Below are 72089 nucleotides of genomic sequence, written 5' to 3'. Positions count from 1 at the left end.
ATCTTCTGTAATTGCTAGTCTTTCATTTTAGTCATTCTTGAGTTTTTTTTTTAAGTGTTATCTCAGTACAAGTATAATTTTCATTTTCATATTACTAGTGACATTGAGCATTTTTTGTGCATGTGCTTGTTAACCATTTGTATAATTTCATTTGTGAAATGTCTGCTTAAATCATTTGCTTTCTTTATATTGGATTGTTTGTCTTCTGACTTATGAGAACTCTATATTCTAGGTAAATCTTCTATGTAAGATATATGGGTTTCTATGATTTTCTCCTAGTCTGTGGCTTAAGTTTTCATTTTCTTGGTAGTATCCTACAAAGAGTATATAGTTTTAATTTGATGATATCCAGTTTATCAATTTTATCTTTTATGTTTTATGCTTTTTAGGTTCTAAGAAATCTTTGCCTATCCCAGGCTACCGAATTTCTTCTCTTTTTTATTCTAGAACGTTTATGTTTAGGTCAATAATCCATTTAAAATTAATTTTGCTTATATTGTGAAGTAGAGGTTAAGATTAATTGTTTACAGTATGGATATCCAATTTCTCCAACTCCACTTAAAACAAACTCTCCTTTATGCATTGAATTACATTGGCTGCTATGTTAGAAATTAATTGACCATATGTACATGGATTCTGTTCTTTTTTTAAAAATTTCATTGTTATTATTATTCCAATATCTGTATTGATAACTATGGCTTCTAAATATGTCTTGAAAAAAGTTAGTGTAAGTCATCTAACATTATCATTTTTGTTGAAAATGGTTTCAATCTTTTAGGTCCTTTTAAAAATATAAATCTTAGAATCAGTATGCAAAGTTTTATAAAAATATTGCTAAGATACTTGATTTCAATAGCATTTTATTTATTGTTCAATTTGAGGAGAATGAACACCTTAACAATAATGGGCATTCAGAGTCATGAACATATTATGTGTCTCCATTTGTTTAAGTTTTCTTTAATTTCTTTCAGCAGCGTTTTGTACTTTTTAGTCTTCCACATGGTTTGTCAGATTTATCTCTAATTATTTCATGTTCTGCGTAAATATAATTTTTATTTTAATTTCTGGTTGTCCACTGCAACTACATAGAAATGTAATTGATTTTTGTATATTGATCTTAGCATACAGATTTGCTAACCTCACTTAGTTTTGGTAACCTTTTGTCAATCCATTGAATTTTCCACATAGATAGTCATGTCACCTACAAATGAACAGTTTCATTCTTCCTTTCCAATCTGGATGCAGTAAAAAAATTTTTTTTTGCCTTATTCACTGGCTAGGACTTGCCAGTTCAATGTTATAATGGTGAAGGCTGACATCCTTCTATCATTCTTAATCTCAGGAGGGAAGCATTCAGGATTTCAAGTTAAACATAATGCTAGCTGGAGATTTTTCATAAATGTCTTTTATCTGTTTTAGGAAATTTTCTTCTATTCCAAATTTGCTTAGTTTTTTCATTGTTTTTTGGAGTTTTTGTTTGTTTTCAAGAGAGGACTTATGTTTTGTTAAATACATTGTGGTTTCTATGTTGGGTTATCACAGTCCTGTTCATGAGGAATATTGGTTTGTAGTTTTTTGCTCTTGCAATGTCTTTGGTCAGGTTTTGGGATCAGTGTAATGCTGGCTTCCTCAATTTTCTGGGAAAGTTTGTTTTTAATTAGTATTATTTATTTCTTAAATATCTGCTAGAATTGACCAGGGAAGTAATCTCAGTGTGAAGTTTTCTCTGTGGGAAGGGTTTTAACTCCATACTCAATTCCTTTAATGGATACAGAACTATTCAGGTTATTCATTTACTCTTGAAGGAGCTCTGGTAGCTTGTCTGTAGTAGAAATTCATCCATTTCCCCTAAAGTTGTCGAAATTATTGACATAAAATTATTCATAATATTTCTTTATATCCTTTTAACATTTGTAATAATGTCACTTTCTCTTCCTGATATTGGTAACATAGCTCCCCTCCCCCATCTGTATAGCTTGAGTTTATCAATTTTATTAATCTTCTCAAAGAAAGTTTTTGTTTTCCTTGATTTTCTCTTTGTTTGTTTCATTGATTTCTACTCTGATCTTTGTTATACTCTTTCTTCTACTCAATTTGAGAGCTTCATTTGATCTTTCTTTCCTGCTTTCTTAAGGAGGAAATGGAAGTCATTCACTTAAACTTTTCTTCTTTCCCAACATAGGTACTTAGTACTCTAAATTTCCTACCAGTGTCATTTTCATTCAGTTATAACCACTTATTAATTTGTTGCCCTGTGAAGTTTTTTGCTTGTTTGTTGGTTTATCTTTTTTCCTCTTGTGTGTGTGTGTGTGGGGGGGCTATTATTTAGTTCTTAATTATCTTGAGATTTTCCTAGGCATTTTTCATCTTCCTGTTACAGATTTCTAATTTAATTCCATTGTAGTTAGAGAATGTACTTTGACTCGAATCTTTTTAAATCTAGAATATGGTTTATCTTGGTACATGTTCTGAGTTGGTTGGATGAAATGTCCTATAAAAGTCATTTAGGTCAATGTGGTTGGCTGTGTTTTTTGAGTCCTCTGCATGCTTATGATTTTCTTGCTATGTTTTTTTGTCAATTTTTGAAAGAGGGATATTAAAATCTCTGATTCTTATTGTGGCTTTACCTATTTTTCCTCAGTTCTATCAGTTTTGTTTTATGTCTTTTGGAGTTGTGTTATTAGGTGCATAAATGTGTAGGACTGTTGTGTCCTCCTGGTGAATTGACCCCTTTATTTTTAGGAAATAGATTTTATCTCTGCTCGTATTCTTTGCTCTGAAATCCACTTCGTCTTATAATATATAGCCACACCAACTATGTCTTGATTTGACTAATGTGGTATTTTAGTTTCCTAGGAATTCTATGACAAATTAGTAAAAATTGGATGGCCTAAACTAAAAGAAATTTACTCTGTAACAGTTCTAGAAATCAGAAGTCCAAAATCAAGGTGTCAACAGGACTGGTTCTTTCTATAGGCTTTGAGGGAGCATCTGTTCCGTGTCTCTTTCATAGCTTTCAGTGGCTGCTGACAGTTTTTAGCCTTCTTTGGCTTATGAGTACATCACTCTGATCTTTAACTCCATAGTCAAATGACATTCCCTTCTGCGTGTCTCTTTTTCCTCTTCTCGTTTCTTATAAGGACTTACATTGGATTTAGGACTCACTCTAATCCAGGAAGATTTCATCTCAATATGTTTAATTACATCTGCAAAGACCCTTATTCTAAATAAGATAACATTCTGAAGTATCAGATGGACATATACTTTGGATGCCACAATTCAACCCTATTACATTCAATATAGCTTTTGCCTTCCTTTTACTTGTAACCTATTTGTGTCTTTATATTTAAAATGAGTCTCTTGTAAGCATGATATAATTGAGCCTTTAAAAAAACTGATTCGACAATATCTATCTTTTATTTGAGATTTTAGATCGTTTATATTTTATGTGATTATTGATATTGTTAGGTTTATATCTGTCTTTTTTCTATCCGTTTTCTATTTTGCCATCTGTTCTTTCTTCTTTTTTTTCTCTCATTTTTTTCCTTATTTTAGATTAATTATAGTAATTATCATGTTATTTTCTGATTTTGGTTTACAATTTTATTCTTGCTTTTTTCTTTGAGGATTCTAAATTGATTAATTTATGTTTCTGATTGTTATATAAATAAAAACACTAAGTTATACACTATAGTGGATTTCCTCAAAGTCAAATAATAGCAATACACTAACTTTTATATAGCATCTACTATAAGCAAGGCACTATTTTAGGTATTTTGCTTGTATCAATTCATTTAATACAATAACTCTGTCAAGTAGATGCTCTTTTATTTATGTTTTATAGATGAGGAAACTTAGGTACAAGGAGGTTAACTAATTTTCTTAAGGTCACAAGTAAATACATGTCTTGGATACAAAATTAAACAGTCTGTACCCAAAGATTGTGTTCTTAATGAGAACTCTGGTAAAACTTTCTAACTGACCTTGTTGACTGTTCTTGTTGTCCCTTGAGTGAAATTTTTTTTATCTTTTCTTTTCTTTACCTTTCCTTTCCTTTTTTCCTTCTTTTTTCTAATTTCCTTTTATACCTGTTGATTTGTTGGTTACTTTCACCTAGACACTGTCCCTAGTTCCAAATCCAAGTATTTACATTGGTGTTTGGGGCTTCTTCTTCTTCTTTTTTTTTCAGAGTGCCACAAATCTAAGTTCTCATTCAGATGCAAGTAAGTCATGGCTGAACAGCTCTCTCTTCTCCCTTCTCATAACCTAGACAGAGCTTGATAGAGGTCACATCTCCAGAAAAAATTTTTAGTCCCCAAACTTTGGGTGGAAATTATGACTCTCTGAACCTGGCTGTGTTTGTGTGTTAGCTGTGGGTCTCTTTATATCTTGGTTCCTTGTATCCCTGCAGGATTTGAACTCTTGGCAACTTCTGCTGAATTCAAGTTCAGAAGTCATGCATGTGTTCTATTTCAGCACCTTTTAATTGTTCCCATTCTCCTTCTAAGTCAGTTATTATAATATCTATTTTGCCAAATCCAGACAGTGGTCTTAAAATAGCTAAGCAATTTTCCCAAAGTCACCTAGTTACTAATAGTCAGAGTAGAACAGTTCAGCAGTCTATATTATTCCAGTCTATTATGCATCTTTCAAAAACATGGATATTAAGTGTTTACCCCAGGCCAGGCCTTTGGAATGCCACAAATTTATCCAGTTCTTCAGATTCTCATATACTCTGGTGGAAAGATTCCTCCCCTCATTGCTTTTCTCTGCTTCATTGCCCACAAGGAGGGCAGTGGCATTTTTTTAAATGAGAAAGATGGTAACATGACGAGATTAAAATTAGGGTCAAAAACTGAGCAGGGTCACATGCACATGCATTAATGAAGGCCATGTGAATTTATTAAGTACCTGCCTCTAGAATAGGTTAGAAAGACTCATTATATTGGTGGAATAATCTTAGCAATGGTACATAAAAATACTACCCAGCACAGTTAGTCTACACATCAGCCCAGAAGGGACAGGTCAGAAAAAGCAAGGAGCATTATGGAACATCTATATGGTCATGCTTCTTTCAAGGAATTTTACATCTATTAATTTGCTTAATTCTCTATAAAAAACATTAGGAGTTGAATATTAGTGCATAATTGTTATCACTGAGAAAACTGAGGCTCACAGAGACTAAATAATTTGCTCATGATCATGCAGTAAATAAGTAGATAGCAGTCAGGTTTCTCTGATTCCATCTCGAAAACTCTCTTTTTTTTTTTTCTTAGCTAGGTTGCCTTTTTCTATTTTCTTACCAGGCATTTGATGAAAGACACCTACTTTTTGAGAAATTATTTTTAGCCTTATAAATTGCTTCCTTTAACTTAAAAGGGTTATATTTTCTGTTAATATTGGTACATGTATTGGTCTTAGCTCCTGGACTAGACACAAATAGGAACTGCTCTGTAACTGATGAAGCCCCTTTCAGTGACCTTTCCCGAGTTAATTTCTGTGGCATCAGACCCTGAAATTACCACCAAAGTGGAATATGACCTAGGCTAAGCCAATTACAGGGCTCATCCACCCAGACACAGTGATTGGTTCAAGGGGTAGGTGTATACATGACCCTCAGCAGGAAAATTTGAGCTCCTCCTTCGATATGATATGGTAGAGAGAAGACCCATAACTCCTGGCATCAGAGCAACTTAAGGTCATTTTATCAAGGGATGGAGAAAGTACATGTAGAATAAAGACAACAAAGCCAGCAAGCTGAGAGAAGCATAAGTGTATGATGTACAATTTCCCAGTCTCTGGATACAGACATCTCTAAGAATAAACCTCCTCTTGCCTCTCCATGTTTGGGTTACATAAGACAATAAAGTTTGCTAAAGCTATTTTTGGCTGAATTTGTGTTCTTTGCAACCCAAAACACCCTGCCTGATACAACTTATTTCTGAAGAAAATAATTAATTTCAAATGAGACATCGTGCATGGATCTTTTGCCGATGGAATATTTTTGTTTTGTCGCTATCCCTAACCTCACAAAAAATAGCAGTGATAGAAGATGTTTAACATGGAGTACTTACTGTTACTTTTATGAATGTCATAACTTTTACAGATTATACCAGAAAATGAAAACTCCACACTTCCAACTTAACCCTTCTTCTCAAATAATAACAAAGAAAGAAATGTTTCGGAGTATGTGGGCATTTTCTGTGTGCCCTTGCCACGGACTAGGCAAAAATGAGAAGGGAGAATGGGTTTTCTCAGAATAAGCCACAATGTTCGTGCCCATGTTCTGGCTCAGGGAGTTGCCCTGGTGGGCAGGAGAGCCTTCAGCTGACTGTTAAGCAATTACAACCAAACAATTACCAGAGCCTGCTGATCTTTTTCTTTTCTTTTTTTTTTTTTTTTAAAGAAAAATGTCTTTGATTTTCCCTGTCAGAAACAATGAGGGACAGTCTTGAGGGTGGGACAATTCTGTCCTAGGCCGCTTCAGGAGACATGAAGTATCTCTGTGAGGAAGATGTCACTGGTGAATCTGTGGATTGGACAGTAATTCAAAGGTCACCCAAGAGCCACATTAAAGTGAGTAGAGGTGAAAATTTAGAAAATAAAAGCCCAGAAGTGTCCTCTAAATTTGTTAAGTTGCCTCTTCTCTTAAAGAGATGTGGCCACTTCTTCATGGCACCTTTTTCTCCCCTGGAATACACTTGCTTCCCCTGTCATTTATTTTAAATTCTTCTCTGAAATAAAAAGGTGGGGTTTTTTTTTTTCATCCCTTGTCCTGTCCTGAAATAATTTATACAGTTAGTCTCAACTTTCTCTCTGCTGTACACCAACTGTATTGGTGAGTCGCCCACTCTTCCCTGGATTGGCTCTCAGGGAAGCTCATTCTTCAGCTTACTCAGTTCTCTGGGCTCTCCCTCATAGTACTATTATAATCAGTTAATTGTCAAATAAAATGGACACTGCTTGTCATATTTTACCTGTCGTCTGAGAGATTATTTCCTCCTTGGAACTCTTTCCTTGGCATTTGCGATTCTTCCTTGGTATTTTATTTCTGTAGTTATTCCTCAAATTCATTTCCTACGCTCTTTATTCTCTTCTATACATTAGTATTTTCCTAAACCTATTTTAGGTCTTTTCACATTACTCTCTTCCTGAGCTGTCCTATGTAGCTTAGCTATATGCTAATGACTCCAAACCCCTCATTTGAATGTCAGGTCCATGTATCCAACTGCCTTTTGGATGTTCCTAATTTAGGTTTTCCAACAGAACATCAAGCTCAACTTCTTCAAATCCAATCTCATCATTTCTTGCATCACTTTAAAGTTCTTCCTTGTCCTATATTTCCTATTTAAATGAATTATAGTATGCAGTAGTCTAAGATTTTTCATTCACTAACCTTTCCAACCTGTTAAGGCTTTTCGGGTTACTTTCTAAATAATCCTTAAATTGGTTTCCTTCTTTAAACTTCCTCTGCTTCTCTCTTAGAACACATCCTCATCATTTCTTAATTATTGCCATTACTTAGTTACCATCATGGCTTAACTGTTTTCTTGCCTCAGCTTTGTTTTCTATCATACTGTCAAGGTGAACTTTCAAAAATGGAAATATGATCAGATTCCAATCCTTCTAAGAAGCCTTCAATGTTTTTTTTGTTGTTCTTTTATTTTATTTTATTTTATTTTATTTTATTTTATTTTATTTTATTTTATTTTATTTATTTTATTTTATTTTATTTATTTTTTTGTATAAAGTCTAAAACCTGTAATGTAGTGGCCAGGGCACTTCTTTGGTTGGTCCCTGCTAAACTCTCCAATGTCATCTCCTGCCTCTGTCACTACACTTTATACTTTGACAGTTGAAGTTCTTAGATTTTTTCATATCTGTGGAGAAGGGACAGAGCGCAGTTTCTGCTTCTTTATAATATACAATTTTATTTTAACATGAAGAGCCTGTTTTATTTGTTTGTTTGTTTTTCTCTAATTCGAAATATCTTCTAAAATGTATATCGATTCTCAGAAATTCTCTATATCTAAATAGTTCTGGAAAGATAATATCATAAACCCATAGTACATTATTCTAATTATGTTAGAGTATGTCAACAAACAGTTTAATATATATAACAGTAAAAAATTTTTTCAGACTTCAATTGTATAAATTTACAAAATGCATTCTTCATCATTAGCAGCATCATCCACTTAAAAAAAAGACACAAAATTAGATAATTGGAGTAATAGGTTATGCCTATAGGCAAGACTTGGTTAAATGTGTTTTGGGGTCATGGAGGAACTTCCTGAACTGGAGAAAGGAACTATCTGAAAATGAGATAGAAGTACACATTTTATTTTTAACTTTGTAATTTTGAGCTTAATAATATAATGTTTATATTTGTAGGTATACTAAATTGGCTATTAGCAGCCAAAAATAAAGACAAAGTATATTCATTATGTCAAAAAAGTGAGTAGTCCATAAAGATTAAAATATTTTAAAAACTGATTTCTTGAACTTTAGATAAATGAGAATAATAGAATAAACAATTAATAATAATAACGGAAATTATGGAGCATTCATATCCTAAATATTTACATCCATTTAAATCTCCAAACTTTCATAAATTAGGAAACTGACCTTCATAGGAGTAAAATTATATCCCAAAGATCTATATACAATTAAAAGTGGCAAATCTTGGATTTCCCTGACTTCCCAAAGCACTAATTATAAAATAATTGAATTATTATTCATAATTGATGAATATTGAAATACCTCTGTGAAAGAGAACAGATCATATAAAAATGAGAATCAGAAGCCAAGAAAAAGTGGCCAGTAATGAGTGTTGAATTGTATATGCTGAATCAGTACATGACCATTTCTGATAGAAGCTTATTGAGACAGACAAGGACTATGTCATTCATAGGTTGAACCTTATGTCCATTTGCTATATTTTTGCCCCTATAGTTTCAAAGAAGTTTTAACTGTGATGAAAATTGTGTATTAGAAAAGTAGAACACCCCATTACAAAAACAAAACCGTTTCTTCATAGCACAAATAGTTTTAGAAAAGCAGAATATCAGATGATAAATGGTTCCCTGCTTTCTATGTCTTTAGGAAGAGAAAATTGTTTTCAACTTCACAGCAGTAGATTCAATACTTCCTTTCAGATCTTTTCTATAGAAGTTCTGAGTTCACCTGAATGAAATTCAATTTTTTTTTTTAGATCATAGACATTATTTTTTGTATGTGGCTTTAAACAACAAATTCTGTAATATAAGTGAAATGGAACAATTATCTTTAATTTCCTAGTCTGAATTGAGGACAAAGAATTATTCTTGGAAATGCCAACATAGATTTAAATTCATTGTATTACACGAACTGTACTTTTTAAGCTTTTAAATGATGTGACATTTTTATTTAGCGCCAATCCAGAAGTAACTACAAAATAAATGAGCTTTCTGATTTTGCAGCATTTTATCATTCCAATATAAAAGTTTTCAGAATTATTGCTAACTGATGAATATGAAGGTAAGTTCATAGAATTCATCTTTGGGTTTTCAAGTCTTTTTATCCCTGTAGCTCTTCAAATGCTTTCTTCAATTCATGAAAAATTCAACATATAAAGCAGTTAAAAGTTGTGCTTCCCTGAATGAAGGGGAACTTGGAGATGAAAATAGAAGAATCTCCTTTACAGTCTTCTAGCCCGTGAAGTGATCTCTGAAAGAACTCAGCATAGCTCCTACATGTCAAGGAGCACAAATAACAAAACACTCTACCTCAGGAACTAAGATAGAAGGGAATCTATAGGGAATTCAAGCTAGCATCTTCACAGATTTACGATACTCTCTGTAGCTTCCTTGATGTGTTTTGAACTCTGTATCTGGTAGGTTGCTTGTCTCCATTTTGTTCAGTTCTTTTTTCTGATGCTTTGTTCTGTTCTTTCATTTGAGACATGTTTCTTTGTCTCCCATTTTGGCTGACCCCGTGTTTGTTTCTATGTATTAGGTAAGGCTGCTATGTCTCCTGATCTTAGTAGAGTAGCCTTATATTGTAAGTGTCTTGTGGGATCAAGTGGCACAGTCTACTTGTCCACCTGAGCTGGGTGCTACAGGAGTGTCCTATCTCTCAGTTGCATGTGCCCTCCTGTTGTAGTTGAGCCTTGGTTGCTGTTTGTATGTCAATGGAAAGGACTGACCCTCAGAGTGATTGATTGTGAGGACTTGCCATGACTACAGTGAAGGAGTTGTTGTTCAGGAGCTGACCATATGAAGCAGGATTTGCTTTAGCAAGGCTGTGGTACCTCCCCAGTCTGTCCGTTGGATGTGTCATCTGTGGAGGTGGCTGGGTGGTGCTCTGGCTCTGTTGGAAGCTGGCCACTGAGAATGCCCCTTCAGCACCTCCTGCTATGTATGAGCCACAAAGTGATCTGCAGATGTCTATCCATGCGAGGCTTAGAGATGCTGGCAAGAGACTAAGCCAGCTACTGCTAGTCCTGGGCTTGGGGCCACTTAGCAAGAAATGGGGGGAACACTGAGCCAAGATACTGCTTGTTTGAGGTCTGTGACCTTTTGAGAGATTTTAGGAAAGTCTGCAGCATGAGCCAAAACAGACCATTTGTATGAAGAAACTACAGGAAGTGGTTTGGGTGGGCCCACAAGTTAGGTGGGGTAGCATCTCAGAGAATGACCAGGATAAGGCAAATGGTGTTAGCCAGGTTGATGGAGACTTAGATATGGTGCCTGCCAGTGTCTGCATATTGGGATGGGGGAGAGCTCAACAAAGAATCAATGGCTTCCACCAGCACTTCTGTCTAGGAAAAAGTGGCCCCTACACCCCTTTCCTTGAAGACAAATAATTCAGTTCCTTCCCTATGTCCCTGGTGCCATTTGAACTGCTGCCCCAGCACTGGAGTACAGAGTGAGTCTGTCAGTAAGTTTGTAGTGGTCCTTTAGGAGAAATATCTGAGACTCTAGTTGCCCTCCATCTTACTCAGCTTCAATGTCCGATAGTATTCACAGTCAGAAGTTGTGGGGGCTTTTTTCCCCCAGCACTGGAACCCTGTGAAGCTCTGTTTGGGGCTGGGACTACTCTTCAGAGAACAACTCTGCAGCCAAAATATTTCTCCAGATTCTTGTTTGGGTGTGGGACCAGCTACTTTTGCATCTCTGCCCGTCCTACCAGTCTTAATGTGGCTTCTTCTGTGTATCCTTAGTTGTAATACTTCTGTTCAGCTAGACATCAGTCAGTTCTCAGTGACAGTTGTTCTGTAGTTTAGTTATAAATTTGAGGTTATCATAGGAGGAAATGAGCACAGTGTTTACCTACTTCTCCATCTTGACTGAAAACTGAGTATTAAAAGTTTTTGGGGCTATATACAATATGTTCAAGAAGCTGGAGGAATGATTTAACATGATAATATTGGCATGGAAGATGTAAACAGCTCAACTATTTAGAAAGGAAAGTAAAATTAGATGAAAAATACATTGGATAATATTAACATCAGATTAGACATTGACAAAGAATTATGTAGCAATAGAAATTATTGAAATGGAAACACAGAGAGTTAAAATATTTAATGATGGAGTGTCAGAAACATAATTTGAAGAAATAATGTCTGAAAATATTCTAAATGTGTTTAAAACAATAAACTGACAGATCTAAGAAACTCAACAAAACCCGAGGACAAGAAACATGAAGAAAAATATACCAATACAATCAAAACTAGTGAAATTCAGTAATAAAGAAATAATCTTCAAAGCAGTCAGAGTAAAAAGAATATATTATATACAGAAGAATCAAGATAGGAATAACAGACATTTTCTTGTGAGAAATAATGCACACTGAAAGAGAGTGGGACAATATCATTAAAGTACAACTATCAACCTAGAATTATTTAATACAAAAATAAAAGCCTCTTAATAATGAAGGGTGAAATAAGGACTTCTTTAGACATCCAATAGTTAAAAGAATTTATTACCAGCAGATCAGAATTTCAGGGAGTGTTAAAGGAAGCTCTTTAAGCAAGAAATGATACTAAGAAGACATTAGTTTTATACAAAGAAGCATAGACTACCAGGAATGATAATTACTTGGGTAAACACATAGACTATTTTTAATTATTCAATTTTTTAAAGAAAATCAACTCTTTAAAATAAAATAATAGTAATAACATATTTGCAAGATTATAATTACATAGAAATATAATTATGAAGATGTATGACTGCACTATAAAAGCTAGAAGGGAAGATTGAAAAACCGCTGGCTTAAGGATCTTAAACTATATGTGACATATAGTATATGATCATTTTAGCTAAACTAGAGACATATACTTTAAACTTAGAACAACCACAAACCTAACACAATAAATAGTGATAAGAAATACACCAACAAAAGACATAAAATGAATTATAATAGTCAATCAAAAAGAATACAGGGAAAAAAAATGAAGAAATAACAAATAGAAAACATACAGCAGTATATTAGTCAGGGCATGGTGTGTGTGTGTGTGTGTGTGTGTGTGTGTGTGTGTGTGTGTGTGTGTAATTGGCTCATGAAATTATGGAAGCTGGAAAATCTAGATCCAGGAAACCATATAGTTTAGTTCCAGTATGAGCCCAGAGATCTGAGAAGCAGGAAAGTTGATGGTTTAAGTTCTAGTCTGAGTCTGAAGATCAGAAAAGCTAATAGTAAAGCCCCAGTCCAAGTTATATCCTCAAATTCAAGATTGATTTAACATTTGAAAATCAATTTAATTCATTACAATAACAGTTAAAAAAGAAAAATCTCTGTTTATCTCATTAGATTCAGAGAAAGTATTGGACAACATTCGATATTTATTATCTATTTATGAAGACAAAATATTTATGATAAAATATTTGAGTACATAAAGAATAGAATAGAATCTTTATAACAAACCAAAACTAGCATCATGTTTAATAGTGTAGAACTAACTGCTTTCTTCCTATCCAAAATCAGGAATGAAAACCCATTCTCATAAATGCTTTTCAACATTGTACTGGAAGCTTTAACATATACTTTAAACTTAGAACAATCCTCCTTAGAAATTAAAGAGGATTAAATTACACACACACACACATGCGCGCGCACAGGCACTGAGTTCATGGACTGAAAAACTCAATATTGTTAAAATTTCAATTCTATCTAATTTATTTATAGATTCAATGCAACTCTACTAAAAATTCCAGCAGAAAATTGTAGAAATTCAAAAGTTAATTCAAAAGAAAATGCAAAACAATTTGGAAAAAGATCAGAGTTGGAGGATTTACACTATCCTGGTTCGAAACTTAGTATAAAGGTACTATATATAATCAAGACAATTGGTGTTGACATCAAGGTAGGCAATAGATCAATTAAATAGACTAGATAGGCCAGAAATAGATTAACACTTATGTTACGGATTTCTTGTGCCTCTCCAAAATTTATATATTGAAGCCTTAACCTCCAATGTGATTGTATTTCGAGATAGGGCCTATGTAGAGAGAATTAAGGTTAAATGAGGTCATGAGAATGAGACCATAATTCAGTAAGATTAGTGTCCTCATAAGAAGAGACATCAAAGAGCTCAAAGGCAGCTATTTGCAAGCCAGGAGGAAAGCTTTCATCAGAAATCAAATCAACTGGAATCTTGATTTTGGACTTCTAATCTTTAGAACTGTGAGAAAATAAATTTCTATTGTTTCAGCCACCCAGTCTAAGGTATTTTGTGTGGCAGCCTGAAAAGACTAATATAACAAATATAGTCGACTAATTTTTGATCAAGATGCAAAGGCAATTTTGTGAAGAAAAAATAGTTTTTTCAACAAATGGTGTAGAAGCAATTGCATATTTATATACAAAACAAAACAAAAAAATCTCAGTCAATCATATACCCAAAAGTTAACTCATAGTGGAGTATAGACTAAAACTAAAAAACATCTGGAACTAAACATGAGAGAAAATATTTGTAACCCTAGGTTAAGGAGAAATTTTTTAGATATAACACAAAAAGACAATCCATGAAAAAAAAAATTGATGAATTGAACTTTATCAAGATAAAGAACTCCTGCTTTTCCAAAAGACATACAAGAGAATGAAATATAAGCCACAGATGGAGAGAAAATGCTTGCAAATTATGTATCTGATAAAGTACTGTATTCTGTTTTTTAATAATATTTTTTTATTTTTAAATTATAGTTGTCATACCATGTTATATTAGTTTCAAGTGTACAACACAGTGATTAGACATCTATGTATTTCATGAAGCAATCACTCAATAAATATAGTACCCCTCTGATACTATATAGTTTTTACAATATTATTGACTTATTCCTTATGCTATACTTTATATCTCCTTGACTATTTTGTAACTACTAATTTGTACTTCTTAATCTCTTTCCCCTTTTTCACTGACCCCCCAACACTGCTGCCTTCTGGTAACCCTCAAAATGTTCTCTGTATCTATGGTATTCTGTGTTTTGATAGACTTTTTGTTACCATAATAAAAGTTAGGGACAAAAAGTTAGTTTGAATAAATTACATTTAGTGAATTCATCTTTGATCCTATTATCTTGGGTCATTACTTCAGAACTGATCAAATTCACTGGTGAAACACAACCTATCTCCTGTTTCTGACACCTATGTCATTTTTGGTGATATCTCAAAGATTACTAAAATGGTTCTGCCATCACAGTTGCAAAAGTTTTCAGTGCCCTGATGAAAAATGATATGAAGAAATGAAGAGAACCTAGGGGCAGGTTGAGCAAGTTTCTTCATCATCCACAGCATTGGTTTTCTATTTTGTAGGATTTGAGAACAGATAATCTCTAGATTCCTTTCTAATTTCAGATACTGTATTTTTGATTATAAGAAAGAGTGCTCATCTATTTTTGGTAGTTACATTTACTCATCTTTGCTCCTAGATATCATTAAGTGTGTGTTTAAAGCCCCTGAAGGCAAGAAGTCATAGTGGGCATAATGGGTGAAATCAGTTATAGGGATTTATTTCTTATAACTAAACATTTTTGCTTTAAAGATCTTAAACTAGATGTGAAGTAGTACACTGTCACTTAAGTTACACTCTCTTCATTGACCCAATGATCGCACTATAGCAACTGTTGGCTGGTTCCAATTTTCAATTGATTTTCTATCTCCTCATGCTTATTCTTTAAATCTTCTATGTCTGATCTTTGGTTTGAAAGGGAACATCTCTCTCAATTTATATTTCTAATACCAAAGTAATTCTTTGGTACATCCTTATGCATGTACATTAAACCTGATAATATTTATTTGCATACAGAATACATGTCCAAATGTGTATGTATAAGCATATCTGTTATACCTTTCCCATTCTGATTGCCCTGTGTATAAGACTGAGCCTCTTCTTTCCTTTATCATAAGTCCCTTATGGACTGAGCAAGCTGGAAATTCAGTTTTATTTTAGACCAGCTTGAACACAATGTTCACTCGAAGAGCATTTGCTGCTACTTAGTTGATATGAAAACATGAAAATAGAAGCTAGGCTCAACCCACACCTTAGCCATTGCTTTTAATTTGCCAACACATGCAGCCTCTGCAAGAGCAGTTAACAAATGATGGGACTAAATTAGGTGTCCTCTCCTTGATGGAAATTTTAATGAAGTGGGTAATGAACCAAAGGTAGAGAGAATCAGGCAGAAAGAGAAACTAGATGCATGAATAGTTTGGAAAACATATAACCCATCAGAATGCCCGAACTAAATTAATGAGTCCTTGATATATTTCTGAGCAATGAGTATTTTTTCATGGAGTAATTACTGCTCTCTTAAAAAGAACAAAACCAGAGAAATAGACCCTCACAGTTTTAGAAAACTAGTCTTTATCTAGGTCCTCTTTTCTGTGAATAACTAATTTCCTTGAATGTTAGAATGTGATATTTTCTAAATGTTAGAACCTCAGACCCTATTAGAGAAAGCAGGAACTTGAAATTTTCAAGGATAATTTTTTTGCTACATTTAGGTTCACTGCCATTCATGTTTAGGTTAACACAAGTAGCAACTGTGTCAAATGGGCAAATATACTTCCTACACCGTGCAGCAATAGTTAAACTGCGGGTGACTAAAATGTGGAGGGAATATGTAGAGTATCAGACTATTTTTGGAATTTTGTTATTAATAGTCTTTAAATGTGCTCTGCTATTTCTAAGTCTACTCCTTTTTAGCTAGAAGATTCTAATGAATTCTTTTGCTAGGAAACATGGAATTTTACAGCATACATTTAATAAAATTTTCAGTACATGTAAAATTAAATTTCCATGTATATAAATTTGATGTACATTCAAAATCAAACAATTCATCTTGGAAACAAAAGAAGGAATTCAAATATAAATTCGGTTTAACATGATTTAGCATATAGGCAGTTTGAAATGGTAGAAAGATCATGGTCTTTTGGAATAAAACAGGCCTTGATATAAACCTAGTTTTGTTACTTATAAACTACAACATTGAGCAAGTAGCTAAACTCTCTCTGAGACTCAGTGTTCTCATCTGCAAATTGGGGTTAACTCCTTTTTATGTCATTATGTATTTCCAAAGATTAAATGAATTAATATAGGTGAAAAACATGGGATTTTATTTTTTGGAAACCCATAAACGAGACTAAAAACAGGAAAAATAAAAAGAATTCAGAAAAGATATTCCATTGTCTAACTGGAGAGACAATATCAGTAATGCTTTTCCAATAAAAAAAATATTAAAAACATCTCACGGAAACTAGATAGAACAGTGGTAAAAGACATTAATCATTAATATGTATTTACTAGAAATTCTATTCTGTCACAAGTAGAGTTCTTATTTTTTTTTGTCTTGTTTTATTGATAAATTTAGCTCTTTGAAGTTTGTGGCATAAATATAGGAACATGCCATTCTAGACTCCTTTCTGATAAACAAGAACCAGAACCAGTTATAGTAAAGAGAAAATGAAGGCAACATTACAGGGAAAGTGGCCATGGTGTTCTTTAGTTTTGTCGTTTTTGTTGTTTTTGTCATTGTTGTTGTTGACATTCTTTTGTTTTAATAGTCAAGAAAAAGAAAATTGGGCCACACTTTAAAAAAATTTACTGTACAAAAATCCTTTCAGGAGATATTTTCAAAAACAGATTCCCTGATCCCATTCCCAGAGAGCCAAGAGTCTGAACTTGAAAACTCTTCCTGGTTAATCTTGTGTTAGCTCGAATTTGAAACAGCTGACCAAAACAACAGAATATCAAATACTATAAGGTTCAGAGAAAAACATATAAATCTATAAAGGGGAAATAGATCTAGAAGAATGAAACATTCTCAAACTGAATTCTGATGAGGAAGGAAAGTGGGAGATCTATAAAGAAACGCAAAGGCACTCACATTTTCAAAGGACTTGCACATAAAGTGGTAAGAAAGGTATTTTAACCAAGGACAGTGGTAAAACTTTGAGGATGGCCAAAGTTCACATGAACCAGATATTCAGTACTTGGGACTGACAAAGTAATTAATGTTAATGATCAAAACAAGTAAAAAAGCACTCTCAGCTCTTATTTTTTCCCCTCAATTCCTAAAATGGAGACTGCTCTTTCTAACTCGACAAAATAGAACAGATTACTAGTCAAATATCATTGCATAACAGAAACTTCATAATCTCATTAGCATATAGCAATAAGCATATATTTATTTCTCTCTGACATGTTCCCAGCTCATGCTCCTCCTGGGACCAACAACCTTGCCCCAGTATATGTTCTTGTGAGAATGGAAAAAGCACAGGAGGGCGTGCCCGCTCATGCAATCCAGTGTTGATTCCCTTTTTGTACAAGGTCTGCTTATATTTCATTGGCCAAAGCGAATCGCGTAGCTGAGCCCAGTATCAAAGAACCTTTTTTGGAAGGAATCTCCAACTTAAATTACAAAGGAAATAGAGGAAAAGGTGAAAAGTTAGGGCTAATCATTTAATCTACCACGAACCCTAGTAAAATCATAATACGATGTCTCTTTTTATTTTATTATATTATATAATGTAAAGCCAAAGAGATTAAAAGTTTTATTTTTTAGACAAGGAAGCCGATTTAAAAAATGAAACCTATGTCCTGAACCTAAGCTCAATGCTCTCTCCAGTGGAAACATACTGCCTCAAAATACTCGAGACATAATTACTGTTGTTGAATATTCAGGGATTTTTGGAAAATATTTTGAAAATGAGCTTATTTATTCATTTAGAATTCTCTAGTTCCTGCTATGTGAAGGTATAGGGCTCAATCCTCAAGATTTAATAGCAAGTGAAATAGCATTCTTGTTGAATATGTAGACCAGTGACATTCATTTAAAAATGAAAGTCATATAAACTTTTCCAAATACTTTATTCAAATTCGTTTCATTGTTTATTTTCTATGAAATAGAATTAATAAAAACACAGTAAATGAACATTTAATAAAAGTAGAGATTTTTGAGTCAGCTATAATGAGGAGTTCTGTGTTATAATGGAAAGAAAACTCTGGATTAAAATCAGAACATGTGATTGAAGGGCTGGAATTTTCAGTCTCACCCCTTGGCCTTCAGGGAGGGAAGAGGGCCTAGAGGTTGTATCAGTCTCCAATGGCCAGTGATTTAATCAATCATACCTAAGTAATGAAGCCTCCATAAAAATTCAAAAGGACAGGTTTCAGAGAGCTTCTGGGTTGGTGAACACACTGGAGATGTGGGGAGAGTGGCATGCTTGGAGAGGACATGCAATCTCCGTGCCCTTTCCCCATACCTTGCCCTAAGCATCCTTCCATCTGGCCGTTCCTGAGTTATATATTCTTTTATAATAAACCAATAATCTAGTTAAAAAAAAAAAAACAGAAAATGTGCATTATGGGTAATAATCTGTCCCTTACAAGCCCTGCTGACAATGAAAAAGTGATTTAATTACTCTCAGCTTTTGTTCTCATATTAGTAAAATTGGGATAATATCTATTCTTCCTACCTCAAATAAGTGTTACATATCGAACCTGTGAAACCTGTAAAGTGCTTTAAAATTGAGGCACCATTAAAGTGATTAAACAAGTATCAGAAAACATAACATGATGGTTGAATTTGCTGCCATAAATTTAATCTGGCACTTTTCTGCAATTCAGTGTTACTTCTCTAAATTCCAAAGTTAGACAAACTATTTCAAAGGACTTTTTAACTACTATGACTCTACTTCTATCAACAATTACCCCCACCAAATAGTTTTATTTTCTGTAGACTACTAGAGATTGAATTTGTTACCATATTGCAGAAGGCTAATTGAATATCAAGCACTGACATACACTCCTGTTTAAGCATCCCCTATAGAGAAAAACAGCTGACTTCACTGCTGTTTTTGATAGGCTCTTACTCTGGTGAAACTAGATGCTGTCTACTCCTTTGAAAGCTGGCTGAAGTTATTAAAAGGAGATCCATTATTACTTACGGATAAATTTTAATTGGGAATTTGCATTTCATTTAGGATAAGAGCCTACCTTCACAGACTTCTGTGTCTATAGACGAAGAGCCTTTCAGATCAGTGAAACAAGGATGCCCCACAGTCTTGTCCATCATTATTCTGACACCATGGTAAATGGCTCAATTCCAAGAGCATGAATTTATTTCTCTTTGTCTCTTAATTTTTTATCTTTCTGGTCCTCAGTAGCCTCCACATAAAGCACCACTTCCTGGATCATATTATTGATCTTGCCATCTCTTAACAATATACTGGGTCTAAAATATCTACTTCTCTGAATACCACTGCTGGTCCTTCAGCTCACCTAGTGTGGTGGTCCCATTTCAGCAATTATTCACTCACTGGAGATATTTTCTTTTTTCTTTTCTGTATTTATTTTTAAATAAAAATTTAAATTTTAGAATAATTTATATTTCTAGAAAAAATTTGAAGAGAGTACAGAGATGTCTCATATACCTCACATCCAGTTCCCCTATTATTAATTAATATCTTATGTTTGTATAACATGTTGTTTACAATTAGTGAATCAATATTGATACATTATTATTAACTAAAGTCTATACTTTATTCACATTTCCCTAATTTTAACCTAGTGTCCTTTTTCTGTTTCAGGATCCCATACGGGATATCATATACATTTAGTCACCATGTCTTCTTAGACTACTCTTGGCTGTGACAGTTTCTCAGACTTTTCTTGACAGTCTTGAGAAGTACTGGTCTAGTATTTTATAAAATGTAGATTTGTCCGATGTTTTTCTCCTGTTTAGGCTGATGTTATGATTTTTGGGGGAAGAAGACCACAGAGGTGAATCATAGTTATCATCACATCATATTAAAAATATGTATTATCAGTTTGACTTATTGCTGTTGATGTTAACTTTGATCACCTGGATGAAGTAGTGTTTGTTAGTTTGCTTCAGTGTAAAGTTATATTTTTCTCCCTTTCCCATACTGTACTCTTTAGAAGAAAATTACTGTGTGCAGCCTACACTTAAGGCGTAAAGAGTTATACTCCTTGAGAGTAGAGTATCTATATAAATATTTTGGAATTCTTTGTCATTGTAGTTTGTCTTTTATCCCCCATTTATTGACTCTATCATTTGTTTACTTCAGTATAAACCTATGGATACTTATATACTTACTTTATACTTTGGTTTATATTTCAGAGCTACATATTTATTTTGTTGCTCCAATTGTTCCAGCTTTGGTCATTATAAGCTCTTTCAGTTGCCTTCTGTGTCCCTTTGACATAATCCCTCCCACCCCTGCCCCTTCTCACATCATTCTATTTTCTTTTTAAGCACTTTCTTATTTTCTGGCACTACAAGATATTCCAAGCTCATCTTGCCTCAGTCCTAGAATTAGCCATTTCTCCATAAGCACTGGTTCTCTTTATTGGAGAATGATGTTAGAAAGCAAGATCTGTATACTGTCCTGGAGACTTAATTTACTGATGTACCACTTTCTCACTGTGAATCAACCTCTGTTTTCTCCTCAAACTTTATCACCCTGATCTCTTTCACCTTTACTTGATGATCTCTCATATTGTCTATTTTGTTGAGAAAATTTATTTAAAAAATAAATCTCCCTTATTTTCACTACCCAAGCTATCAACTTATCCATCTTTATCCAGACTATTTTACTCTACCTAGCGCTGAGGTTGAAATGTTTGCATTCTGGAATCTGAGGGAATGAGAAAACGGTGCATTTCTTGTTATTCTATGTGCAAAATGCTATGTATTCTCCTGGTTTTCAATGTTATCCTCATCCACAGCTATTTCTGTGTTTGCTTTTCTCAAGTCAATTGCTCCTCTGGTTCAAATTCTATAAGCAATAAACTTCCATTTTCTACCTGGGTAGAGATGAAACATCATTGCTACAGGAAGAAATGGAGTTCCAACTGTTTCAGTGCACTTCCAACTTCAATCTTGAGAGTTACCTAGTACCACCACTTCCTGAGCCTGTCTAGGTTCTGTGATTTGAAGACATCCCTTTGGGCTCTGTGCTCTCACTTTATCTCACTTCTTCCACTCAGTCTGTACTCTACCCCTAATCACTTACATTTCACTTTGTTTGCCAAAATCAGTTACCATTCAGAAGTATGCTTTTCATACACCAAAACTTTTTACCTGTTATTTTCTCCTCCCTTGATCTGTAGAACTTATAATTTTTATATTAATTTATAATAGAAATTCTTTTTCTTACAGTTATGTAGATAAGAAATCCAATATCAACATGGTGGTAGGCTTGCATTCCCTCCAGAGGCTCTAGGGGAGATTCCATTCCTGACCTCTTTTAGCTTCATCATTCCTTGGTTTATGGCTGCATCATTCCAATCTCTGCCTCTGTCTTCAGATGGTCATCTCCCCTGTGTGTGACTTTTTGCTGCTTCTCTCTTTTAAGCATTCATGTGATCTCTCATCTCAAGGTTCTTAACCCAATTTCATCTGCAAAAACCCTTTTTCCAAATAAAATAATATTTACAAGTTCCAGGGATCAGGACTTGATATCTATGATAGCCTTTATTTGGTCTACTACAGTAGGTGTGTCAGTCAGTGCATTTGCTTGCAAACAGCAGGAACTGATCCCAGTTACCTTAGAAGAGCAGGATTGTATAGCAGGATGACATTGGTGGCTCACATTAATGGAAACTGGCAGGTTAGTTTTAGAATTGGTAAAGAACAAAAGGGTGGGTGTCCAGAGACCAAGCAGTAGGGACATTATGCCCCAAGACAATATCGCTGTGAATAAATTGTAATGCAACCTATGCCTTTGAGTTCTTTGATCAAGATTCAAAGTCTTTTGCAAGTACAACTGGTTATCTAAGCATAGGTCACATGTCAAGTCTCGAGTTCTCAAGGGGCGGGAGATTGAGGTACTTCCCGCTACAAAGGAGAATCCCTAAATAAGAGAGGGAAGTGGGCTAGATGTTAGGCCATAAAAATAAGTGAATAGTAAATAAATAAACAAACAAATAGACACATGGAAATCAATATAAAGAATAACTATATTTCTAAATTTAAAAAGATGAAGAAATGGATAATAAATCCAATAAGTGTGGGAAATAAGATCAATTCCCAGGGCTGTTAGCTCCATAGTTTATATTCCTCTTACTCAGTGATGTTACCTTCTGCTTGAACAAAATTCACATTATTTATAGAAGAATTTTACTGTAATTAATAAATTATATATATTTTCCCTAATTCACAGGATAAATAAATGTCGAAGACTAAAGGAACTGGTTTGAATGTGAGTTAGCCTCTCCCCCCTTATAGAATATAAAGACATTTAAACTTCATTATTAAAATAAGTATTAAACAGTACCCTCTTAAATCTAATTCTGAAAATTCAATTTTTAAAAAATAATACAGTCATTATTCAAAGCAATTTTGGAACTCCTATTTTTAATATAAACATCAGAGTCCCCATATTGCAAGTTTGTGTCTTAAAGACCAATCTTGCATGCTTAAATTATATTATTGTGCATACCAAAATATTTATTTTAAATTATATTCTGGGAAAAAAATAATAATGGTTTCCATAACAATTTTTGGCATAAATTTTAATCTATAAGAAACTGGCCAAAAAAAAAAAATACTGTTTGCTACAAGAACTACTAAATTCAGATTTCTAGTTCTATAATAAGTTTAAAGAAGGGGAGACACCAACTTTTATGAAGATATTCATGACTTTCCAGCTTTGAAAGAAAAAAAATCTCTATTTTATCATTTAAAAAACTAAGAGCGTTTATATACCTTTTTCTAGATGTTAGAGTTCATAAACAGTCAGAATTGTAATCCTAGGCTAATACAAAACACATGTAAATTTTGAACTTAAAAAAAAGATCAGAGAAAATGGAGTTATATCTCAGTTTTCTTTGTAAAAATGACAAGATAGCTTGTGAACCACAGCTGAGAAGAAAAATCATGGAATTTCTTTTTTATTTTTCTTGTTTTACTTGTTTCTCTTACTTGATGCAAAGTCGAGAGACTCTTTAAGCAGAGTGCTGGGAAAGAAGGAGCCAGATTTCAATAGCAAATAATCCCTTTATCGTGTATGAAGAAGAGCAAAACAAGAATTGTGATTTAAAACAAATAGTGGAAGAAGTATTAAACTGCATAAGTTCATTCTTTCTATAACAAAATGTTCCTTAATAATTTTAAGTTTTCTTGTTTTAATGAATATATTGCTTGATGATTTTTTTTTTAAAAAAAAACAGTATATGAGAGGGAAAACATTCTTTTTTCCTCTTATTTAGTTAACCATTAAATGATTCTTTTTTTTTTTTCAAATTAAATCGGGACATGTGATTAAGACTTGACAGAACACAATTTTAAATATTTGAAAACTAAGGTTTTCTGGGATAACGTTAAACACATTCTTAGTGGCCTGTTACACAAATAGCTCAATACCTGCTATTCCTGCTGCCTAAATGCCCAGCCCCTTTTTATCTGGTGGTTTCTACTCATTCTTTATACTCAGCTCTATAAAACCTTATCCAGCTTTGCTAATTACCATGATACTTTATAATATTGATGCTATCTAAATTATGTTATATTTATAAGCCCATTCCAGATGTCTATGAGTACTTAAAGGATAAGAATCATGTATTGGAAAATTTTCTATTCTGAATGACAAATATAGAACCTGGTGCAGCTAAAGTTGTAAATTTTTTTTTTTAAGTGGATACAGGATATCTGGGTGAGAGAAAAATTAAATGAGCAAAATTCTATCTTATTTGAGACGAGTGATTGAATATACTCATTCATGAAGTCAATCATGTTTTTTCATTATTAAATCTAGCTTTTGTTTTCTATATGACTTGAGTTTGTTATCTTCTCCATGTTGCTCAGAAAATGGTAAGAACAGCAAAAAACAAATCTAAAACAACTTGGAATTTAAGACTAATAATAATCTCTGCCAATGATTCAAATCTTCCTACACCAGTTCCTAGAACCAACTAAATACCCGTGAGTGAAGACTTCACATCTGAACTGGGGAGTTCAGAGCTCAGAGTATGATATTCAAGTGACAAACACAGAGTGTGTTTTAACTCTTAACAACTCGAAGTCTTTCCTTGTTAGCAGATTTTTCCCACTATAATATAAAGGCCTTGGAATCTTCAAAACTCTAGCTCATTAGAACTAAAGATTTACTAGAGAAATAACTATTTCCTTGTTTTTCTAAAGCTACGAAGCAATAACTTTTTAGATATTTCATCTGAGGTTTTGGACTCACTCTCAGAGGAAAAGTGCGGTGAAAAAAATTTCTGTCATTGTAATGTTTTTGAGATAATGAAAGGCAGTTGTTTATTTTTCTGAGTATACTGAGACCTCTGACATCTATGTGAACTGGTAGCGTCTTTGTAAACATTTATAGACATTACAAAATTCATAAGGAAGCAAATGAACATATATATTTTATCATGTAATTAAAGCTAAGACTAAATCTCCTACTAAATTATTCAGCTAGGGAAACATCAAAACCATATGTTTAGGTGAAAATGATTGTTAAGTCAATTAGTAGAGAATCAAAACATATGCTATTTATATCTAATTGAATTTATATCCAATTAAATTAAGCAGAAATTTTCTAAGTTTGCAATGCTGGGGAGCTTGTAACACACTAAATTCACCTATGATTACTGAAAAATGTCTGATCTTCCTTCTAACATATAAACTTCCTGAAGACATGGATCGTTTCTGTTTGTGGCTCTGTTGTCACTATCTAGCTTTATATGTAGTCACTGTCAAGTCCAGATATAACCCCAAAGTCAGCTTTTTCTTGTTCCTTAAGGGTTATTTTTTGCTAATAATTTGGGGGAAATAGGATAACGTTCATCTGAAGCTCTCTTTTATCTTACCACTTAATCACTGCTGCTATGCAGCACTTGATTTCAGATCTAAGAGGAGAAATATAGAGAATAAACCTGGAACATTGTACACCAGAAAATAAGAAAACCATGAAAGGGAAATGAAGTTTTGTCAAAATGACACATGAGCCAAGTTGAATAGAATTTCACTATCCAAAGATGGAACAATTTGAGCATCAAAAAGAATAACTATGATTGATTAAAACACATTTAATGTACAAAAAACCATGCAGTCATAATGATATTCTAAAGAAAGAAACAAACCAAAACTCAATGGACCTTGAACATTGGACATCATTAAGGATTACCTTGACACTAATTCAGTATTCTGAAAATTGGCAACTGAAGAGAAGGAATTAAACATTTATTTTGTCATTCTGAAGTAAATTGTATTTCAGGATACGCCGTAAGTTCTATAGATGTAGAAAAGAGTTTCATATAGAAGTAGTCTAGTCAATAAATGCAGAAAGAATGATAGAAAATCATTATGCAATCTCTAATGAAATAACTGGTTTCGTAAATGTCATCAATAGATGATAAAATTATTAAACGCGAGGTTCATAAGTAATTCATTGTCTAAACAGAGACACTTTGTGAGTGAAAGGTATATTGTTAACAGTTATGCCAGGGGAATAAGCATAAACTGGTATGATTCCAGGCAGAGATATATCAGATCATCTTATGCTGGGGAATCCGAAAATGAAGAGAACAAGTGTTACTGAGTTTATTAATCAATTTTAGCAGACTAAAAGTAAGTCAAATGATACCATGGGAAGTATTTATCCTAATCCAGAATATGGAGCCTGCTACAGTTCCTTCAACAATACAACAGCATTTTAAAAACTGATTAAAACAGGTTTAAAAGAGATTAAAACAGTTTAAAGAGACTTTTAAAAAGTACAATTCAAATAAATTAACTTTAAAAAGCATTTGGTGAAATAGCTGTGTAAAATTTAATATAAATTGGGCATTAGGTTATGTTAAAGAATTGTTAGTAAGTGGAGAGGTGAGACAATGACATTGTGATGACATAAGAAATCTCTCCTCACCTTTTCTGGAAATGTGCTAAGGCATATTTAGAAGTAAAAGAATAATGTATGGAAATTGTTTTAAACTACTCCAGCTAAAAGCGGGGGTGGGGGGAGTAAGTGAAATAACTTTGGCAAAATATTGATGATTGTTGACGATAGGCTTGTGAGTAAGGATTTGGTGTACTCTCAGCAATGTTTCTCCATATTTCCCATCCTTTGCACTGTGCCATGGCCACCTTTGTGCATATGGTGTGAACTAGCAGTTAATATAGGCAATCCTCGAATATCCTTTGATCCATTCATCACTGTCCCAACTTACTACTGCCCAAAATAAGTTAAGTCAAACTTACTGAAGAGGTAAAGGGAGGAGAAACTAAATGAAATGACCAGAAAAGATACAATGCTTCTCTAACCTATTCTAACATCTATTTTGTAAAATTCCACCAATCTTTTGGGAAATTGATGGTAAACTATACCTTTATAGTACTACATTTCTCCAAGTCTGAGTGAAATCGATAAATCTCACACATAGGCATAAGTACACACACACACACACACACACACACACACACACACACACACACACAGAGCTCTCAAGGATTATCATTGATACTCTACATCGTGAGGAAAAGAAACATGTCATTGCTTGATAACCACAACCCAGCTTCTATATTAGTAAATTGGTCTTTTGTATTATTATGCAAAGTGGCGATAGTTCCTTCTCATCAGCAGCATCTTGATCCAAAATATGTTTTATTAGACAGTCTAGAAATAATGAAAATGTTCATCCATTAGCCACATACCTTTTAATGACATATCCAATAGCTATTAATAGATCTCGCTGTGGATTTAACATTGTCATTTGTAAAGACTCAATTATGTCCTCGGTCCAGATGCTGTCCTTTTCCCCAGTTTGGTGCAGAGGTGGGGAGATGAGTTCCAATCTTCCAGTTATATTAATTTTAATCAAATTAAGTTAAATTAAACCGAAATCTCTGAAAGTTGTGATCTTATGTAAAGTGTGAGATTTAAGCGGTAAAAATTATTTCAGGGAAAGTAGCACCAAAATTACCAAAATGAGGACAAGTGCTACTCCAGTTACTTGAGGGAATGAGAGAGACTCTCCAGAGAATGTTGATTCTATTTCAACAGACACATTGGAAGCCAGGGAAACAAATTCAAGCTATTTGCTAATGACTGCCTACATGAGTAACAAAGCTGACCCTGAATTATGTTCCACAGGGTCACAGGTTAGGTATATTTTCTGTAATCTAAGATCTTTTCTTAGTGGCCTGGGAATAGGAATGAAGTATGGATTTAGGATGAAGTGTCATACCTGTTGTATCACCTTCTTTCATAGCAGTGGCTTCTGAATCAACTCTAATAACCCGATAATAGGCACTAGACTAGGTCTTATGTTTAAGATCTAGTGACATGAAGGAAACTTAACATTTGTTATATAGATAAAATAAACATGATCATATGAAAAAATCAAATAAAGTCACTATGTAAGCTAATTTTAATACCAGCAAAAGAAGGAAACCTTTGAAAATTAGTACAATTTTCAACACAGAGATAGGAATAGTAAGTTCTGTAAGAATTAGAAGTGAATAAACTCTGTTAATCCCAGTGGACCAAAAAGGCATTATAAAAGAGAAGGGATTTGAGATTGGCTTTGAAAAAAAAAAAAGTGGTAGAATTTAAAAGAGAGAGAAAGGAGAGAGAATTCCAGATAGTATGAAGAATATGTGAACAGTACTGAACAGCCAAAGACATTTGACAGTTCACAAACAAGCTTCCCTGAAGTAGAGAATTAATGGGAAATGACAATAGAAAGATAAGTTGTTCATGTCTTCTTGGGTTCTCTTGCATAGCACCTTCCAAGCATTCAGATCCCATCCAGTCTCGGGTACATATTAAACCACATGACAGTAGTAGCTCACTGCAAAATAGTGAATCAGTGCTGTTACTGTTACTGAACATGGTAGGACTTTGTTCTCATAAACTAGTAATATTTTAGCTAGGCCTTGCCCAACCATTTGCCTCTTGGTGTTTCAGAAACAAACAAATCATTCATAAAATTTTCAAAACAAGCCCATTTCTAATACGATTGACATGTAACGAATTCAGGACAACAGTTTTGAATAGATTTATTATTTTATTTACACAAACCTAGACTTCAGACTTCTAATTTTAGTGTAACTTCTCCATTCCCAAACTAGTATATTGATTAATTTTATTTACTGTTTCCTACTTTTTTATCCATATCTGATGTTTCTCATTGTTATATATTTATTTTTACTCTGTCTGGTGCAATTGAGTTTTCTTATTTTGTTCATTGGTTCAGGAGTTATGTCAGTGACTGTTTTTTTCTGAGATGGGCTGATTTAAAAATATGGGCCCCGATTGTTTTAGCTAATTGCTTTTAACAATTTACTGTCATGAAAAACTTTGTTAACTTTTCCATTAAATGCACCTTTAACTCCAAACAAGCAAAGCATTATTCGTCATCCCTGACCATGATACAGCCAACCTTGCCCATTGAAAGGATATAAGCGAAGGAATGTAGGTTACATTAAAACCTAATAGGATCTTTGGTTGCTTGAAGTTGATGGCTCATTTGTTTGCAATGAACAAACATTCTCTCACATTAGGTCAAAGAAAGGATAGTTTATTCTACAAATACCAATGAACTGGAAACTAAACATTTACAGAAGCTAAGACAGCCTTGGGTCCTGGCTACTACACATTTTCTGTTATCACAGGGTATCCTCTTTTAGCTTCCTGCTGTTCTCTGTGCATATGCCCTCGCTAGATCAATCAGGGGTTTTTGCAGTTTCAAAAATTCTGATGGTTCCAGATTTCAACTTTACCTTGCCTTGACCATTCCAGCCTAGACTCCTCCTCATGGGATTTCTCTGTGCTCATTTTGCCTTCTCTTTCTAGTAGTCTCAGTCCAAGAATTCCTAGACAGAAAGCTGATGGCCTCAGAATCTTTTCACACTAGTCCATGGATTTTAAATTATGGCTCATATATAGTAATCTGTTCATTTTTTAATTGACTGCTCGTACTTGGGTTGCATCCAACCTTTGTCTGATGGTCTGTGACTAAGGGGGCCAGGATATTTTGGTACAAGATTTCCGTCTCTTCATGTCTCTTCAACAGTGCCCTAGGTGGAGCTGTTTCTCTTTGAAGAGCAAGTAGACATGGAAAGCTCCAGTCCCTGAGAAATGGACCCACGAAAATAGAGTGGAAGGACTGGATTTTGTATGTACCATAGGAAGAAAAGATTCTTACATCATGGTCAATCTTAGGAAAAATTGAAACAGGCAGGCACTGTTGTATGATTTTAGGTGTTCTGGTGAGGCTTTGGATCTTGGTCATGGTTTCTTCATTCAGACACCTAATGATGCCAGAGGATGCTTTGAAAAAGCTTCCTTTGGAATAACTAACTACTCTCCAGCATTCCTAACAAGTGGTCATATTTCACCTTGGATACCACCAGTGGTAGGGAGCTTATTTAAAGAGGCCACTACCCTTCTAGGGAGATGTTAGCCGTGACAGGAATAGCATCTTCACTTGGATTCAGTATTCATGTTTTATTATGAAGGATATTTCATGAGTGCTCTCAGTTGCTTATGTACTACTTAAGATATAAATAACAAAAATAGATTCTGAGGGCTAAAGCACAGAGTGAAATGTATTGATGGAATATTTCTGAATGTCACACAATCCAGAGCAAGCTTGGGGAAAACAGGAATCATAGTATCCCTGGGAATATACTGAGTGGCAATTTGTAGATCTTTCCTCTAAATACTACAGGTAACATTATTTAGTTATCAATAACTCCTACCCCTGTGTTTCTGAATTTAAAGATCTGAATTCCTAAGATGCAATCACTTGACTAAATATGGGTCAGCTGCCCACTTTTCAAGAGTTAGCAATGGCTACAGGGTCAATTGGCAGAAATATGGCATCTTGGAGTGTTCTTGAAAGAGGCGGGCATTTCTCAGCGAAGGACTATGAAAAACACACAGCAAGTAGCTACCACAGGCAAAAAATTAAGGACCAGATTCTTTCATATATTTAAATGTCTCAGTGATCTGGTCTCAACATCTATTTTCAGCCTTATGTTTTACTATTTATTTTCTCTCTCTAGTTCTTTATTTGGGTCACACGGTGCGGCATGACAGTCACTAATGATATCATTTGCCATCACACTTTTTTGCCTCAGCTCATACCATCCCTTCTATAGGGAAACCACATCCATAACTGTCTCATCAACACCTCATTTGAATTTTTTAATTTCTATCAGTTAGCTTAAAAATGTAATTTAAAAAGCAAATTGTATCTTACCTCTTCTCAATCTCATTTATGCTTCCCAAAGGCAACTAATTTCAGCTCTTGTGGCTGCTTCTGATGCAGGACAGGGCAAACTCCCTGAACAGTGGGGAGCCCAAGACCTGCACTGAAAGAGAGAGAGAGAGTTCTTGGCGGAGTGCAAGAAAAATTCAAAATTCAAATGCACGCCAGTCGGAGTCAAAAGGGAAGTTTGTTAGAGAAAGGATAATGCTTCATAGACAGAGCATGGTGTTCTCTCAGAGACAGAGAGTGAGAGAGACTCAGAGAGACAGACAGAAAGAGAGACAGTGACAGGAGTAAAAACACTGAAAGAGACCAAAAAAAAAAAAAAAAAAGACACTGAGAAGGACCCTGAATGTATGGGGAATTCAGTTTATATATCATTATTCAGAGTCTGTGAATTACAGTTTAAAGACTTTGTTCACTCATTTTCTTTTGATGGAATTGACATATAGTACTGAAAGGATAAGAGTATGTAGCGTGAAAAGGTAAGAATATGTAGGATGAAGGCCTGCTGGCAATTCCCAGCCTCTGATCCATAGGCTGGCTCTCCATGGTTTTAGCCTTAGGGAATGGATAATTTATTTCATTTTGTGTAGGGCACAACGTATAATAGACTGTTTTCTCGTTTTCCCCTCACAGTGTAGGGAAATGGTTTGTTAGCAATTCTAGCAGAAATCTTCCTTTGTTCTGCAAGTGGTCTGGCTATAGGGAGGATCAGCATATTGCAGTCTCTGAATATAGCTTGATTTAACATTTTAGTTCTCTTGCCTTCTCCTTACATTATTTCTTTTAACATTTACATCTATATTGCCAAATAAAATATTTACAGTTCTGTTTTTGCTTCTTATATTTTTCAGTTTCACACACTCTTTTTGGCCCCTTACAATGGGAGCTTTCTCCTCTGGCATGTATACTTTCCCTCTCTTTTCCATGCTTCCAAGATAATGTATATGTTTATGAGTATTGGTTTAATAATTCCTCAGTGTGTACATTATTATAACAATGAAACCACATAGTATACTTTTACTTGCTTGCATGATCTTTTATTTTCCCCAAGGTTAATAATTAATTCATTCTTAGTTGCTTTATTTTCTATGTACTTACATTATTAACTTATCTATGATTTCTCTACCATAAGTAGAAATGTCTCTGATATGCTTAAACATATTGAATAATGTATCCATTTCATCTTTTTCTTTGCAATATTTCATTTGGAGCCTTCCTTTCTCCTAGTACAATCTGGATAGGCTGTTTCCGGGAACTGTGGCAGCTCTGTGATCCTTGGACATCTCTTTACCATCTTGGAGATTCTCTTTCCCTCTCCTCTCCAGTATTAGATTCAGCATCTTCTCTCTTGGTTTATTTCCAGTAGCTACCAGAGAACAAATGGATTTTATGATGAAAGCATCTTTATTCTACTCTTACCTTTGATTATTTGGGCTATAGATAGAATCTAGGTTGAAAATTATTATTTCCTCAGAAGTGTTAAAGGATTGCTCCATGTTATTTTAGCTTCAACCTTTGCCATTATAAACTTGATGGCATTCTAATTCTAGATACTTCGAATATAATCTTTCTCTCCTCTCTTCTCTTCTTCCTCCTCTTTTTACTCTCATGAATATTTGTATCTATTTCAGATTTTAAGATCTTCTCTTTGTCCACAGCATTCTCAGATTTTATGGTCTATGTTGCTGTGTGCCTTTTCTTAACCACTTTGCCAGACGCTTGATAGGCACTTTCGGTCTGAAAACTTTCACTCTTTAGTTCTAGAAATTTCTTTTCATTTATTATTTTGATCATTTACTCCCTGTATATAGCTCTGTTCTTTCTGAAATTCTCATTTTCAGTTTTAGAATATGTAGGATTCATCTTACATTTTTCTATTTTTTTCTCTTTTCTATCTTGTCATTTTTTTGTTATTTGTTATGCTTTCTTGGGGATTTCTCCATGATATTCCCTCAAAGAAAAGGATTTATAATGAATATGCATGTGTTCATGTGTCTAGGATTCATAATACATAAATTGTAAATATTTCCCAAGAGAATGTCTCTCTAAATCTTCAACTTGATATCTATAATTCAAATTCCACCTTCAAGAAAGGTTTGTTAATTGGTACCTCATCATAATGTACTGCTCAGAGTAGCCAAATACTTGAATCAAAACCAAGAAACAGACTTTCAAAAGGAAGACTAAAGCTGTTGAAGTTCCTGGTTGTATTGCTTTTTATTTAACATGACTCTTCTACTGAATAACTAATCAAGAAAATTAAAATGGACCTTTGTATTATTCTCCAAAAACCCATTTATTACAGGCTACCTTGTTTCACAAATAAGGCGGTAAATAGAGTCTTCAATTCACATTTCTTTTGAATTCCTTCTTCAACTCCAACAACCCAGACCATCAGACAGTACAATCATGCTTCCTTCTCCTCCCTGCCCTATCAAGGTGGCCCTCTCCAAGTAATTGGAGGTTGACAATTATCACTCTCAGATAACATATCTGCAACTTGCCAGAGGCCTTCTTTTCCTAATGCCTTAACCCAGAAGATAGAGATTAATAGTAGCACGTGCAATCACTCATTTCTTCAGGAGTAAATTGGAGGAGGGGGAACATTTAGAGCCTCTGAGATCACATTACATAGAAGTAACCATTTAACTCTTATACTGTGTATGTAGCTGGAATATAGAAAGGTAAAGGAAATTGTCTTCCCCCAAAGCCTGATTCTTCTTGAACATTTTGTTTAGATGAATGGCTTAGTGAAGAGTATTCCCTAACTCTTCTCTCTCATTCATATTATTGGTCACCACGTCCTATAATTATACTTCCTAAATATCTCTGGAAATTTTTATCTCATCTCGTTTCCATTGACATTTGCCTGATTCTATGTGGTACTAATTCTTTTCTGAATTACTATGGTAGCTTCCTCATTATCTCCACACTCCCAGCCTTTCTTCCATTCTATTAACAATATTTTAATCTATGTTATTGTTAAAAAATTCACAACTGACTGTGTTCACTCCCAGTTTAACTTCTTTTTAGCGGCTACAATTACTTATTAAAGAAAATTCAAACTCTAAACCATGCCACTGAGACTGTCATGAGATGGCCTCTTATACTTCTTCTCACTCCTTACTAACTTATGTTCCAGCCAGGACAGGCTACATCATTTGCGGGGCTCAATGCGAAATGAAAATACAGGTGCCTTGGTCAAATATTATTAAGAATTTTAAGATGATAACAGAAGAGCATTAAACCAAGCATAGGGTCCTTCCAAACATAGGATTTCTTTGAGTGTGCAAATTGCATGCTCATGAAGCCAACCCTTGGCCTAGCCCATAAAAGCTAAAATTGATGATGATGATGATGATGATGATGATGATGATGATGATACCATTAGTAAAGACACTTTCTCCCACCACTATATTCAAAGCCCCAAATGTACCATACTTTATTTTTTCTTTGCTCAGATTGTTTCCTCTGCCTGCTGGCCTTCCTCCATCTTTACCTGGCTAAATCTTACTGTTTCTTTTAAACTCAATTCAGTTATCTTAAACTCTGGAAATGCTTTACCTTTCCTGTCCCCTCCTCTTACTTCCAGCTTTGATTAAATGTCTCTCTAATATGTGCCTATGATCCCATGTACGTACCTTTGTGGTAGATTCTGTCATTAAGTTGTTTATCTTTGTCTCTCAGTCTTGGGACCTGTGATTTTCTTCTTTACATCCCTAGAGCCTAGGACAATTCTTGACATACAGTATGTGCATAAAAAAAGATTGCCAAAAATAAAGTAAAAATAAACTTATTTTAGAAATAAAGTTCAGAATTTTATTGTAGTGTTTTATTTTATGAAGTATAATTCTTACCTTTGCACATAAAGTGCATATTTTGCTGGCATATATCAGATACAGTGTGAAAACAGTCTTCACTATCTGTCATGAATTAGAAGGAATAATTTCACCTTTAAAATTGATAGAAGTCTCTATTAGAGCTATTAAATAGCCAATTTTAACTTGACCTTTTAATGCACCATATTTCAGACTAGTGAATAGTTAACTTTTTAGAAACTTTGCATATTTTAGAAATACTCTAGGGCTTCTTTATTTATGTGTTTATTTTTAGCATATGTTTCTTAGCTCCTTGCTAATATTTTCAGTGGCATTTAATGTTTAAAATTCATCTAAGAGCAAGGGAAATGGATCTAAGAGTATTTTTCCCTTTACTAGACTCTAGCTGCTTTTTGCTGTTGTTGGAAATAATGTTAGTTAATATTTACATTTGAATTTTACAGAAAAATATTATCTCCTATGGAGTCATTTGGACAAATACAAAATCTTCTTTGAGTCAGTTAGATAAGCTGTCTTTTTATGCCTATTTTAGAGATGGAAAACTAACTTCTTAACGTGGTGATTTACCGATAATATTTTGTCAAGAATAACCTAATAAACCAATTAATCACTCAAAACATCCATAGCTGAAGTGTTTTCTCCATAAGTTCCCTTGCAACTACATAAAATATCAATTATTCATATATACATAGACCTATTTTTAGACTTCTAATTTGTTCCCTTGATCTATTTTTCTATCTTGATGTTAATACCTTATTTCGTCGATTACTGGTGCTCCATTATAAATCTTGGGGTAAGACAATGTAACTTCTCCAATTTTGTTTTTTTTTCCAAAGTTGTTTTGGCTATTGGAGGTTGTTAGAATCAGGTTGGATTTTTTCATCTTCACTTTACTGGAAGAGTTTGTATAGAATCGGAATTAGTTCTTCCTTAAATGTACAGTAAAATAACTAGAGAAGCCTAAAGGTTTTTTTGAAGTGAAACTTGGGAAGAATTTTAACTACAAATACAGTTTCTTTAATAGATATTGAGTGATCAATGTAGTCTATTTCTACTTGAGTGAACATTCATACTTTAGTGTCTTTCAAGGAATTTGTCATTTGCCTCTAATTTGCTAAATTTAAAGTTGTTCTTTACATTTATCTGTGTTCTTCCTGTGTTTTTGATTTTGTTGTGTAGACCTAAGTCTTATTTAGAATTATTTTTCTTCTTCAAGGACTTTATTTAACATTTTGTGTAGTGGAGGTCTGCTGGTGGTGAATTTATTTAGCTTTTCTATGTTTGAAAAAAGTTTTTACTCCACCTTTATTTTTGAAAGAACTTTTCACTGATTAGAAGGAAATTCTAAGTTGACATTTAAAAATTTTATTTATCAAAAAAAAAATGTTTCACTGACTTCTAGCTTGCATTGTTACTTATATGAAATCTGCTGTCATCCTTATTTTTTCCCCCTTTATATATAATATGTCTTCTCAGGTAGCTTTTAAGATTTTCTCTTTATCCCTGGTTTTGAGCAAATCGATTATGAAGTATCATGATGTACATTTCTTTATATTTCTTGATCTTGGGGTTTGTCGTTCTTTGTGAATCTGTGGGTTTTTAAATATTTAAAATAATTTTATGTTTTTCCCTTACTTCTTTGAGAATTCTAATTACATATGTATTAGGCTTCTTGAAGTTGTCCCACAGCTCAGTAATTCTCTTTTACATTTCTCTTCAGCTATTTTTGTTTTTTGTTTTTTTTTCTGTGTGTTTCATTTTGGATATATTCTATTGCTATTTCTTTGAGTTTACTACTTGATTCTTGTTCACTATCCAATCTGCCATTAATCTCCTCCAGAGTATTTTTCTTCTTAGACATAGATTTATCTTTAAAAGTTTTATTTGCATTCCTTTAAAATATATATCATCTCTATTATACGCTCAACTTTTCCTCTAGCTTCTTGAACATATGTCCTTTTCTATTAATTTCATCAGATTTTTTTCCCTGTCCTTATAAAATTTCCTCATAAGCTGGTTGTTATAAGTTCTCAGCTGAGTTCATAATGAGGACCCTGGTCTATCTCTAAAGTGATCTCTCTGTGTAGCCTCCTCATTTTCAGTACTCTACCTGGTGAAAGAATTGCTTTGGTTCCTTCAGACTTCCAGCTCTGTCTCCTCAATTCTATCAGCCTGCTCAGAACTACTTTAGCTTTCTTTCGAGCCCCTCATCAGTCAGGCCTAAATATTCTCTCGAGACATTAAGCTGAGGCAATTGTAGTATTCATTTGTTTCTCCTCTTTAGAGGATAATTGCCTTTGTTGCTTGATGTCCAATGTGTTGAAAACCATTGTCTCACATAGCTTATTTAGTTCATTTAATTGTTTCAGAAGGAAAGGTAAATTCAGTCCTGGTTACTCTATCTTGACCAAAAGCAAGTCACTGCTTTTGAAATTTGATAAATTTATCCCATTAGATTTAGTTCTATTTTAGGTTAACTAGCTGAGTGCTTAATGTTGTCTCCTTTGACATCTTCCTTAAGTAAATGTTTTAAAGAGAAATGTTTGAAATTCCCTCCCCAAAGGTAGGATACCCATTTATTATGCCAGAAATTTAGAAGTATATGAATATTACTTATGTTCTACAATGGAACCCCAGAATCAGTTTATTTCAAAAATCACATCCTGTGTTTTAAGTTCTATGATCCTAATAACCAAAGAGAGAGAGAGAGAAAAAAGATTGATCAAAGATGGTTCCCCTGCACCAGATACATCCATATTAATATGAAAGATACAAAATCACATATAAAGGCCCATAAATAGGACAGATTACATCATTATAAAGTTAGAGAAATCATACTGTGCTAGCTGGAAAATTATTGCTTGGCTATGTCCATGGGAATATAGGTTGTCACCCACAGGAACATAACATTCTAACAATAAGCTTTCTGCTTCTGTACCCCCCACTTGCATGCCTGACCTGTGGGTTGACAGGTAGTGAATAGAAGAAAAATAGACCTTTGTGTTTAGATAGAATGAAGAATGGGATTTGGGGCTTAAAAACCCTGTACCTCTACATTTCGTGGCTGCTTAATTTGGGGTCTACGCACCCCTGGCAGACCCAGCTGGCTAAATAAAGAGTGTGTTTCCTATAACTCACTGAGTTCTGGAGGTCTGTGTGTCTTTTGAGGGCTGGTAGCTACAACATTTGGAGACCCCAGTGAGATCTCAGGGAGTGGCCTTGGGATCTAAGACTGGACTGGCCTCCGAAGCAGTTGCGGTCTCTGTTACAGATTCAAAAGGGTGGCCAACCTGAGACGTTCCAGGGCCCTTGAATGCTGTGAAGGGGTTAATGCAGTCTTCAAGGATGCAATTTTCAGGACATACTCTTTGTTCCTAGTCCCGACGGGAATCTGGAATCTCCGAGGCCTCGGCATCTAGATAAAAAGTACCTTCCTGATTCTGTTGACTGTCATTGGGGGTCCATGGAGAGACTAGATGCAGTCATATCTCCTGGACCATGGCCAGGCCACGGGACACCAGGTCCTGTGCCCTGTTGTCAGGTTCTGTTTATTGTCTCTGGTCCTGTCTAGGTTGTAGGTGGCGGACTTCTCTGGGTCCACCTACACCTCAGTAATTGCTCTCGTCTGAGTGTCTGTTTTGTGTTTTGTGTTTTCTGTTTTCTGCACAAGTGATGGGGGGAATCCCTAGTTCACAGAAGTGACTATGACATAAAGTTTTCTCCAAGTAGACTAAGGACATTGTGTGAAATTGAGTGGCCGTTTTTTGATGTAAACTGGCCTCCGGAGGGCTCTTTTGACAAGGGTTTGGTGAGGAATGTTTGGAAGGTTGTCACAGGAGACCCAGGACATCCTGTTCAGTTTCCCTACATTGATCAATGGTTAAACTTTGTTCAGAACCCCCTTCCTTGGTTCTGCCAGTGTGCCCTTTCTCTAGGAGTATGAGTCTTAGCTGTGGGCACCCTGAAACATACAGCAACTGAATCTCCTAGACAGCCAGGCACTCCTGTCCTCCAATCTCCACCGGAGGACAGTGACCTTCCCCCACCCTATAATCCAGGACAACAGAGGCCAAATAGCACCGACTCACCTCCTTGGAGTTGGGCAGGTAACCCCCCTATGGGCCTCCTGCTCCTGCCCCGGGCGGGGCACCAGCCGATACCACCACCCCGGCTATCTTCCTCTTGTGAGAAGCACTACCCCAGGGGCAGCATACTGACAGGCCCTTTATGGTTTACGTACCTTTCTCAACTAGTTACCTGTACAACTGGAAGGCACAGAATCTACCTTTCTCCGAGAAACCCCAGGCATTAATGGGACTTTTAGACAGTGTCTTTCAGACTCACTGCCCCACTTGAGACGATTGTCAACAGCTTTTAGTTACCCTCTATACCATGGAAGAACATGGCTGCATTCGGGTGGAAGAACAAAAAATAGCTGCAGAGAGGAGGAAAGCTGAGGAAGCAGGGGAACAGATTAAAGAGGAATTTTCCTCCACTCGCCCCGACTGGGGACACAATTCTCAGGCAGGGAAAATGGCATTAGATTAGTACCACCAGATTCTAATCGAAGGAATTAGGAAGGCTGCTCACCAGCCAACTAACCTTTCTAAGGTAAATAAAGTTGTACAAGGAGAGACCTCAGGAATCCCTTGGATGAGGTGTACCGGGTATACACCTCCATTGATCCTGAGGTCCCTGAGAACCAGCAGGAAATTAATATAGCCTTTGCTACTCAGGCAGCCGCTAATATCCAAAAAATTAGAAGGTTTTGCAGGGATGAATTTGTCCCAACTTGTTGAGATAGCCCAGAAGGTGTTCAACAACAGAGAGGCATCGGATGACCCCAAACATATGGCTAAAATCCAAAGCTGCTGTCATCATCAACCCAGCCAATCTGTTGCCAGACTCAGACCCCGAGACCACCATTCATGACTGCACAGATTTCACTGATGCTGTGTGTTCCTCATGGCCAGACCTCAGAGACACTCCTCTGCCTGAGGCCGATGAAGTTCTGTTCGTGGACGAGAGCAACTTCATGCAGGAAGAAAGGAGGTATGCTGGGGCAGCGGTCGTAAATCTAACTGGCAGTATCTGGTCACAGGCTCTTCCCCATGGGACTTCTGCTCAAATGGCAGAACTCATCGCCTTCACAATATACACTGACGGCCGATATGCCTTCACCACTGCACATGTACACGGAGCCATCTATAAGGAAAGAGGGCTTCTGACTTCAGCTGGGAAGGACGTTAAGAACAAGGAAGAGATCTTAGCTTACTTGAAGCCATATAGATGCCTAAGGCTCTTGCTATCGTCCTGAGGCTCAGGGAAACCTATGAGCTGATGCAGAGGCAAGAATAGCGGCCACAAGGCCAATGGGGCCCCACCACATCTGCTGACTGTTGTACCTTACCAAGAACTGCCTCCGTCTCCAACCTTTATGGTGGAAGAGGACATATATTTTCAAGACAAGGGAACCACTAGGAACTAACAGGGATGGTGGACGACCCCAGATAGAAAAATTAGGCTCTCACGGGCCTTTGGAAGGACTCTCCTCTACCAACTACACCAAACCACACACCTAGGGCAGACTAAGATGCTCCAAGCTTTAGACCCCTACTTTCACTTGTTAGAAGGGAGGAGAACTGCAGAGGAGATTGCCTCATGATGCCTGGCTTGTGCCCAAGTTAATCCAAAGAAGGGGAAGATAGAAGAACCTAGGCATAAGGAAAAAGGAACTTATCCGAGGGACCACTGGGAAGTCGACTTCACTGAGGTAACCCTGTCTGTGAGGAGCTACAATATTTACTTGTTTTTACACCTTTTCAGGATGAGTAGAGGCCTTCTCTACCAGGAAAGAGACTGCGTTAGTAGTTACTAAGAAACTACTACAAGAAGTCCTCCCTCGATTTGGTCTCCCTGGAACTTTAGGGTCAGATAATGGACCAGCCTTCATAGCAAAGGTATTACACCAATTGGCTAGCTACCTAAATTTGCAATGGAAACTCCACTGCACCTACCGGCTCCAAAGTTTGGGCCAAGTAGAGCAAATGAATTGGACTTTAAAAGAGACAGTCAAGTTAGGATTAGAAACTGGTGGGACTTGGGTAGAACTTCTCCCTTTTGCTCTTATCTGAGCCAGATGTACTCTGTATATTAATGGATTCACCCCATTTGAAATTTTCTTTGGAAAACCCCCACCTTTAGTACCTAGAATAGATGAGAAAAAGGCAGAACTGCATAACCATGTCTTACTTAAGTCTTTACAGACCCTCAAAGTGTACAGAAAGAGATTTGGTCCCGGGTTAGCGCCATCCACTCAGCTCCGGAGGACGGACTTCCCCATAAATTTCAGACTAGGGACTCGACTCTGTGTGGATCTGGAAGTTCACTTCCAAAGGACTAGAACCCAAATAAAAGAGACCCTTCACTGTATACCTGATGACGTCCACTGCAGTTAAAGTAGACGGCATCCCATCATGGATTCATCACTCCCATGTAAAGGCAGCATGAGAGTAGACAGCTCAGGAAGACGGGCCCTTAAGACTAAGACTCAAGCATACATAAGTCTAACCCTCTGTTTCTTCCTTTTTTTTCTCTTTAGCCCAGGCATTCGATCAGCTACAACCAGAACCAGAAGGAGCATTAATAACTTTGCTAACAACAATACACAAGGTCTTAAATAAGACCACCCCAGACATAGGACAAGATTGCTGGTTGTGTCTAAACCCAAAACCCCCTTATTATGTCGGGGTAGGAACTCCCCTCAATTTAACTGAGTTCAGCAGGCTAGAACTTCAAGTCAATTCACTAGCAAAAGTAGTCCGCCAGAATAGAAGAGGTTTAAATTTATTATTCTTAGAAAAAGTTGGATTATGTATGGCTCTAAGTGAAACCTGTTGCTTCTATGACAATAACTCTGGAATAATTAGAAAAAGTTTACTACTAGTACAGAGAAATTTAGATATCAGGCAAAAACAGAGACTAGAATCAAATAACTGGTTTCATAGGATGTTCAATTGGTCACCATGGCTAACAACCCTTCTATCTGCTGTAGCTAACCTTTAATTCTCCTCCTCTTGTTAACTTTTGACCCATGTTTTCTCAATTTCTTGTTTGCATATATAAAGAAGAGAATTAATTCTATTAGACTTTTAGTATTACAGAATAGAGGCAATGAGCGAGTTCTGCATAAAGAATCAAGGATCTGATTTTCTGCTAAGGCCAATGGGGAATGTGCTGTCTGGAAAATTACTGCTTGGCTATGTCCATGGGAACATAGGCTGTCACCCATAAGAACATAACATTCTAACAATAAGCTTTCTGCTTCCGTATCCCCGCTTGCACACCTGACCTATGGGTCGACAGCCAGTGAATAGAAGAAAAATAGACCTTTGTGTTTCGACAGAATGAAGAATGGGATTTGGGGCTTGAAAGCCCTGTACCTCTACATTTCGGGGATGCTTAATTTGGGGTCTGTGTACCTCTGGCAGACCCAGCTGGCTGAATAAAGAGTGTGTTTCCCATAGCTCACTGAGTTCTGGTGGTCTGTGTGTCTTTCAGGGGCTGGCTGCTACAACAATATTAATGGGTTTCTTAAGTTAGGATAAGTCATATATTTTTGGAAAATTAAGAAAACCAGTAAGAAAATTTTCATAAAATCTCATTATTATATCTACTAACCTGGCTATTTCTGTACCCAAACTACTTTATCTGTGCATTAGATCACGTCTTTTCTATTCATGGACATTGTGCCAAGAATTTTTTTCAATCTCCTGCATCAACAATGTTTCATTCCTATTTTATCTTTTTCACCAGTTAACAAAGAAAGATCTGTTTTTAATGCCTCCATTAAAAAAAAAAAACTCTCGAAAATAACTCCTTTTCATCTACAATTTCATTTCTTTCCTTCACATATCCAAATTCCTTATTTTCTCTACCATCTCTCCCTGATACTCTCTTAGTCCCACTCTAATCTTACTTTCAACTTCTAAAACCCTACCGAAATCAAAGTCACGAAAATATCTCTATTTTGCTAAATCCAAATGCAGGTTCTTAGTTCTCATCTTCATGAACTAACAATATTTCACTCAGTTGCTCATTAATCTCTTCAAGAAAACAACAACAACAACAAAAGCCTAGTTTGCTTGTTGAAACACAACTCCATAGCCTTTTTCTTGTCATTCTGGGTGATCGCATTATCAGTTTCTATCACTTTCCAGCCTGTTAGGCTTAGCTTCAAGGCTCAACTTTAGGGCTTAGAAGGCTTAGTCTTTGGATCACTACACTTTCTACACTCATTTTCTTTCTTTTTTTTTTTTAAATTGTAATAATATTTAATGTTTTTCAAGATAAATTTCAAGCAAAAAACCACAGTGAGATGCTACTTTGTATGTTCATTTGTGGCTATATACATTCATTTTCTTAATGATTTCATTTATTATTATTATATTAAAATGTTTCGCTATGACTCTCAATGTATATTTTAAGTCTAGTGCATTTATCTAACATCTTTGACTATCTCTTTTATAACATCTATAGTATTCTTTATAATATAAAACATAGGAAGATATATTTAAAATACTAAATTATCACATTTTTAAGTTTTTCTTTATATTAGTTTTATAGTGTTGTATGTATACATTTTATATATTTATGTACATAAAGCAAGTCTACTGCTGAACTGGTAATTCTTCTCATTGGATGTTTGTGCCCAGCTATCAATTATTTTCTAACTATTTGTATTTAAGTAATTAAGGCAATGATTTGAAAAAGACTAAACTTCTTCAAGGCCCTACTGTCTCCATAGCTTTTTAAAACCTAAACTGGTTTTATTTTTATAAGTGTCACAGAAAGTATATTTTCCCCTCTTTTCTTTTGTTTCTATTTCTACTTTGCTTTATTTAAAACTTTAGCTGAATAATTTATCTCTTTCATTAGCCTGCATTTTCAAATTTCTCTCTTCCTTTATGATTTCTTTCTGTATTTAACTTTTCCATACTATGAGGAAAAGTCATAGCATAAATCACTTATGAAATAAGCCTTCTACAAATTTTGACATGCACAATGGTATTTTTCGGTAGAACTTGTAACTCTGATTACTGACAACAAATTTAAAAACTTGGCATCATGAGTGGCCGCTTTTTATTCAGTAATGATATCTTTGCTTTTAAACCATTTTTCATCACTGATGAAAATATTAACCCAAACTACACCTAAATAAAATGTGCACTTGAGATCTGTATTATTCATTTAGATTTCTAGAAGGGAAACAAATAATATAAAACAAGTCAAATAAATAAATTTATTGAATGTTACATTATGATAAGTGATAAAGACAAAATTAATGCAGGGAAAAAACAACAAAAATAGTTTTTAGGAGAGGGTAATTTGAGATAATGTAGGCATAGATGGCCTTAGGTGATATAAATAGCCTGAAGAAGGTGAGGAAATTCAGTATTATAGCTATCTGAGGAAACAATGAACAGTCAGAGGGAACAGTAAATCCAAAGGTGCTTGCTTGGACTGTTTGAAGGGCAGCAGAGAGCCTGTGTAGTTGGAGATGAGTACCTTAGAGAACAGTAGGAGACAAAAACAGAGAAGTGAATGGGTTAAGAGAGGGAGCAGACTGTAAAAGTCTTTCAAGCCTTAATAAGAATTTAGGCTTTTTCTCATGGTCAGTTTAAAATCTATTGGATAGGGGGAAGAGGGGAGGGAGTGTTCAGCAGAAAAGTGGCATGACCTGATATAGATTTTGCTATGTACTGAATGTTTATGTTTTCCCAAAATTCACATATTGAAACTCTAGCCCCTACTGTGATGGTATTTGGAGATGTGGCCTTTGGGAGGTAATTAGCTCATGAGGGTGGAACCCTCATGATGGGATTAGTGCCCTTATAAGAAAACAGATACAGGATGCTTCTCTTTTTGTTCTTAGCCATATGAACACAACTAGAAGGTAGCCATATATAAACCAAGAGTGGGAGCTCACCAGATTTTGGACTTCTCAGTGTCCAGAACTGTAAGAAATAAATGTTTGTTGTTTAAGCCACCCAGTGCGTGGTATTTTTGTAATAGGAGCCTGAACTGACTTCAGATAGGTTTGAACAGGATCATTGTATGATATATTGAGAATAAACTATAAGTAGTTAAGGATAGAATTAAGGAGACAAGTTAGGGTACTATTTAAACATTTACTGAGAGTTTATGATGGTCTGGGCTAAAATGTTAGTGGTGGTAATGGTGAGGAATTAGTAGGATTCTGGATATGCTGATGCATTTGATATAGGCATGAGAGAAAGAGAGGGCTCAAGGGTAATTGAGTTCTGAGTCATGGGAAAATGAATTTGTCATTTGCTAAGACAGAAGCACAAATTGATAAATTAATTATGATCGTTAGGTTTGAGACATCTAATGGTTTATGCTGAGTGAATAGATGAGTACATGAGTATGAAGTTGAGAGGAGTAATTTTTACTGGAAATGTAAATTTAAGAATCATTAGCATATAGGTTATATCTAAAGCCATGATTCTGAATGAAGTCACCAAAGAAATGGTATAAATTGAGAAGACAAGAAGTGTATGCACTAAACTCTGGCACATGATGACATTAACAAGTTGGTACATTAGAAGGAAAAAAGTAGAAAGAAAACCAACAGAGGGTTCTGGAAAACCAGTGAAACAAATGTTTTAGGAATAGGAAGCAGGAAATAATCAGCCATGTCAAATGCCACAGCTAGGTAGAGTATAATGTGTAATGAGAATTTACTCTTGATTAGCACTATAGAGGTCTTGTTGACTTTGATAAAAGAAGTTTTAGTGGAGTGTTATCAGAGATAGTAGATTAGAATGGATTTAATGTAGGTTGAGACTAGGAAAATTGGAAAAGCAAGTGTAGAAGAGTTTTCCAAGGACTTTTTGCTGTAGAGAGAAAGGAAGAAATGGAACAGTAGCTGAAAGGGGATGCGAAGTCAAAAAGGAATGTTTTAAAAAGATGTAAGTAATAAGAGTATGTTCCTTGTCTAAAAATGATCCAATAGGGATGGAAAAAGCTAATAATACATTAAAAAGAAGAATTGCTTTGATTTATCCTTGAGTAGAGGAAAGGAGATATGATCTAGTGCCAAAGTATAGGATGTGGTTTTTATTAGGGTTACTGATACTATATTCATACAGAGAGAAAGGGAAGCAGATTCCATGGACACAGATATAGGCAGGGAGAGAAATGTGCTGGTGGGAATACATAGAAATTTTTCCTGATTACTTATACTGTATTCCCAGTGAAACTGAGAGGAAGGTCATCAGCTGATATGGCAATGGGGAAGAGATGTTGGAATTCGAGAGAAAAGAAGATATAAAATAGTCACCCAAGAGAGTGGGAGAACATATGAACTAGACAAATAGAGTAGACAGCAGTCAAATAAGTTGTTATTTGAATTCAACTTTTGTTTTGGTTTATGAAAGTGGATGCAAAGACACGAAAAAAGGGGAAAAAGTGGAGGATGTAAACAAGGAGTGATTATATAGACCAACCATGGCATTTTAGCAAGATATGGAGGGAAAAGAGGGCTTGAGAGTATAAGAGACAGTGAAAAGTGATAAGATAAGTAGATTTGAGCTTCCTTGTGGTGAAGAATTATTCGAATTTGGAAAATTGAAGACAGTAAACTAAGTAAGAAGTGATGGTTAAAGAGTGTGGTGCTTGAAATTGAGTCTATAGATAAGATTAAATTACTGGTAATTTTGTAGTGAAAGGATGTGTCCAGGGGAGAGAACACCTCAGGTGGGATGGAGGACAATGTTATTGGAAGAGAAACAGTCTAGGGACTGAAATTAATGCACATAATGTCAGGATATATCGGTAGAGATCCTGTAAGCTGTCTCTTCCCTCACCTCCATGCTCCTTTCCTCAGCCATAGTTAAAAGGGATACCCAGAACTTAGTGTGTCCTGATCAGACCCTTATATCTACCTGTCCTGTGATGATCAGGACTTACCATTCCTTTTCTTCCTGTTTACATACGTCACCACGAAGCCCAAGACTTCCTGGTCATCCACCAACCTCCAGTCTATAATTCCCATATGGCTCTGAACATTTCTTTTTCTGACACCATCTTCCACATTTTCTGAACCCCTTTGACTGTATTCCTTGGATCTCAGGATCAGTCATCAGCAAAATTCCTATGAACTCAATATCTTTTTCATTTTCTTTCTCTAACTTAAACGTGCCTTTCCTCCAAGGATTGCTTCTCCACTGGTCCTCTTTTAGTGGTAGTTGTTTTCTCTCCCACACCTCTCTTACCTCTGGACCTGTAGGTGATGGCTCCTCACTGCCTCATCCTCATCACTCTTCTGCCTTTCTTCTTACAATGTACCAGCTTTAAATTTCATGTCATTAAACAATGCCACCATAAACTTCCTGTTTTAGTGATCTTCTGGCTGTGTGTAACTCCTTCTGACTCTGAAAGTATTAACTACATGCCTTCTTCTCCATCATATTCGCAAACACTTCTATCACAATCTTTAATGACTTAAATATCTTGCAGTATCATGGCCTATATTATATTAGGTTACCATGGGTCTGAGTTGGTGGAGCAACATCTCTCTTGAAAGTCAGAATGAGGGACTAGATGCCATCTCAAGACTTTTTTGGCACAGCAAATACAACTTGGCAGACTGAGAAAAAAAAGAAAGATTGAGTGTCCTAAATAATTGTCTGTCAAATATTTATTACAGTGAATGGTTTTCAACCGAAGGTTATTTTGCCTCTCAGGAGACATTTGGCAATGTCTGGAGACATTTTTGGTTGTTACAACTTGGGGTGCTTCTAGTGAGCAGAGGTATCAAGTCAGTAGAGGGCATGGGTGGCTACTAAACATCATGCAACACACAGGACAACCCTCCAACCCCCCCCCCCCCAAAAAATATCAAGCCCAGAATATCTGTAGTGCTGGTCAAGAAACCCTGGTTTAGGGTGATGAATGTTCTACATTTTAAGATTTTCAGCTATGAAAATGCAGTGATTTTTATCTCTTTCATCTAAAGTAGGACACAGATTTAGATAGAAATGTAGCAAATACTTTAAAAAAACCCACTATAACCTCTGGAGAATTAAAAGATTTTTAAAATATAAAACGATGATATTCACACTTTCAGAGCCTCCAGGTTTTTAAAATTTCCTTCCTTATGAGTATAGAAAGTGTAACTTTGGATCTAGGTGTTTTATCCAAAGTTGAAGTGGGGCATAGTTTATGACTCCAAGTTTCCATTGTTTCTTCATAGCCTAAGGAGCTTTTAACTTAGGCTCTTTGCTCCTGGACTTCCATTTGGAAGAAAAATATTTTCAAACAGTGTGATGCTATTGGCACACAGAATCTGTCCTATTTGTCAACCAGGCTAAGACTCTGGCCTGGTCCTTTGAGCTGCTTTAGTTAAGAGTGGGTGGGATAAGGTTGTTAACTTCATTTGTGGCATTACTTTTTCGAATGACTGGCTCAATCCCATTGCCACTCATTCATTCATTTTCATCCATGTAGCATTCATTCATCCATTTATTTCAAAAACATTGAATTTCTATTATATGCTAAGCAATGTGTTAGAAGTGGGATACAAGAATAAATAAGAAAAGGTGGTGACCTCAAGTTGATTTCACTATGGCAGAGAAGAAAACTCCAGAAATTGCAATGGTTTAATACAGTAAGATAAATAATAAAATATATTATAATAGCACACAGAGGAGAGGCTTAAAGTTCTGCTTGTTGTTGGAAAGGAGTCTCAGCAGTTTCTCAAGAGAAAATGATACCATAGCTGAAATTTGTAGGTACAAAGAAAGGGGAATGTAATATTTTAGGGGTATTCACCATGAACCAATCCCTATGTAAGGCACTTAATGATCTTTTTCTTATGTTATCCTCACAGTAACCCTGCATGGTACATTATTCACATGTTGTATATGAGCCTACAGAAGCTGAGATATACTGATCAAGAGTCTTATGGAAATAAGTAGCAGATCTGAGATCTGACTTGACATAAAATTCCTTTCATATTTCTTCCAATAAGCCAGAAAGAGAGGATATGCTTGAACACTGAGGATGCAGTGTACTCACATTTTGCCAGGTATGCCAGACTTTTCTTTCTCATTTAACCTGCCTCACGTATGGCTTCTGAAACATCTGAGCCCCCCTCCTGATATAGCTGACTTGATCCACAGAGAACCTATCAGCAGGCAGAGCTGAGTCAGTAAGGTTATCTTTCAAGAATGTGAAAAAAAAATACTCACAATAGTGTATATGTGTGATGGTGTGCTACTCTGAGGTCACTTTATGCTGAGGCAGACTGGAGACAAGGGAGTGAGCCAATGTCATGTGTGAGCCAACATGCCGTAGGATCAGAAACCATGAGTAAGCAGAAAAAACTATCCGAGGAAGAAGAAAGGGAAACAGAACAAAGTATCTGGAGAACAAAAGACACAGACAGTAGCAGCTATAGTTCTTGAAAGCCTTTTGTTTCCCATCAAGTCTGGCTGTACTCCTTTTCAACATCTTACACTATTACCCTTCTCCCCACTACCACCGCACGTACAAACCTTTCACTGGAGCAAAAATTTTATTAGATTTCTCTTAATAAGAACAGGTTTGAACTAGACCAACACTAGTAGAAATACAGAGCTATGATAAAATAAGAGATAAGTGGTTTAGAATCACTGGAGCAGAGTGGGCACCTGGTCTACACTAGTGAATCTAAAGAGGGAGGAGGCCAGGGAAGGACTGTGAAGTGCTTTTGATGTTGGGTCAAGGATTTGGACCTTATTCTAAAAACTTTTGGGAGCCTCTGAATGCTTTAAAGCAGCTCCTTGAACTACAATAGTTGGTTTATTTATCTCTTGTATCAACAACACCTGGCTGAGACTCGTGCAGTTTATATTTGACAAATATTTGTTTTTATTGATGGAAAAAATAAATGAGAGAAATAAAAATAACCAAAGAGTTTAGTGCTACATCACAGTTTTACTGAGTAAAATCATGAATGCAATCTAATTCTGAAGAACTCTGGGGACGGGTTGAGTATTAAAGGAAAACTGGGAATAAGCCAAGAGTGAAACATGGAAGTTACCCTACCAACTATGATATGGGAGCATGAGACAGCATTGTATGCACACAAAGTGATGAGTAACATGATAGAATTTTAAAGAGCAAAGAAAGAGTTGCAGAGGGTGAATTGTGAGCTATCAGTAGCATTTATTCCAAGAAGATTTTGTATGACCTGCTAACAATCCTGAACATTAATGTTCTGCTTTTCACAAAGAATCACTGAAGGATTTTTCAATAGAGGAATTAATTCATTCACTCTCACAAATATTTATTGAGAACACAAAATAAATACTACATTCCAGATATTATTTTTGGTGTATGAATGTATGTGAACAAAACAGTAAAACAAAAACAAACACCTAGTAGAATCTACATTTTATTGGAAACAGACTGAAAATAAGTAACGTAAGCAAATGTATAAAGTATTAGAAGTGATAGTGTTGTTAAAAATGAATTAAGTTGGGTAAGAGGCATTAGGAGTGCTGGTGGGGAGTGTGCTACAGTTTTAACAGGGTGGTTGGTCCAAGCCTCACTGAAAAGACGATGCTTGAGCAAAGATGTGAGGGAGATGAGGGAGTACACTTGGCTAATACTTGGTGGAAGGACACTCTAGGAAGGAGTTTTCTCCAGCCACTACAAATAGTCTGAAGCAAGAACATGTCTACACAGTCCGGAACAGTTAAGAGAACTGTAAGAATAGAGCAGAATAAGTGGGATGGAGAGGAGAAGGAGATAAGGTCAGAGAAGGAATGTAAGGCCAAATTACATAGGGCCTTATAGTCAGACACACATTTTAAGGTACTTATTCTGGTAGCTATACAGAAGATATATTTTAAAATGGTAAACTCCTTAGGATAATTTTGGTTCTAAGTAATAGAAATTACTATCAGGAAATTTATTAGGTTATATTGTGATGTCTAAAGGTAAAACATTTACAACAGATTAGATGTTGCAGAAGGAAAGATCTGTGAATTTAAAGATGTACCAATATACCATCCAAAATAAAGCATAGAAAGAAGAGGAAACTGGGAGGGTGGAGAATTAACAGAGCAGCATTGACTTTTGGTGTCTAATATATGAGTAATTTGAGTTTAAAATAGGTAGAAGAACAGAAAATATTTTTTTGAGAAAATAATGAACAAACTTTTTTGTAAATTCAATGAAAACTATAAATCCAAGACTCAAGAATTTCAGCAAGCCTCTAGCAACATAATGAAAACCACACCAAGGAGCATCATAACCAAATCGTTGAAAACCGATGATAAAGAGAAAATTATAAAGGAATTAGAAAAAGGCAGAACGCAAATAAAAATACAAAGGTAAGGAAAACTGTAGCCTTGATACGAGAACCCATGCAATCCAGAAGACAACTGAGCAAGATCTTTAAATATCAGAGGAGAAAAATAAAGTCAACCTAGATTTGCAAAAATATCTTTTTACAAATGAATGTGAAATAAAGACTTTTTAAAACAAACAGGAGCTGAGAGAATTCATTTCTACTAGACTAGCACTATAAGAAAGGTTAAAGGAAATTATTCAGACAGAAGGAAAGTTCTCCCATATAGACATGTGTATGTACACAAAGGAATGAAGATTACCAGATATGATAAATATTGATGAAAAAAACATATTTTTTCATCAAAATATTTATTAGTTGTGTGTCTCATATCACCTCCATTGCTATCACTCTGCTAGCTTCCTGCACCAGGCCGCCATCCCCTATCAATCTCTTATCTGGGTTTTTGCATTAGTCTCCTAATTGGTCTCCCTGGTTCTGCCCTTACTCCAATGCGGTTTATTCTCAACACAGCAGTGAGAGTTTTAAAATGTCTTGCAGATTGTATCATCTTTCTGATTAGAATCCTCCAATGTTTTCTCAGCTCATTTACAGTAAAAGCTTAAGTCTTCATAACACTTACAAGGCCCTAATACACTGGCATTATCTCTCTCCTTAGCTCTGAAAACTTATTTTAGGGAACTCTCCCTTTCATTTATTCTATTCAGCAACATTAATCTTGTTGCTAGTCCTGGAAGATATCAAACATAGTCCTGTCTTAGAGTCTTTATTCCTAGTCTCCTCTCTACCAGAGCACTCTTCTGTAGCATATCTAGCAAGCTTAGTCCTTCATCTCGTTTGCTTTTTACACAATGATACCTCAGGAAAGCCTTCTTTGTTCACATTTGTAAATCACACATCCCAGCCTTAAAATTTCATCCCTGCCATGTTATTTCGTAAGTTTTACTTTTTAGAGCATTTTTAGATTCATTGCAAAATTGAGAAGGTACGGAGATTTCCCATAGACCCCCGCCCTCACACACGCACAGCCTCCTCTCCCATCATCGACATCCCCAGAAGAGTGATGCATTTGTTACAATTCTTCCATGTATTTTTGATACAGCATTTATTACTTTATTCTGTTTATTATCTACCTTTTCTATTAAAATATAAGCTTCAAGATAAATCAAATGTATTCTCTGAAAATGTCCTAACTCCTTCCAGAGCAGTTACACTCTCGGCTTCCAATTCAGGCCACACTGTATGAGAATTCCCATTAATTGCATCCTCACTAACACTTAGGATTGTCAGTCTTTTTCTCTTTGACCATTCTAGTAGAAGGGGAGGATTAGCCCTGACAGATAGGAGGTGTTGTTTCAGGACATCACTGGGTCCTGAAATCTATGCTATGGGACAAAAGCACCGGATACACACACAAACAGGGAAAATGCCACTATATACGCTGCACTGAACTTGTCAAAAAAAATAAATAAATATGGAATGCACTTATTCCTATCTAGACTTCTCTAGGTTAAGCATTCAACTGAGTGACAAAGGGATAAAAAGGTGGAAATTTATGATGAATTGGTGACACGTGCCAAATTATTTCTCTTGTTCTTCAGTAGGCACTGACAGAAAGTCCCCATCAGTCTTTGGAATGTGAGGCAGATAGTTATTAATTTCATACTTTTGAAAAGTTTGAGTTTCTAGAGCTCAATCATTTAAATTGTCATAAATTCACTACAGCAAGTTTTAACCAGAAAATTGTGTAAAGAATTTCTAATGTATTTTTAAAAATATTATTTAAGTAAAATTTAAATATAGGAAATGGCATACATTATAAAGGTACAGCTCAATCCATTTTCATAAATTAATTACACAAAAGTAAATATCGTGCATATCCAGGAGCAAAATATTTCAAGCATTAAGAAGTCTCTTTAGTATTCTACTCCGTCATCGAGAATAATCACTATTCAGACTTCCTCCTAATTTATTTTGCCTATTTTTTTACTTCATGTAAGAGAAATCAAATAATATTTACTATTTTGGTGTCAGATCTCCTTTGTTTAACCTTACATTTATGAGATGCACTCACATTGTTGATTGTAGTTGTAGACTGTCTATTCTCATTGCTGAAAAGTATTTAACAATTCATTTACCCATCCTATCAGTGGGCAATTGTGTATTTCAGTTTGGAGTTATTGTACTGCTATTGACATTCTAATACATCTATTTTGGTGAATGTGCACACACACAATTCTGTTTGATATATATCAGAGTGGAATTGCTATCTTATGAGTTAACACAACACGTCTTTCTTTAGCTTTTAAAGATACTACCAGTGTTTCCATTTTACTCCTTACAATGAATAGTGTTTTTGATTACAGAAAACAAAGTATTTTACTACCTGACTATTGCAGGAATGTAGGTGAGCTGCTGGTATGTGTATAATTTATTTTGGAACTATACACCAGAACAAACTCTCTTATTAGTTTTATTGCTCTCAAGGATCATAATTCCATACTTCCTGTTGCCCAATATTTTTTTATATATTCTTGCCAATATCCCTTTTTTCAACTTTATTGAGAAATAATTGACAAATTATAAGTATCTATTTAATATATATTAATTTTATATATTAAATTTATATAAATTTAATTTTACATATAATCTATGCAATTATATATTAAAATTTTTATAGATTTATATATATATGAATTATTACCAAAATCAAAATAATGAACATATTCATTATCTCACAGTTAACTCTTTCTTTGTATATGGGTGAGAATGTGAACTATTCTCAGAACTTTCAAGTATACAATATCATTAACTATAGTCTCCATGCTGTATATTACATCTTTAGAACTTATTCTTCTTATAACTAAAGTTTGTGCTCTTGACCTATATCTCTCCATTTCTCCCTCCCCCAGCCCCTGACAACCACCATTCTATTCTCTGCTTCTATGAAATCAGCTTTAAAAAAAAAAAAAAATTCACATATATCATTTACACTTTTTCTAGTTATTTATAGTAGAAGAGAAAATCAGCTTCTAGACAACTGGAAAGATAGTCTTTGTCCTTATTTTCTCTTGACCAGTTTTGAAGTTATCTATGCAGAAGTCTTGCATAAAATGTATTTATTCTTAGATATCTGATGCTTTAATGCTATTATAAATTGCATCTTTAAAATTGTTTCATTCTATTTATTTTTTGCTAGTATATGCAAATACAATTGACTTTTAAATATTAACCTGCTATTCAATAACCTGGCTAAAATCAATGATTAACTCTAGTAATATATCTTTAGATTCTCTTTTATTGTCTTCGTATACAGTTTGTCATGTTATGGAGTGTCCAGAGTCTGACTATAAATCAAAGACAGGATTGGAGAAAGGCTTCACAGTGGTGGTAACACACGCACTTAACTTTGAGTGATGAGCAGGAGTGCACCAGTTAGAAATAACATAACTGACATTTTAGGCAGAGGTAACGGTCTGTCCAATGACAGAGAGAATTGACTGGAAATGATGGATCCTGAGACTATTAAAAGATACGCAGGGAAGGTGGTAGGAGCTGCAACTAGAGAATTAAATGAGAACCAAATGATAAAAGTCCTTGTATGTCAAATCAAGGACTTTGCATGTTTTCCCACTCAAATTTGAAAGTCATTAAACTATTTTTCACCAGGAGAATAAAGTAATGAGTTTGAGATGTAAAATCTCCACTCTTGCATCCAGTGCGGTCATATATGACCACAGACATTACACTTATACAATTCCAGGATGCCATTTGCCTCTACTGCTATGTAAAAGGCACCCTCTGAAGTCATGTAACAAGTCTTGTGGAAGCATAGGAGATAGATTGGAGAAGTGTTCCTCAAGACAGGGAACCTACTGTGAAATATAAACAGATCTAAACTTAAATAAGGAGAGACTTTATTTAAAAGACTATTGTAACAGGGAGAACATGCTGACTAAAAGATCTACAAGTATCTTAAGGCTCGGACAGAAAAGGATCTTTCTTATGTAATAACAAAGCTAGAAAGAACCAAAATGGGGGCGGGCAGGACAGAGACTTTCCTCCCTCATCATTAGATGCTGCGTGGGAGGGCTCCTAAGGAGGAGCAGTGCTGGATTAGGGTCAAAGTTCAGAGTCCTTGGGATGGGAAGAAGCTTAATTAAATTTTGGTCAAATTAACAAGCATTTTGTTACAATTGACCAGGAGGGAACAAATGTTTTAGCTAATCACTGATGAGGCAAAAATTTGGAGTTATTTGGCAGGTCTGTATCTGGCCTTGTCTTAAGGTAAACAAGGGGATTGATTATTCAGTAATCTTATCTATAAAGTGATAAAGAAATCTTGGCTTCTTGCCTTAAATCATTTCCTGGAACACAAAAGAGGGATCCCTTTAAAGATTGTGTTATGGGGGTCAAGTAAAGTTTAAAATTATCATTACATAGGAGATGCCTATAAATGTCCAGATAAAAGGTCACTGGAAATTAAAATATTTAAAATTAAAATATTATAGGTATTCATGCTCCTCTTGGTTTTGAGCCACAATAAGTATCAACAAAATAACATCATTAACTGAGAGAAGAAAACAGAATTAATGTTTTTCCCTGGAAAAAATAAATGTCTCTGCCTTCCGCTCTCCCCTCAGTAGACGCCTTTCTGTGGTTTTACCAGGCCCCCAAAGTGCAAGAATAGTGATGCTGGCAATTCAGATTTACCAGAGAGAAGCTGTGAAGTGCTTCCCTTAAGTGAAAAGGCAAGTACAATAGATATTTTGGTAGCGAGATCATGCTCACACTCTTGTTACAGATATTGGTATAATTATTCTATTTTTTTATTATTTACTGTTAATTGCTTACCGTGCTAATTTATAAATTAAACTCTATCACAGATATGAATATATAGGAAAAAAAAAACATAGTATACATAGGGTTCAGTACTACCCAAGGTTTCAGGCATCCACTGGGGATCCTGGAACTTCCCTCCAGATAAGGGGGACGACTGTACTTCCAATAATCACCTCTAATTATGCCTTCAATTGAGACAATTAGCAAATAATTACAAATTCAGTTTTTTGGTGCTATTTAAATTCTCAGATTCTGTGTTAATTTTGGGATCTTATAATAATTTCTTTTCCTCTCCTAAAAAAAAAGGTTTAGTAATCTCAAAACCTTGTTTAATAGTCATTGTGTATTAATGAATTGCATGCAATAACAGGACTAATTTTCAAAAAGAAAAAAATGAAACTACCTTAACGAGTTTCTGAGACTCTAAAAACTACTGAGGCCACAAGGTTATATCTGAACAAAGGAAGCACCCTGAAACATTTTATAAATATTAGTTTACATTCATAATAATTGAGTGCATTAGTTTGACACAGTTATAATTAACTATCCAGCCATACCAAATGTTGGTATATTTCTTGAGATAAATTTTTTAAAAAGAAAAAAAAAACAGAAAAATACTTATTTACTCAAATGTCCTGCCTTCAGCTATTACTGTATCTTCTTAGAGTCCTAAGCACTCTTATATGTAAATTTTAAACAGAAGTTCACTCTGTGGTCACAACATGTACAGTCACATCCCACCAGTAGCTTTATCACCCAGGAACTTGTTAGAAATTTAGAATTTGGGGTCCACCTTAGACCTCCTAAATCAGAATTTGCACTTTTAACAAGATCTCCAGGTAAGGCAAATACTCCTAAAGTTTGAGAAGCTCTGTTTAAGCCCAAGGACATACATCACAATCACTTTAAAAAATGCAACTGCCAAGCTCCCAGGCCAGGTTTACTGAAAGCAATTCCCTAACAGTGAGATTTAAGAACTGCTAAACATTTTAACAGGTGATTTTTATAAAATGCCACGACTAGGAATTACTGATCAAAGAGAGTCTTCAATGACACAGTGATTTACCTCTGACCTTAATTTGCTAAACTATATATGCAGACTTAGAAACAAACTAAGCTATTAGATTTAATGGGCTCCCACACACAAAGGTCCAAATATAGGCAGTTTTTCAGTGAGATGAAGGTTGTCTAAAATCAATATTTGTATAAACAGTTGTGCATTAATAATTCTTTTGAAAGGAAAAAATAAATGAAAGAATTCTTACTTGCTGAGTAGTGAGCAGCCAATGTGCTCAAATTTTAATAGACCATCTGTAGAAGCTGGGTTAGAGTTGGCTAAGAAAAAGTATAACAAAGTGACACAAACTTGTAAGAATGTAGTATAAATATGAACACCCGAAGTCTATTCTTCATTTATTCTTTAGTTCTTCTCATATATCTATTCTGACAAATATTTTGTTTTACTGAATGTACTCAATGTGGACTTCTGACTTGGGAAATGTGAACGCAACGTACACACACATTTTCACAGCTACATTCAGATGAGTGAGATCTGTACAGAAGATAGAGCCATTGCTTTTGATAGAGCTGTAATTTTAACAAATGACAGAGTAAGTAGAGTGACTCAACCCTTATTTTACTTCTCCTCCGCATTAAGAACAATATACTAACAGGAAAGCGTAGATCAAACATTGGATAAAAGGAGTTAAAACCCAAAAAGGAAATAGTTATTAAGAGAACGCATAGTTATTATAAATTGTCATGCTGGCTAAATTACCTGCTAATACATGGTAAAAACTTAGAGGTGTGTTCCCAGAAATACTGCAAGCACAGTGAACGTTAGCACCACAAATGATACTTGCCTTGGGATTCTGACTCCCAGTACTTGCTTTTTCTACTGCGCCATGCTACCACTACATCCCTTCGATATTCTTTAGAGGAATTTCTTCAACAAACCCTTCTGTTACAAACGGCACAAAATGGCATTTAATCTGATTGTGTTGAAAACGCTATTAATTCAAAATTAAGAGATACCACTTGTGAAGTTTTAATCTGTTATTAATTATGGGTTACATTCAGTGGTACACTGGAGCTAGTTGCTACAAGCTCTGGAGAGCTGACCGCACATCCCTCCCCGCCCCCGCGCCAGTTCAGCAACATCGCATTGGATAGCTTGAGATCGGCCATGGTGGGAGTGTTTACACTAGGGAGATCGGTAAAAGTTAGGGTCTTTTTTTTTTTAAAAGAGATGTTTTCTCAGCACATCATTGGACATTTCTTGTGAGTAATTGGTTAAGACCAATAAAAACTGCACTGCAGAAACAAAAATTCAAGCAAACCTAAAATTTGTTTTATTTTCATGAGTTTTTTCCAGCTTCTATCATTCCAATAGAGACCTTTATAGTTTTCCTGGATAAGATATTGCAATTGTCTCCTTAATTCTTGTAACTCCACAGATTAACTAATTTTTATAACTCCATGGATTAATATGAAATAAAATGTTTCTGAATATTGTATAAATGGATTCATTTACTGTATATTCTTTAATGCCTGGCATCTTTTGTTTAATGTTATGCTATTGCAAACTGTCCATATCGTTGCATTAAACTAGAGTTTATTCATTTTCCTTGATCCTATATTATACTACAATTTTTTTCCATCTACTGTTCCTAGACATTTGAATTTATCTTGTTTGAGGCTATTACACTGCATTTCCATTACTATCTATTTTTAGATCTAATTGTGATTCAGTTCAAAATATTTTCTAATCTTCCTTGTAGTTTATTTATTGAACCCTGAATTGTTTAATAGTACATTTCTTAATTTCTAAATGTAAAGGAATTTTTTAGTTATCTTTTTAATTTCTAACATCACTTCTTTCCACTACAATCAGAAAACATAGCTGGTATGATCTGAACCTTCCTAAATCTGTTGGGACTTGCTTTTTGATGTTTCATATTGTCAATTCAGTAAATGTCCCATGTGCACTTAAAAATAATGTGTTCTGGAGCTTTATATACAATGTTGTCATAGTCAATTAGGATAACTTTGTAAATATGATGTTCAAGCATTCAATAGACTTGGTGACATTTTTTTTTTGTCTTTTTTGTTTATTAGTTACTGAGAGAAATTTACTTAAGTTTTCCATTATGAACACAGTTGTATATTTCTCCTTTTTTCACTTAAATTTTCCCTTCTATTTCTCTCCTTCGTTCTCTTTTCCCTTTCCTTCTCTCTCCCTGTCCCTCTTTCTCTCTTTTTTTCCCCCTTCCCCCACTCTACCTCATCATCATACTAAATTCTGGATAACCTTCTCTTTCACCCACCCCATCCCTCATCCCCAACATAGACTACCCCCTGCTTCTTATCTTTGATCTTTCTTTCATTAAAACTAATTCGAAGAAGATGTTTAAAATTTCTTATTGTATCTTGTCTGGTTTTGTTTGTCTTTTGTTTGTTTTGTTTTTTACCTTTCTCAAGAAACATTTTAATAATGGTTTTCATTTGGGTAAATTCAGAACGGAAAATGCCTTTAATCTAGTAGGATGTGATAACAAAATAACTGTAGATAATGCTAGTGATAAACTTGAGATTTTATATGCTGGAGAGAGAGAGAAGAGAAATATATTTAACAAATTTCTATACGTTAAGGAAATGGGTAGAGAGAATAAAATAATCCAAGTTGCTTTGTTCATATTATCTCAATCAGCTAAGTGATAGAGACCTCAATGGCATAGTTCTCTCAGAGATGCATGAAATCCCGGAAAGTCAGCTTTCACTCAGACAATACCTTAGGACCACCTGGGGATCTGAAAGAACAATCACTGTCTAGACCCAATATTTAGTTCAGATTGCAATTTTCATACATACATTTCTCATTCATTTGATTCAACCAGAATATTTTCCTTCAATCCTTGGATCCATAGGGTGATTAAGTCTTAGCTTTCTCTTTTATAAAAAGTAAACAATTATTTTACAGGGTCACTGAAGTTTAAATAGAAAAACAGATGTAATGTATCTAACAGAACCCAGTGCACCGAAAATATTCTGTTAATTAAGTATTATGTTTAGTCTCTAATTCTTGTGCCTGAAAGTAATCTCTCCTACCTCTGACCCACCACAATATTTGTATAACTGCCTCTATGCCTAATCTTCTTTCTTGAATGCTATCAAAATATTTTCAAAAAGAAGCAGACTACTTGGGTATTGAGACCCTAGAAGTGAGGGAAAGTAAATATTCTCAAATCTCTGATTTCTTTGGAACTTTTGATGAGACAAGCAAAAAAAAAAGCATTTACAGTTTTGACAGCATAAGCCAAGTGAATTGAAAGAGATTTTCCCTTAGCTATTAAATACTTGGGGTCTTCATGACACAATACAGTATTCTCAATGCACACAAAAGAATTTTTTTGTATCCCTGTCAGAGCCCAGTAACAGAGACCAACATAGTGACATCTGTAAATTTGGTAATGATCTCTCAGCAGAAATGATGGCCTGGAGATAATAGCCTTGGCAGGTAAGTAAGTCAACCATGCTGCCAAAATGCTTTCATAGATCAAGACAGATTGCATTCATCCTGCTATTCCGAGTGGCTTTCTATAATTGTTTACATTTACTTTTAAGTCACTAGAGGAAACAATTCTAGGAGTAAGAATTGTCATGAACTTTCCTCTCAAATCACCTCTTTCGGGGAAACACCAGTTACTTCCTTTGGTTTATAACTGTCTCATCTTTGTTTGGCAGTTGGCTACTGCTACCTCTAGAAGATCTGCTTCTGAGTGAGCTGTGTCCCACCCAACATATGGTCTTGAATCTGGGCACTGCATGTTCACAGCTTTGGACAAACGTCTAGTCTAAGTGCTGCCAAACTACAGAGGTGTGAGATCTGGCTTTTATTAAAGAAATTATTTATACTAAAAAAATTGCTGGGTTGAGGCTAATTGGTTACTCTGTCTCTCTCACTGTCCTTGTCTCTATTGTCTGTCCTTCTAAGTCCCTCTCAGAGCCTTTATTCTGTCTCTCACTGTCCCTCACACTCTTTGCCTATGGAATGTTACCCCTTTTCTAATAAACTTTCCTTTAACTCTAAGAAATAAATAAAATAAATAATAAATAATAATAACATTATTATTATTATTATTATTATTATTATTATTATTATCCAGGTCCCACTTGCCTCACTGAATTATAGAACCAATACAAAGCCAGTAGAGTCCTGGAACTTCATTGATTACCCAAGGTTTTACAGGGTGAATCGTCATTCTTGCCTTCTGTCACCCAAACCCATTGCAATAACAAGTTTTGTCAAATTTACCTTCCAAATACATATTGATTACACACACTCATTTCTCTCTATCTTCACTCTCTCTATATGTCCCAACTACTATCTTTTCTTTTTTGGTCTGCTTTAATGTCACCTACTGTTCACTCCTACCCCCCTCAAGTCATCTTCCACACAAAGGTAGCAAGATGCCGAACCTAACATACTTTAATGACTTATTTATCTCCAAACTTATTATCATGTCCCACATCTTCTCCTTTATTGGAATGTAAGTTCTATGAGGACAGAGACTATATATGACTTGTTCACAGCTGAATTATAAAACCTAGAATTAATTAATGGAGTCAACCTAACTGAAATCCAGCCTTCTTCATAGTAGTCTTACCACAGCATCAGTGGAGTAGACTCCTAGCCAATTCAGAAAACCCTTATTCACATAACACCCTAATGGCCAGAGCCTCAAAGCCTGGGTACAGAACAGTGGCATTGTCCCTGCCCCATTTTTGCAGCATAGAAAGCAATGGGAGAGTTACTAAAAGCAGTGTCCAGAGGGAGTTCCAGGCTGGACACAAACTGAAAATGAGTCAGCAAACCAAGCAAAGAATAAAAAGTTACAGACACAGTTAAAATGAAGAACAAAGAGGAGCTTGAAAAAAGAAAAATAATCTTTTGATGCTAGAAAATGAGGACATGAGAAATTCCTGATCTTAAAGGTTAAAAAAAAGTCATCGACCCTAATACTCATGGTATGACTCTGCTGGGAGTGTTAGGAGCAGAGGGTGCATGTTTCCAACCCTCACCGTCATCTTAAAAGCTACACAATTCACTTCAAAATGAACTTCCTGTTTACTCATTCACCACCTATTCATTCATTCATTCATTCATTCATTCATTTATAATACATTATTTATTGAAAGTTTATGAATATCTTCAGAAACATTGAAATACACTGAAATAAACCTTATTTCAAATCTCCCTGCTGTCCATCTACAACAAGTAGACCGATGTTTCCATTTCTAATGTTCTTCTTTCTTCTCTCACTCATCACTCAAGATTCACCCAAAGTCTTTCTATTATCTAGGGTTTTCTAAATTTCCTTCTGGATTTTCCTTATCCAAGCTCCTTTTGTATGTACAGTGGGCTCACACGTTTTAAGCCTTGAAGAGTGGCTAGCTGTGTTATTTTCATACTTAACATACCTTAGGAACTGGCATGTTTTATTTTATCAGTTGTTTTTTTTTTTTTTTTTTTCCTGTGGAACTTAGCTCAGACATGCACGATTAGTGCGTGATAAGTGCTCAGGAAATATTTCAAATCTATTGGCTGGTTGGCAGGGTCATTATCTCGGATCGGAATTCTAGTAGAGTTAGTTCTCTTATTATCTAGTTAATTTGGATGTATTAGAAGACCTTCTTAGCAGTTTTAGCCTTTTATTGCATCTATGTGCCAGCCAGAACCCATTTCCCTGTTCTCCCAACTGAATCCGAGAGTAACCTGTGGGCTCACTGAGCCATAGTGGATTCCTATTTATAACACTTGGTTCCCGGCTGCTTTGAATCTTTTCCTGTAACCAATCTAGGAATTCACAAACTTCAAAAGTAAATATGTTTTAAACACACACATATATTTATTTAGAGACTGATAAAGTAGCATTTTTTCGAGTTTAATATACCTTTCTTTTTCATTTTAAAAGTAATACATGGACATTAGAAATTTTTGACACAGAAAAGAAATTATATAATCCTTTATAATCCTAGCTTTGCGATAAACTTTACATTTTGTGAATATGTTTGCATTTTGGTACATTTCTCTTTGCCCCTTTTTATCTCTTCATTTTGAAGCCTGCCTTTTTGATTTTCCACTTCATATTGAAATCTATCATGACATACTTAGTTGCCTCATATTCTTTGTTATCCTCTTTGTTTCAAATCCATCAACTTCCTTTGAGAGAATTAAATGAAATGAAAGAGAGGTACAGTATACTGAATATTATATCTGAAACACTTTCTGTATTGTATAGCTTTCTAACAATTATTTTTAATATTTATTTGGTATCCTATGAACTATATATATACTTTAACTGTTATTAGTATTGTAGCCAGTAATTCATTACAGAGGCAGTGATGCAAATAAGGCTTCCTTTTATTTTGGCTTGCGTAACTGGCCTCCTGCCCCCAGACTTCTGTTGTCAGATCACTCCTGCAATAAACACCTGCAGGATGTGGCTCTGTGGGGAATAGTCAGAAGAGGCATATCAGTCTCAGGGAAGGGAAAGGGAGTGAGGAAAGACAACTCTGGGATGAAGGGAACTCTCAAGTGGAGTCCTCTTTGGGTTCAATTGCTTTTGCAGCTTTACTCTTGCTTAGTACAGAGTTGGAAGTGTGACATTTTAAAGTTAGTTTTTATAGAAACAAATGTCAGGAGAGGTGAGTCATCCTAATATCTCTAAAAATAAACCCAGGTTGTCAAAGAAATCAAAACTTTGCCCTCGAGCTTAGCCAGAGAGAGAACAAGAGACGTCCTGCCGTGGGCTGTGCAGCTGCTTGAGGTAATCCCAAAATCTAAGGGCACTATGGGGCTGGACAGGCTAAAAATAAGCAAAAAAGAATTTGAGATTTGGGATTTAAGTGAAAGTGACCCTCAGAAAGTGAAGGAGAATTGAGAAGGAGAGAAGTGATTTGATTATTTCAAGCAAGGGCCAAGTTTGGCCTCCCAAGATTTCCTCCATTGTTCAGATTTGAAATGTAGTTTTATCAGCAGCCCAGAGACTTAGCATGTGATAATGAACATCCATAGTGGTCTGAGTCCAGAGAGAGAAAATAAAATCTTCCGAGTCCTCAGTAGATACATCGAGGCCAAAAGGAAACAAAAACTGAGTTCCAACTGTAGAGACTGTAAAGCTGCCTATTTTCTTTTTCCTCTCATATTCCTTTTCTGTGGCTCTCTACCATTTCGACAGGCACCCAGATGGTCAGTATCCTTTAGCATCCCTTCCCAGGCCTGGCCACTGAATAACTGAACACTTCCCCGTGCCTGCTCTCTTGAAAACATCAAGTGGTCAAGTTCGGGGATTTTTGTTTGTTGGTTGGTTTTTTAAACCTCCCTGACTTGTCCTAGGGACTTATGATACAATGGTGAGCAAGTCCCTGAGCCATGGAGCTTGCATTTTTATTGTGAAAGGCAGACAGTAAACATATTAACAAATAAATATATAGTATAATTTCATTATCATAAAGATAAAATAGGCTAAAACAATGATTTATTGAATATGGGTTGGGGCAGGGAGGTCTTAATTAGAGATGTTCTTTCTTTCATTTTGTATATATCACACATGCATGGATGTGGTATACATTCAGAAGTTCAAGAAAGTGTACAATAAAAGGGAGCCTCTCTGCCATGCAGTACACCTCTAGGAGGCAACCACAGATACTGGCTTCTCGGATATCCTTTAAAAGATATTCTATGCATATGCAAGCTTAAATTAATTTATATACCTATGCATATATAGTATTTTATTATGAAAACTTCCAAATATATAGCAATATTGTATGGATTCTACAGTGAACACCCAAATACGAACCACTTAGATTCTACCATTACCAATTAGCAATACTTATTTTATCATTTATCTATCAATATATGTATCTTTTTATCTATCTATCTATCCTATTTTCCATGCACTTCGAAGTAAATTGCAGACATTACTAAATAACTCCAAAACACTTTCGCATGTATATTGTTAACTAGAGCTCAATTTTCAATTTTTTTAAATATAAACTTGATATGCAGAAGTTTTAAATCTCTTCCAATCCAAGATCATATCATAACTCCACATTTATTTGGGTCTTCTTTAATTTCTCTCATCAATGTTTTGCATGTTTTCACGTTGAGGTCTGACACATATTTTCTTAAATTTATTTATGTGTTTTATATTTTTCGATGCTATTTATGTAATGTCATATTCAATGCTAAAAGATGGAAAGCTTTCCCTCTAAGGTCAGGAATAAGACAAAGATGCTTGCTTTTGCCACTTGATTCATCACAGTATTGCAAGTTCTATCCAGAGTAATTAGACAAGGTAAAGAATAAAGGACATTGAGATTGGAAATAAAGAAGTAATATTTCTGTTTGGAGATGACATGATCTTGTATGCAAAGTTTCAGGAAGCAGAATCAACATGCAAAAATTAGCTGTGTTTCTATACACTAATAATGAACAATCCAATAGGAAATTAAGAAAACAATTCACTTACAATAGTATTTAAAAAAGTACTTAATAATAAACTTAACCAAGAAGGCAAAGACTTGTACACTTAAAACTACAAAGAAATTAAAGAAGACACAAATACACAAAAAGACATCTTATGTTCATGGATTAAAAGACTTACTTATTTAAATGTCAATACTATTCAAAATTGTCTAAAGATTCAAAGCAATCCAATCAAAATCCCAAAGACATTTCTTTTACAGAAATAAAAAAAATCTATCCTAAAATTTGTATTGAGTTGCAAGGACCCTGAATAGCCAAAACAATTTTTTTTTAAAGTTGGAGATCTTTCACTTTCTGATTCCAAAACTTACTATAAAACTACAATTATCAAAGCAACTGTAGCATAAGTACAAATATAGAGACCAATGGAAGAGAACTCAGTGCTCTTAAATAAACTCTCACATATATGGCAAATGATTTTTGGCAAGAGTACCAAGACTGTTCAGTAAGGAAGAACAGTCCTTTCAAAAAATGGTTATGGGAAAACTCGGTATTGAAAACTATGCAAAAGAATGGTGTTAGATCCTTAACTTACACAATATACAATATACAAAAATTAAAATAGATCTAAGACTTAAATGTAAAAGCTAAGACTGTAAGACTCTTAGAATTAAACTTAAGAATAATGCTTCATGCGTGACATTGAACTTGGCAATAATTTCTTGCATATGACACCAAAAGCACAGGCAACAATGACAAAAAAATAGATGAGTAACACTACATCAAATTTTTAAATTTATATACTTTAAAGAACACAATCAACACAGTGAAAACGCAGCCTACAGAATGAGAGAAAATATTTATAAATCACACATCTGAAAGGGATTAATGTCTAAAATGTATTTTTAAAAATCCTAAAATTCAATAACATAAACACACCTGATTTTTAAAATGGATGAAGAATTTGAATAGACATTTCTTCAAAGATGTATTAATTACCAGTAAGCACACAAGATGCTCAACATCACTAATTATTAGGGACATACAAATCAAAACCATAATAAAATACCACTTAATACCAATTAGGCTACCTGTTATTAAATAACCCAAAATTAAATAATTAAAAAAAACAGAATATAATGAGTATTACTGTAGTTGTGGAGAAATTGGCACCCTTGTGTGTTAGTGGTCAGAATGTAAAATGGGGCAGCTGCTATGGAAAACTGTGGCAGTTCCTCAATAAAAATAAAAATAAAATTATCGTATGACCCAGCAATTCCTCTTCTAGGTATATACCTAAAAGAATTTGAAGCAAGTACTCAAATAAATATTTGTACAGCCATGTTTATAGCAGCATTATTCACAATAGCCAAACATGGAAGTAACCCAAACGTTCATTTATTGGTAAATGGTATATGCATACAATGGAATATTATTCAGCCTTAAAAAGGAATGGAATTCTGATACATATTACAACATGTATGAACTTTGAACACATTACACTAATTGAAATATGCCAGACACCAAAGGATAATTATTGTATTATTGTATTTATATAGGATATAAAGAATAGTCAATCCATAGAGACAGAAAGTAGAATAATGTTTACTAGGGACTGCTGGGAGAAAAATGAAAGTTACTCTATAATGGGCACAACAGAGTTTCAGTTTGGGATAATGAAAAAGTTCTGGAAGTGTATAGTGTTGATAGTTGTACAATAATGTATATGTACTTAATGCCACTTATGTTATATATTTTATTACAATAAAAAAATAATGTCACAGTGTAGGGTTAGGAGAGCATAGGGGAAATCTCTATATCTTCATCCTAATTTTGCTGTTAACCTGAAACACAGCTCTCAAGAGAGTAGGGAGGAGGGGGGAGAAGGGAGATAGATGGAGTAAATATAATATATATATAATATATATGATATATATATATATCATATATATATCTTACTTTTAAATTGTACACCTGAAACTTACTGGATTTTATTAACCAATGTCAACAACAACAAAAAATTTTAATTAAAAATAAATTTAAAAAAAAGAAGAATGTCATGCTAGCTGGGTTTCTTCTGGTCGTTCCTTTGTAAAATACAGGGTTTGAGATGAATATTATAAGATTTTCGTTATCTGGTTGTTCTGTTATCTTCTAGGAGTTTTATAGTTTTGCATTTTATATTTGGTTCTGTGATTCATTTTGAGTGATTTTTTGTGACGCGTGTAAGCTTTGTGACTGGATTAATTTTTTTGTATGTGGATCCAGCTGTTTCAGTACCATTGTTGAAGAAACTATTTTTGCTTCACTGTATTGTCTTTGCTACTTTGTCAAAGATCAGTTAACTATATTTATCTGGGCTATCTATTCTGATCCATTGATCTATTTGTCAATTCTTTCACCAATACCACATTATCTCATTATTGTAGCTTTATGGTAAATCTAGAAATCGGGTCAGATGAGTCCCCCAACTTTTTTCTTCTCTTTCAATATTTTGTTGGTTATTTGGGGGTATTTGCCTTTCTATATAAACTATAGAATTAGTTTATCAATATCCATAAAATAACTTGCTGGAATTTTGGTTAGTATTGCATTGACTCTATAGAGGAAGTTGGGAAGAACTGACATTTTGACAATATTGAGTCTTCACATTCATGACCATGGAATAGCTTTCTTTTTATTTAGCTCGTTATTTCTTTTATCAAAGTTTGCACATTTCCTCATCTTGTTCCCATTTTGTTAGATTTATAACCAGGTTTTTAATTCTTTTGGGGTGCTTATGTAAATGATACTGTGTTTTTAATTTCAAATTCTACTTGGTAATTGCTAGTATATAGGAAAGTGTTTGACTTTTGTATGTTAACCTTGTATCCTGAAGCCTTGCTATAATTTTTTATTACTTACAGGATTGTTTCATTTCTTCTTTCTAACTTTTCTGCATGGATGATCATGTCGTCTGTTAACAGAGACAGTTTTATTTCTTTTTTTCCCCCAGTATTTATACCTTTATTTCCCTGTTTTTGTTTTATTTATTTAGGTAGAAATTCCAGTATGATATTGAAGAGGAATGGGGAGAGAGGACATCTGGCCTTGCACCTGATTTTAGTGGGAAAACTTAGAGTTTCTCAACATTTAGTATGATAACTGTGGGTTTTTAAAAATGCGTTCTTTACCAAGTTGGAGAACTTCTTTTCTATTTCTAGTTTACTCAGTGAATGTTGGATTTCGTCAGACACTTTTTTTGCATCATTTGATATGGTCATGCGATTTTTCTTTTCTTTATTATTCTGATGGATTACATTAATTGACTTTTAAATGTGGTAAATCCGACTTGGCTGTGGTTTATAATTCTTTTTATACTTTATTGTATTCAATTTGCTAATGTTTTGTTATAGTCCTGCATTTTTGCATTAACAATGAGAAAAAATCTGGACATATGTTAAAACTTTGAAGCAGGAATCAGAGAGGAGAAGATGATCCTTCTTCTACACACCAGTCCTCACTATATGATCACCCAGAGCTATGAAAATAATGATTGTTGGCTGAGAATCATGAATACTTTGTCCTATAGATAGGTCATGATTAGATTAGGGGGCCTATAAAAAGCCTTTCTAAAATTTTTTTAATTCATTTTTTATGATCTGCTTCACTGTAAATTTGCTGCGAAGTAATGGAACTCACAAAAATTGGGGAAAACATGCTGAAAACAATATTTTCTGTATCTTTAGGTTCAAACATTATATGTGTCATGGAAATTAAGAACCATTCTAAATAATAGGTTAAATGCCAAATAATTTTTTGGCTTTTCTAAAAATTTGGCTTTGTTAACTTTTATTTCTAATTATTTAAATAATAACTTTGGATTTAAGTGGTAGATGGTCAGTACCCTTGTATGTTCATGAAATAGACTGAACTTACACGATTTTTTTTTTTTGACTAAGATGCCTAAAGTACTTTTACAACATTATCAAAATGTTTCATCAAATGCCATTTTAAAGGGAATAGGTACATCTTTTCATGGGAAATGGATGACTCTGAGGTGAAATAATCTCCACCATATTACAAAAATAAATTAGAAGTGGACACTTCAAAGAAAAAGGTTATCACATTCTCAAATGGAATATGCTTTAAGTGATTTAAGAACTGCTGAATAGTTCTTTCTGCTCCAAATTATTCTCTTTATTTTTCAGTTTTTTATTCTACCTGAAATTCTGACAATTGCACATTCATTTCATTCAGTATGAAATAAGAAATAACTCTAGAGCTCTGAGTCTATTGATTGTTCATACATTTATTTGATTTAGTCGAATCAAATTTCTTTTTTTCTTTTCCTAATTGAGCTGAACTGTTTTCAAGAAAGTGATCATGAGTGATGGGGAGTGAAGAAATGAGAGATGATTGAAAAGACTGGGGCATTTATAATGCTGTTATTCCCCACTCTAAGGCAGCGGTCTGAATCCTAGCAGCATATTAAAACTACCAGGGGAGCTATTTTAAATGATGTGAAATGAAACCACGATGCCTAAACTCTTTATCCCGCAAAGACAATTAAACCAGAATCTTTGTGGTGGGGCAGTTTTCTTGTGTTTCTCTTTTTAAGGTTCTCAGGGTAGTTTTAACTTAACTGAGATTGTGAACTGCTCTTTCTGTGCTAACATACAGGTCATACCCCATTCCAATTAAATTAGAATCTGGAGCAGGGGAGCTAGGCATTTGTTTTTTGTTTATTTTTTGTTTGTTTGTTTAGATTCCAAAATGATTCCACTGTGCAGTGAAGTTAGGAATTAACTGCCCTTGAGTTTATGCAGAACAACCTAGGCGACTAGTCAGAACAAAAATTGTTTGCCCCACCCTTGGAATTTCTGATTCTACTGTGGAGAAGGGCCTGAGAATTCCTGTTTCTAACAACTCCCCAGGTGAAACTGATAATACAAATGTGGGAATTTATTGGATAGGATCACTTTGGAAAACTTAGTATTAACTACTAAAGGTAAAGTTATGCCTACCCTACCCAACAATTCTTGCCCTCGGTATGTGCCCTAGAAAAATTTATATTTTTATGCATCGGGAGACATGTATAAAAATGTTTCTTAACCATATTATTTTTAATGACTAAAAACTAGAAACAATCCAATATCTGCAAGCAATAGAATGAAATATAAATTTATGGCATGTTCTGACCATGATATAACTAACATGCACCATAACAATGAATAAGCATGTCTACACATAGAAATATGGATGATTTTTTTAAAAGGTAGTATTGAACAGAATAAACCAGACCTATACACACACAAAACACATAAAATATGATTTCATTTATATAAATTTCAAATAAGATTGACAAGATTAAAAGACCATTTTTTAGGAATTTATATTTCAGAGTTAAATCTATTTTAAAACTCAAGTAAAAAGTTGCTTTAGTGGTTTTCTTTGATGGTAATAAAATATCTTCATTGGGAAATGCTTGTGGGGTCTTCAGAGTAATGGCAGTGACCCATGTCTTTACCTGGGAGATTATTAGATAAGTGTTTTCTTTATAATAATTTCAATAAACTTTTGTTTTATGTCTATAATATTTCACAATAAAAATAAATCAAATATCAATCAAGAAGGCTAGGTAACTAGTAGAAAAATAATATACAATCAAAACTAACTTAAAGGCTGAAATAAGATGAATTTTAAGTTACCTATAGTAAGGGAAATTTTATTGAAGTCAAATCCATGTACTAAGTAGAATATATTTTTATTATTTTGTTTATAAAGCTAGAATAAAACTATTTTACTGATTTTGAAGTTTTAGGAGAAAATGGTGACAACTGGGCCTTTTTTGTGAGACTGGTTTAAACCTGTTGTCCCAGTGTAATTATTAATAATACCTTTTCATTCTAAATATGTCCTAATTTGGACACTATATTATAAGTATTTGTCTATTTTTAGAATTCTTTGTTAAACACCTGAAACATTAGAAAAATATGTCTTTCCAATGATGCATTTTGGTTTAGGCAATAAGAATTTCAAAAGCAGAATGGCCTCTTCATATGTATATGGTTTGGTAAAAACATTATGCATTTCCAAAGCCATAGCATTTCTTTTACAAACTTTTTTTCTTTCCTCATTTTAATGGTTTCACTGTAATTAATCATTTCAAATGCTTACACCCACCCTGCCAAAAAACAAGCTGATTCCTTAAGAGAGACAATGAAAAAAAGGCCAAGTACACCAAGACCCCGAAACTTAATGATTAAATATTTAACATCTGCAATGCCATCTGCTTTTAAATCTGTCATTTTCCGAAGTTTTTCTGATAATCAGTGAAAGTTGAAATCATGTGAGAGAAGTACAAGAAGACAAGAAAGGGATTAGAAATGGAGACAAGAGTCAAAGCATAAAGAGGGATAAAAACCTGTGCTAAGTTTCTTCTAACTTGAAATTCCTAAATAAAGTCTCCAAGTAAAACACTGGGAACATCAAAGTGTTCCCACATAGTCACATCCTCCACTCTTCCAGCCCACTCTCGAGAAGGAAAAAGCTAAAGCTTTCAAATCAGATTGAAATAACTCAGCAAAATTTATTAATACTCATCTAATTCTCAGGCCCTCAGGATAAACTCTCATTTACGTCAGCAGAAGATTTGTGTGTGTGTGTGTGTGTGTGTGTGTGTGTGTGTGTGCGCGTGTGTGTATGTGTGTGTGTGCAGACAGTTGTGAATCCATCTCAATATGTTTCAACTGTGTTATTTAGAGATTGCCGTTTTAGGATGGAGCTTCAAAGGCCTTACTTGCCGCTGCTAGAAAATTGGCATTA

The sequence above is a fragment of the Rousettus aegyptiacus genome, unplaced genomic scaffold, assembly GCF_014176215.1.
Source record: "Rousettus aegyptiacus isolate mRouAeg1 unplaced genomic scaffold, mRouAeg1.p scaffold_m13_p_5, whole genome shotgun sequence".
Taxonomy (NCBI): Eukaryota; Metazoa; Chordata; class Mammalia; order Chiroptera; family Pteropodidae; genus Rousettus; species Rousettus aegyptiacus.
Note: the sequence above shows the minus strand (reverse complement) of the source record.